The 71,831-nt window shown below is 38.5% G+C and overlaps 2 protein-coding genes across 2 annotated transcripts in view; both read right to left on the bottom strand.

Moving 5' to 3' along the window:
- Positions 1 to 8,727, bottom strand: part of LOC307158938 (myosin heavy chain, fast skeletal muscle-like) — an 11,642-nt gene extending 2,915 nt beyond the window's left edge. Inside the window, exons 1-32 of the mRNA XM_079871960.1 lie at positions 8,689 to 8,727; positions 8,511 to 8,545; positions 7,300 to 7,514; positions 7,062 to 7,205; positions 6,822 to 6,978; positions 6,688 to 6,715; positions 6,418 to 6,520; positions 6,160 to 6,252; positions 5,974 to 6,037; positions 5,782 to 5,880; positions 5,598 to 5,701; positions 5,373 to 5,511; positions 5,030 to 5,148; positions 4,788 to 4,937; positions 4,527 to 4,697; positions 4,134 to 4,434; positions 3,960 to 4,024; positions 3,782 to 3,869; positions 3,558 to 3,675; positions 3,352 to 3,475; positions 3,110 to 3,246; positions 2,766 to 3,021; positions 2,433 to 2,675; positions 2,150 to 2,326; positions 1,916 to 2,061; positions 1,736 to 1,826; positions 1,264 to 1,653; positions 1,062 to 1,188; positions 741 to 859; positions 464 to 660; positions 197 to 380; positions 1 to 91 (exon numbers count right to left, since the gene is read on the bottom strand). The exon at positions 1 to 91 is cut by the window's left edge and continues 75 nt beyond it. Of these exons, the coding sequence (XP_079728086.1) occupies positions 1 to 91; positions 197 to 380; positions 464 to 660; positions 741 to 859; positions 1,062 to 1,188; positions 1,264 to 1,653; positions 1,736 to 1,826; positions 1,916 to 2,061; positions 2,150 to 2,326; positions 2,433 to 2,675; positions 2,766 to 3,021; positions 3,110 to 3,246; positions 3,352 to 3,475; positions 3,558 to 3,675; positions 3,782 to 3,869; positions 3,960 to 4,024; positions 4,134 to 4,434; positions 4,527 to 4,697; positions 4,788 to 4,937; positions 5,030 to 5,148; positions 5,373 to 5,511; positions 5,598 to 5,701; positions 5,782 to 5,880; positions 5,974 to 6,037; positions 6,160 to 6,252; positions 6,418 to 6,520; positions 6,688 to 6,715; positions 6,822 to 6,978; positions 7,062 to 7,205; positions 7,300 to 7,506 (4,432 nt within the window). The 5' untranslated portion in view covers positions 7,507 to 7,514; positions 8,511 to 8,545; positions 8,689 to 8,727. The remainder of the gene's footprint in view (positions 92 to 196; positions 381 to 463; positions 661 to 740; positions 860 to 1,061; positions 1,189 to 1,263; positions 1,654 to 1,735; positions 1,827 to 1,915; positions 2,062 to 2,149; positions 2,327 to 2,432; positions 2,676 to 2,765; positions 3,022 to 3,109; positions 3,247 to 3,351; positions 3,476 to 3,557; positions 3,676 to 3,781; positions 3,870 to 3,959; positions 4,025 to 4,133; positions 4,435 to 4,526; positions 4,698 to 4,787; positions 4,938 to 5,029; positions 5,149 to 5,372; positions 5,512 to 5,597; positions 5,702 to 5,781; positions 5,881 to 5,973; positions 6,038 to 6,159; positions 6,253 to 6,417; positions 6,521 to 6,687; positions 6,716 to 6,821; positions 6,979 to 7,061; positions 7,206 to 7,299; positions 7,515 to 8,510; positions 8,546 to 8,688) is intronic.
- A 41,394-nt stretch (positions 8,728 to 50,121) lies between these two features.
- LOC307158942 (myosin heavy chain, fast skeletal muscle-like) lies at positions 50,122 to 61,737 on the bottom strand. The gene is made up of 41 exons (XM_079871962.1): positions 61,695 to 61,737; positions 61,520 to 61,559; positions 60,306 to 60,524; positions 60,068 to 60,211; positions 59,828 to 59,984; positions 59,694 to 59,721; positions 59,424 to 59,526; positions 59,166 to 59,258; positions 58,980 to 59,043; positions 58,801 to 58,899; positions 58,617 to 58,720; positions 58,396 to 58,534; positions 58,058 to 58,176; positions 57,812 to 57,961; positions 57,550 to 57,720; positions 57,157 to 57,457; positions 56,983 to 57,047; positions 56,805 to 56,892; positions 56,592 to 56,709; positions 56,386 to 56,509; positions 56,144 to 56,280; positions 55,800 to 56,055; positions 55,467 to 55,709; positions 55,184 to 55,360; positions 54,950 to 55,095; positions 54,768 to 54,858; positions 54,296 to 54,685; positions 54,094 to 54,220; positions 53,773 to 53,891; positions 53,500 to 53,696; positions 53,233 to 53,416; positions 52,963 to 53,128; positions 52,365 to 52,489; positions 51,945 to 52,253; positions 51,611 to 51,814; positions 51,403 to 51,528; positions 51,137 to 51,307; positions 50,948 to 51,052; positions 50,728 to 50,823; positions 50,463 to 50,594; positions 50,122 to 50,235 (listed from the first exon to the last, which is right to left on the bottom strand). The coding sequence occupies exons 3-41, from the start codon at positions 60,510 to 60,512 to the stop codon at positions 50,221 to 50,223; spliced, it is 5,790 nt and encodes a 1,929-aa protein (XP_079728088.1). The 5' UTR covers positions 60,513 to 60,524; positions 61,520 to 61,559; positions 61,695 to 61,737; the 3' UTR covers positions 50,122 to 50,220.
- Between the last annotated feature and the right edge of the window lie 10,094 nt (positions 61,738 to 71,831).

The following is a 71,831-nucleotide window of genomic DNA, read 5'->3' as shown; positions in this document are numbered from 1 at the left end:
ACAGTTCAGTGCTGAGTGAACGAGCCTCTTTCTGGGCACCTTCCAGCTCGGCCTGACCTTCCTCATATTTCTGCTTCCATTCTGCCAGGACCTTTGGTGGAGATATTTTAGGATAGAGTTTGTTTAAAAAATGTTGAACAAAGCCCATTCCAGCAATACTTTACAAAGAGAATATAATATGACTAAAACTGTTTACCTTGTCGAAGTTCCTCTGCTTCTTGTCAAGGTTGGCAGCCAAACCATTGGCTCTCTCCACATCGATCATGAGGTCCTCCACCTCACCCTGGAGTCTCTGTTTGGTCTTCTCCAGAGATGCACATTTGGAGTTCACGGCCTCAACTTGTTCCTCTGCCTCTTGCAGACGCTGAGCCAGCTTCTTCCTGTTAAGTAATACACATTATTTTGAATTCTAATCTATAAAATAGCTGTGAGAGTTAGGAGTATTATACAATAATATACATACTTGGACTCTTCAAGCTCCTCCGTGCGCTGGATGGCATCAGTTTCATATTTGGTTCTCCACTGAGCAACTTCACTGTTGGCCTTTGACATTCCCCGCTGCAGCTCAGCCTTTGCCTCCTGCTCTTCCTCAAACTGCTCACGGAGCAGGTCGCAGTCATGACGGGCTGATTGCACAGCATGGGCCAGTGCGTTTTTAGCCTAAGGGACAAAGTCACATAATATTATTGTATTATTGTCTCTACAGTAAAGTAATTCATGAATTGATTATGCTGTATTACCTTAACCTCCTCTTCAATAAGCCTCTTAAGCTCCTCAATTTGCTGAGTGAAAGCTTGTTTGCCTCTGGTGAGCTGAGAAACCAGAGCCTCCTTCTCCTCCAGCTGACGGCCAAACTCACCTGTATAGATTTAGATTCACTGTGTCAGATTGTGCTGTCTCTATCAGTTACTATCAAAACAAACTCCTTGAAAGCAGAATGTAAATAAGTGTGTTTTCTTCTGATAAGACTGTCAGAAATTCAGTGCTATATATAATCTTAATACACCACACTCAGTTACTGTTGGAATACTATTCATTTATTCATGATTTTCATTAGTTACCATTTTCAGTTTGAAGTCTTGCTCTTTGAGCACTGAGGTCATTTAACTGGCGAATGTTCTCATCATTCTTGGATTTTATTTCACTAAGTTGGTCCTCAAGTGTGCGGCACATCTTCTCAAGATTAGCCTGCAAATGCAAAAGTCATTAGATAATTGAAAAACTTCAACATGTTATGTATTCTTTAAACATAAAATTTCCTACTTTTCCTTTGGAAACAGCTTCCATGTTGCTGGAAAGATCATCAATCTCCATTTTGAATTCACTCTTCTCTTTCTCAAGCTTCTGCTTGACACGCTGCAGGTTGTCGATTTGCTCTCCCAGCTCGGCCACACTGTCTGCCTGCTTCTTGCGGAGGGCAGCAGCAGTAGCTTCATGCTGGAGGGTGGACTCTTCAAGATCACGACGCAGCTTCTGGAATTCAGCTTCACGCTTCTTATTCATCTCGATCTGAGCAGCAGTGGCTCCTCCAGCCTCCTCAAGCCTCTCACTGATCTCCTCAAGTTCCCTGGAGAGATCAGCTCTCTGCTTCTCAACCTTGGCACGAGCAGCGCGCTCAGCCTCGATCTCTTCCTCCAGTTCCTCAATGCGGGCCTATGGTGGTAAGTAGTTAATTAGATTTTTGGTTATCTGTATTTAATGATAATGATGTAATGTTTGAAAAATCTCACAATACCTGAAGCTCCTTGATTTTCTTCTGGAGTTGAGCACCTAGAGATTGTTCATCTTCAATCTTGCTGAGCAGCTGACTTATTTCAAAGTCTTTCCTGTTCAACAATAAGTAGTTGTAAAAAAAAAAAACATAACACAACAATAAAAAAACTCAAAGTTTTCAAAGATTTCCTGCTTTAATTACTTTTTTATTTTCTCATCAGATTGCTGCTTGTCATTCTCCAGGTCCATGATGGACTCTTGGGATAATTTCAGGTCTCCTTCAAGCTTTCTCTTGGTTCTCTCCAGGTCCATGCGGAGCTTCTTCTCTTGTTCAAGGGAACCCTCAAGCTACAGGACAATGATATATAAAATATGTTCACAGCAGAAAACAGTTGATTTGATGAATTAATATAATTAATTTACATAATCAACTCACATCATCAACTTGCTGCTCAAGCTTTGTCTTGGATTTGGTCAGGGTGTTGACTTTGTCCTCCTCGGCCTGAAGATCATCCAGTGTCTGCTGATGTGCCTCTTGGAGGGCTTTCTTCTCCTTCGTAACCTTGGCAATGCTCTCATCCTGAGCTGCCATTTCCTCAGTCAAGTTCTTGACCTGTAGGATTTTTTGTTCCCAATAAGCTTAAATATTACAATTCATATTCTATATCAATATATAAAACAGAGATTAAATTTAATCTTAAACCAACTCAATCTCTAACCTTATTCTCAGTGGCATGTTTCTCCTTCTCCACTTTAGCCAAGGTGAGCTCCAAGTCATCAATGTCTTTCTTCAGCTCAGAGCACTCATCCTCCAGTTTCCTCTTCTTGGCTGTCAGTTCAGCATTGATTTCTTCCTCATCCTCCAGTCTCTCAGTTGTCTCCTTGAGTTTAGCTTCAAGCTGGATTTTGCTTTTAATCAGACCCTCACACCTCTCCTCAGCATCTGAGAGATTCTCAGAGTCCTGTTTGTAAAATAGATTGCTATTTCATTGGAAACAACCTTGCTCATTTTTAATGTAGCCAAAATTCAGTTAATTATAAAATATACTCACAGATGCAACTTGCAGCTGCAGATCATTTTTCTCTTGCAACAGTGCTACCATCTTCTCTTCAAGCTCCTTCTTTTTGGCTTCAGCCTTAACCAAAGCCTCTTTGCATTTTGCATAGTCCTCTTTCATGTTTGCCAGCTCCTTCTCAGTCTCTGCACTCTGAAGCAGAGGCTTAATCTTGTAATAAACCTTCATCCATGGCCAATGTTTGACATTCATGAATGAACGGATGTTGTATTGGATGGTGTAAATCGCCTCCCTGTGAATAATTCATCATTAAATGGCATAATCATCATTAAGTTTGCACAGTTATCATTGATGTCATCTTTACTCATGACAATAATCACCTCCTCTCCATCATTTTCACATACTCCCTCCTCATCAGGTAACCACGGCAGAGAGCCTGAGTCATTGTGACCAGAGCAGCCAGTTTCTCATCACGCATCTCCTCAAGAACACCCAAAAGACCAGCTTTGAAGAACACCTGAATTTATGTAAAACAGTAAATCTAAATATATTGATTTAAACTGTATAAGCTAAATGACCATGATCACTGCATCTTTTTAATTTGTAAAGCTAAATAGTGAACCTTTGTATGTCCAAATCTGTAGTCGTCATGATTAATGTCGATGGATCCCAGGAGTTTCTCACTGGCCTTCTTGTTATCCATAAACTGTCCATCTGGGATAACACCGGCATTCAGCACCTTGTATCTGTGGAAAATTTATCAAAATACTTCATATCTTTTAATTAGGAGCCTCCTAGGAAATGTTGTTTTCATGTGGTCCCATTTACCTCTGCTTAAAGTCACCATATTGGATTCTGCTGGGGAAGCCCTTTGTGCAGATTCTGATGCCCTCCAGAACACCGTTACACCTCAGCTGGTGGATAACCAGGAAGTTCTCCATGAGACCTAAAACGAACAGTTTACACCATGAACTTGGTAAATTAACTTCATCATATATATTGAGAACCAAAATATCTGTACGTTTATATATATATATAAATATATACTTTACCTGGAGTCTTGGACTCATTAGGAATCAGGCAACGCACAAAGTGAGGGTGAGTGCTCCTCAAGTTGGTCATGAGTTTGCCCAAGTTCTCCTGTGGAGAATAGAAAAAGGTTGGCATGCTTTGTATTTCTTTTTTTTCTAAAATGAAGCAATATTACTGTGATGTCATCTCTATACATACCCTGAACTGGGAGGACACAGTCTGCATGGAGCCACCCTTCTTCTTGCCTCCCTTTTTAGTAGTATCTATTGAGATAAAAATACAAAGGAAACTAGAAGTTGCAAAATAAATGCAAAAACAAGAAAGAAAGTTCAAAACTGAATCAAAGTTTTGTTAAATAGATTTTTTCTTTACCCTCAACAACAGGTGGGTAGAGAGCAGCCAGCAGTTTGACAGAAGACTTCTGGTACAGCTGCAGAACAGAATCATTCAGTGGATCCTTATTCTTGTCCAACCAGCCAGTGATATTGTAGTCCACAGTTCCAGCGTAGTGAACCAGGGAGAAGTGGGCTTCAGCCTTGCCTTTGGCAGGCTTTGGTTTCTCGAAAGCTTTGTTCTTGCCAAGATGCTGATCATATAGCTTGTTCTTGAAGGAAGTGTCTGAAGCCTTGGGGAACATGCACTCCTCTTCAAGGATGGAGAAGATACCCATGGGCTGTTTATAAAAGAATGTTGTTTATTATCAAAAGTAGGAGATTTTGAGAATAGGATCAATGGAAATTAATAAATTCATAAACCATTCATAACCTTCTCAATGAGCTCAATGCAAGAAGCCAAGTCCATGCCGAAGTCAATGAACTCCCAAACAATGCCCTCCTTCTTGTACTCCTCTTGCTCCAGCACAAACATGGTGTGGTTGAAAAACTGTTGCAGTTTCTCATTGGTGAAGTTGATGCACAGCTGCTCCATGCTGTTGTACTGGAGGACAAAAAAAAATGACAGAAACATTCACTACCTTCTGAATATCATTCATTTTGACATAAAAAGAGATAAAAGAATCATTCTTACATCAAAGATCTCAAAGCCAGCAATATCCAGTACGCCAATGTAGAAATTTCTTTGTTGTTTTGTGTCCAACATCTGGTTGATACGAATGACCATCCACAAGAACATCCTCTCATAGATAGATTTGGCCAAGGCACTAACAGAGTTGTACACCTGTAAGTAGAATAGAATGGATATTTTATTCTGTTTCTGCAATAATTAGCCAGAATTTTAGGTTAAACACATATGTATTAATGTTACTATACCTGTGGTACGGTCTGGCCTTTGGTCACATACTCATTTCCGACCTTGACTCTGGGGTAGCACAAACCCTTCAGCATATCAGCAGAGTTCAAACCCAGAAGGTAGGCGATTTTGTCAGCCTCTGTTAAATACATTTTTAATTAAAATATCTTTGCTCTATAGAGTCTTTTATGTAAAATTATAATAAATCAGGCACTAGGTACTTTTCCTTTCATTTTAAGATTTATTGATATGCATGCAACTTCTAGTTTATATTTACACTAAACATTTTATACACAGTTTCTGTTGTCAGCAAAGTCGGTGCAATGGTTACTATTTCAAAGCCCAGGATAACACAAGTCTCACCCTCTGTGCCATCAGGCTCAGCCTGCTCCTCACGCTGCTTCTGCTTGAACTTCATGTTACCATGATGAAGCACCGCTCCAGTGAACTTGTAGATGCACATTTTCTCCTCACTTGAGAAACCAAGAATGTCAATAGCATCCTGTAAATTACAGAGAATAATAAAATATATGATTTGCCATATTTAAATAGAATATTCAAGTCAATATTCAAATAGCAATGACTCACATCAGTAGCATCCAGCTCAGCTTTATCATCAATGCTGGCCACTGTGATCTGACCCTGACTGCACATGGGGAAGTCATAGGGGTTGGTGGAGATGAGCGACATTTCTGTAAAATACACAGCATTTATGAAAGAGCATCTTACAATATTATTTGAAACACTGAATTAATGAAATATGTGCACCTACCAATAATCTCAGGCTTATGGTTGGTCATCATCTGGAAGAAGATGTGGTAGCCTCTCTCATCTGGAAGCTGGAATGACACTCTAGACTTCTCCAGCAGATCTGTTGAGAGAATGTACTTGAGTCACAATCATCTGAAGAGTGACAGACAAAGACAACTGTTCAGGATGGATCAATGAAATCATGTCCACCTACATGTCTCAATGTCAGCACTAGCCAGTTTTCCAGTGGCGCCGAAATGAATTCTGATGAATTTACCCTGTTTAAATCATAATAGTATAATACATAGATAATTATTATAATCTCTTTATAGAAAACTCTGTACAGTAAAATTGAACACAACTGACCATCTGTACTGTAAATAAACAGTGGTTAACTTACAAAACGAGAGGAGTTGTCATTTCTCACAGTCTTGGCATTACCATAAGCCTCAAGCAGAGGGTTGGCAGCAATGATCTGGTCCTCAAGAGAGCCCTGTAATGTTTGAAGGGTTTTAATTTATTTTCAATTGTTTTTCTATTTCATGACTAAACACAGTTTATAGGCATTTCACAAATTGACATATCATATAGTTTGTGAGATGAGTGTAAATCATCACCTTTTAAAATATTATATATGACTTAGTTTTGTATCTCATACCTTTATTTTACTGGACTCTTTCTTGACACCTGACACTGCAACTGTGGCAAAGTACTGGATGACACGCTTCGTGTTCACAGTCTTTCCAGCACCAGATTCTCCACTGGTTTATAAGAGATTAGAAGACAGAAGTTTGAAAGACATGTAGACTTTTCAAAGTATATTCAATCTTTGTTCAATCTTAAATTCTATTTTGTAAATATCTCCATAAATTTTCCATCTATGTTTATACATTTTTGTCATGGTCTGAAATTAAATGAAAATACTTACGTAATCAGGACAGACTGGTTTTCTCTATCTGTTGATTGAAATTTGTAAAATATCCGCTAAATATTTATTATATTAACAGCAACATCTACTTCATCTTAATTAATTCTGTAGAATTTAATTCCATAATGTCTTACCACACTGCATGAACTGATATGCGTTGTCAGAGACAGAGAAGATGTGGGGTGGGGCCTCCATACGCTTTTTGCCTCTGTAGGCAGCCACCACTTCTGCATCATACACTGGGAGCCACTTGTAGGGGTTCACAGTTGCGCAGAAGAGTCCAGAGTAGGTCTGAAATGAGCAGAGACATGGTCAGATTCCAACAACACAGAAAAAATTTGCTTAAATGCTTTTCGTATCGTTTCAGAACTTACGTAGATCATCCATGCAGCATAACGCTCTTTGAGGTTATACAGCACAGAGGCTTCATTGAGATGGGTCATCATGGCCATGTCCTCAATCTTGTCATACTTGGGAGGATTCATTGGGTAGACATCTTCTTCCTTAGCAACTCTCTCCTATAAATTGATAAATTAGATATTAGATATAAAAGAAAACAATGTAATAAGTAATTTAATGAGCATATACATCAAAATGGAAATTCAAATGTACCTCCTTAGTGTCAAGCAAAACAACTGTGACTTTGCCACCGTCTTTGCTCTTGATTGTTCCCTTGAGGTACAACTCTTTGGGATCAACCACATAGCAGGCAGTCTTGGCATCAAACGGTTTGGCCTGAGCCTCCATTCTCTCCCTCTCAGGCTTACGAAGGTAAATGGCAGCTTTGCCATAAATCTCCATCTCCGCGTCTGTACTCATGGTGGCGGCTTACTAAAGAGAGAAAATATCAACTTATCCATTACAAATTTCATAAATATTCAACAAAGGCAAGACACACAAAATATAAAACACATGAATTGGTAGGAAAGAGGCATATTCCTAAGTGTAGGCTTACTCATGAATACAGACACATAAAACAATACTAGATAAACATTTAAATAGCAAGCAAGAAGCAGGTAAGGGGCCCATTAATGGCAAAAAATGTCAATTGAATATGTCATTCTGGTGATGAAATTTGAAATGCTGGTGTCAGGGGATGGCACATAAAGTACAATATGAATTGTGGCATATATGAAGTTTCAGGACAATACAGAGATTTTCACTGCCGACTATGAGTCTCACTTGTGGTCTCTCTGCCTGAGTGCATCCTCCTGCTACGAGTATGTATGAAACAGACAAATATTTCCTGACAAATATTAAGAAATTTCTGTCACAGATTTGGTTTCATTATATTAACTTTTCTAATGATTTATATTTATGCAAATCTCATGATGGATTATGATAGCAACACTGCATCCCAAGTTTGAATTTAATCAGACCATCAGTTCTGTAGTTTGAACCAATTTCATGTTTTGCTCTATTATAGCATCATCAATTGGCCCTTTCCTGCTTCTTTTTCTGTTTCCTCAGACTGAGTCTGCACATAAATGTGTCAAATGTTCTCTGCATTTGGGCCAAATTTGTATAACTTTCCCACAAGGGGTTCTATGGGCTCTCATAGACTCAAAAGTGGTAGAAGAAAAACATAATACAATACAACACAATAAAAGCGAATACAATAGTTGGTATATTTGGCACCAAAATAAATGGTCAATGGGACCCCTTCCTTAAATTCATCTTACTAATACATTTTAAACACATTTCTTTGTAAATAAATTACATAGGTTTTTAAAAACAGCATGCTTCACGAGTTTTCGTCTATAATACAGACTATAACAACTGTTTTCCTCTACCCTAATCCACACACTGAATCATAAACTCACTTGCCTTTTGTCCTTGAGACCAGATGAAATGTTAACTTTTTTAACTGTGGATAAAAAAAAATAAAAAAAATAATAATAAAAATAAATTACAACGTATTAATATAAATAAAAAACACAATTACTTTGAGTACAGATGCATAAGTGATGATGTTAAATTCCTTTCAGTCACAGTCAGCACAGGCTCTTACCACTTGATGGAACTTCTGAGGTCTCTTCTCTTCTCTTCTCTGCATCTCTTCTGGTCTACCCTCTTGGCTTTTATAGAAGCTGATAATGCACACCAAGCAGAATCTATACATGGGCAACCTCACATATTTTGATATGAGCTTTCTTGACCCATTTTATAAGAAATGTATGGACAGACTGACAGACATCCTACCTGAGGAAATCAGTTATAAGTCAAACCTTTATCCTAAACTTCCATTTCAAAGTTATTGTGTATTATAATGATATATGTTTAGTCTATTAATATCTTACTTTGACATATGACACACACTGAAGTAAAGAAATCCTATTTTGGAAAGAGGGTAGACATACATTCAGCCACCGCCACCGCCCCCCCCTCCCCCCTCCCCCCTCCCCCCTCCCCCCTCCTCCTCCTCCTCCTCTTCCCCCCCTCCCCCTCCCCCTCCCCCACGGTTCACAGGTTCGCCTGTTCATTCTGTGTGTACTGCTCTGGTCTGATTGCCTATCAGCGTCAGCTGTGCTGACGAGCAATCAGATCAGACGCAGGTGTCAGCAGTTAGGTCCTTGGCAGTGCAGGGGACTGCAGTGGGCTGTAATCAGATCCTAGTAGACGGGGACCGCTGAAGGAAACAGCAGTGAACGTCAGCCCAGGCAATAATCCAAAACTCAGGCAACAGAGAGCAGGAAACAGTCCGTAAAAACAGGAGAACTGGATGGACAAAACTGCACAGACAGCGAGACACCAGAGAACCAGTAACAACGATCTGACAATGAAACTGACAAACACAAGGCTACATATACACTGTTAGACATTTTATCATATTTTTGCGGTAACTTACTGGCAGCACTATTGCCAGTAAGTTACTGTAAGTTCCCCTTTACAGTAGCTTACCTGTAAATGTGTTTTACGGTATGATGCCCTTACCGCAATTTAATTTTACAGTAAGATGCCTAGCTCTGCGATTGCTATTGCGATTGCTAGCTCTGCGATTTACCGCAATTTAATTTTACAGTATGATGCCCATACCGCAATTTAATTTTACAGTATGATGCCCTTACCGCAATTTCATTTTACAGTAAGATGCCCTTACCGCAATTTCATTTTACAGTATTATGCCCATTTTACATTATTTTATTATTTATATTTTACATGAATGCTATTGAATTTAATAAATTCCAAAAAAGTGACTTGAGTCCATGTACATCAGCATATTCTTTATTCACTGTCACAGTCAATTACATCCATTTTATTTATTTATTGTGATGCAACATTAGGAAAGGTAGGCATTTACACCAGGGTTCACCAATCTCTGTCCTGGAGGGCCGCTGTCCTGCAGAGTTTAGCTCCAACCAGCTCCAACACACCTGTTTGAAAGTTTCTAGTATGCCTAGTGAGACCTTGATTAGCTGGTTCAGGTGTGTTTAATTGGGGTTGGAGCTAAACTCTGCAGGACAGCGGCCCTCCAGGACAGAGATTGGTGAACCCTGGTTTACACGTTCTTTCAATTGTGACCCATATCCAATTCATGTGTTTACACTTGTCGTACTATCTGAAACATCGCGCATGCTTAAAGGGTTCAATTATCTTGCACAGATGGACGAACGCAAAATATGATTGATGCTAGCTCTGCAATATATACAAAGTTCGCCAAACATCACCATGATTATGAGACGGAGGACGACGAAAAGGGCCATCATTTCAGCCTGTGCATTTGCTTCAGTTATTGTGTGCGAGAGATCTCTGGACTGGTGGGAGCACATTGTGGCGGGCTTTAACAAGAAGCAGTGGGTCCGAAATTTTAGGATGAGCAAGCTAACCTTTGATATGTTGTGTCAACGTTTGTCCACATTCCTCTCCTACGACGACACAACGTTTCATCGGACCATCCATCCCTTTGCATTTCTCTCTTCATTAAACCGCGGAGACGTTGCCTAATGCCTCAGAAAACCTGAATACATTATGAGAAAATTAAACAGTTTTTTTTTTACCTTTGATGCACGTAAACCTGTTGTAGGTAAGTGTTGTAGTAAATAGCATAATATGGGCACTTTAAAACAGTTATAAAAACAATTTAAAAAGATGTACAGTACAGTTATAAAACGAATTAAAAGAGTAAAAAGATGATACATAGATAAACTTCTCATCTGGCAATACACCGGTGTATCATATTTTTCACAACTCCCCGTTTTACTCTGAGATTTTCCCATGGTGATTACACTGTGTCTGTGGTGTTCTTGCGGCACGCCTAAGAAATTGACGTATCCAATAAAGCCGTATCCAATTTTTTTCTAAAATCGTACATGAGAAGCTCTAGGACTGACTCACGGGGTAACCTCGGGTTCACTGCCCCATCAGTCCGCACCCCACAGAACCTCGAGTTTAATTACACATCAAACTCACTACTTCACCACAGACAGAGTGTAAAGAATTGTTAAGCTCTTAGGGCTAATTAATACCCGATGGCAACCACCAAAGATTGTCCGATCAGAACAAATAAGTGATGTCTGTTTAGGAGGAGATGCACACACCACTCATAGACCACTCATTTCAAACTTGAACAGTATTTAATAAAGTGTGGTTCTAGAAAGAGAAACAAGAATAAAAAGTATAGATATACACACTGATAAAACATCAATATGCAAATGAATACAATCTGTATTTCATATGACAATAACACTGGAAATGTCTATACAGCGATCGTATTATCTTACAGACACGTGTGCTGCATATGTGTTAATCACGTCTTAAAAGACAAATTTACGTGGCCAAAGAGCGCGCTCAGTTTTTCTCCTCAGCAGAGCAAGAACTAATAGTCGAAGTTTATTCGGAATTTTAATGTTTAATCAAAACGCCAGGGAACACCTCAAAGTCTGCAAAAGCCATGAGAGAGGGCTGGCAAAAAGTAGCAGACAATTTAAATCTGTTAGATGTTTTTATCACTTATTAGCCTATATTTTTGTATTTTAATAATTGCATAATTACTTTGTGCATTGTAATGTCAGTCACCATACTAGAACATGGGAACAAATAAAAGTGAAGTACAAAAATATTCTACATAATGGTAATTTTTAGTTATATTATAGTCTCTTTTATAAAAGGCACTGTTAAATAAATGGTGTTCTGTTTATAAAAGCAACCAAGAAAAAGGCTGAGAAAAAAATAGAAAAGATCTTAGTAGCCTACACTGTAAAATATTTTTTGCTGCATTAAATTAAGGCTGTATAGTCATTTCAACTGTTAAATCTTGAGTAATGATGAATTGCTTTGACTTGTGAAAGTGAAAACTGATAAACTTATGGTAATGTAAAAATATTTTGCCATGAGTTATTGATCACATTTTTCCCCAGTGTAGTTCATTGTAATGACATTGTGTTTTCCTCTTTTGTGCACTTTTACATAATACACCAACACTTGTATCTGTTCCCAAGAAAGTGGTGGCTGAAATATGTGCAGTAAGTGGACATTTTCTAACTTTCCAAAGGAAAGAAAGTATAAGACTTTATAATGTCCATTTGTTTCCATTGCACTGGACAGTGAATAAACCCTCTCAGATAACTTTCATATGGAGGAACTAGCCTACCTGCAAGTGCATAGATAACTTTACTTAATTTATACTTGTATGCTTTATGGCTTAATATAAGTTGCAGGATTCCACATCTACAGAAAGGCCTACAGAAGAGTCTGCACAGACAGAGGAGACATAGGCCTACAGGTGTATAGCCAACTTTTCCTTTTTATTTGTTGCATGAGGCATGTGTCTAATATCTCTTGTTGCAGGCACTTGACCACTGGCTTTTCTTTACAAAGAACAATTGAAATAAAACTCAAGGAACTAAGCATATTTGTCTTTTATTAAACATTTAACCCTCTGGGGTCCTTCGGGTCCAAATGGACCCGAAGCCTTTAAATAAAAAAATGTAAAAAATCATAGCTTCATCGGAATGATCCGAAATTTGGTGACTTTGTTGGTACTTGGTATATGAACACCCAAAAAAATTGGGGACAGGATTTGAATAGTCTAAGTGGTTGTAAAAAAAATAGTCACACTCAGGACCTTCGGGTCCAAATGGACCCGCCATAGGAAATGAATGGGAAATTGGCAAAAATGTGACAATACTGAGTTTTTTTGTGCGTACAATCTACAAATCAGCCACGATCCAGAAAAAAAGCACACAACAGTGAAGGGGTGAATCTATAAAACATCAAGAGTGCAAAACAGACACATCCACACACACACACACACACACACAAACACACTTTTATACACATACACACTAATAAATTCAGATTACAAAAATCTGTTTTGAATTTTTAAAAATCACAGCTTCATCGGAATGTTACTAAACTAGGTGACTTTTATGGTATTAGGTATGTGAACACACAAAAAATATTGAGGTCATGATCCAAGCATGCTAAGTGGTCATCACACTTCTGCTCTTTGGTCAAAAATGACCCCCATAGGAAATGAATGGGAAATTGTCAAAAATATGAAAACACAGAGGTTTTTTTTGCGCATACAATCTACAAATCAGCCAGGATGCAGAAAAAAAGGACTCAACAGTGAAGGGGTGAATCTCTAAAACATCAAGAGTGCAAAACAGACACATCCACACACACACACACACAAACACACTTTTATACACATACACACTAATAAATTCAGATTACAAAAATCTGTTTTGAATTTTTAAAAATCACAGCTTCATCGGAATGTTACGAAACTAGGTGACTTTTATGGTATTAGGTATGTGAACACACAAAAAATATTGAGGTCATGATCCAAGCATGCTAAGTGGTCATCACACTTCTGCTCTTTGGTCAAAAATGACTCCCATAGGAAATGAATGGGAAATTGTCAAAAATATGAAAACAGAGTTTTTTTGTGCATACAATCTACAAATCAGCCAAGGACTCAAAAAAGGACTCAACAGTGAAGGGGTGAATCTCTAAAACATCAAGAGTGCAAAACAGACTAAATCTGTTCAGGCAAAAATCACTAGAATTCACAAGCCTTTCTACAGAGAGCTGTAAATCCACTAGTGGTAAAAATGTGCTATTGCGTGATAAAAATGCTCAGTGTGTCCACCAGTTGGCGCCCATCTCATTTCAAAAATTGCTTTCATGAGGCCTAGGCTTGACTCTAAAATGAAATACAGCTTTAATAAAAATAAAATAAAAATTATATATATATAAAAAATTTCTATTATATTCAATGGGAAAAAATGGGTCATAATTATTGCATAAATATTAATTATAAATCATAAAATTATCTCAAAACACCAAAAAAGAAAAGAAAAAATATTATAAAAAACAAGTAAAAAAAAAAATATTAAGATTTTTTTATATATATATTAATCCCGCCCTCCGGGTCCATTTGGACCCGAAGGTCCCAAGTGTGACTGTTAAACGAAGGACCCCAGAGGGTTAATGAAAAGTGCTTTTTTTTTTTTTGGCAATGTTGTGTAATATGGCACATGCAACAATGTCACAGGCCCTGTCAGGTGTGCAACCCCTCAGACTTTTCAGACACTGAAATCTTCCCTTTAGTTAGCCAAAGTTCATTTCATTGTGTGCCCTTGTCCTGGAGCTGGATTGTAACTGGTTTGGGTCAGGGAATGGGGTCATAAAACACCTGTCTGCAGGCAGGAACATGATAATCACCTATGAAAAAATGCAGTTCTGTTAGGATCAGCATAAGTGTATGTAATACAGTGAGCTTATATTTAATTGTGGAACTTTTCTTACCACTTTCAAATAATGTGCATAAATGTGAATCTCTGAAAATTCTTAAGTCATGCACAGATCCTGGCCATTTTGCTTTCACATTTGTGATATGGAAGATTTTAGTCAACTGCCTTTTTTTTATTTGATATAATATTACTAATCTGGAATATTAAGAATCACAATAGTAACTGGGCTGCACATTTACATTGTGAATCCCCTTTCTGTTCACATAATCCCCTTCATTGAGGCCTTGATGGCAGTCTATGGTAGCCTATAGTCTATGGTACCAATCACGCTAAGCACATGTTGCTATGACAGCAAGTCCAGGATGAGCGTTGAAGAACCAAACAATCCAAGATCATGCCAAATCGCCAACAATCAAATCCAGCTAAGTGAGTTAGCGACGTACGAAGAACGGACCCCTGGTGTTCGCTCACTTCGCTGGTGTAATTTTATTGATTTGTGTTTATTCGTTGTCTGTTTATTTTGTTTAAGTGTGTGTGCAATGGAGTTGAATTGAAATTGTTAGGTTATTAGGTTTTGTTTATTAACTAATTAAGTGTGCTTGCTGAAAGCAGCACACTTATTGTTCTTAAGTTTTCTTATTATTAAGTGTGCTTGCTGAAAGCAGCACACTTATTGTTCTTCTTAAGTTTTCTTATTCTTATTCTTATTATTAAGTGTGCTTGCTGAAAGCAGCACACTTATTGTTCTTCTTAAGTTTTCTTATTATTATTATCATTATTAAGTGTGCTTGCTGAAAGCAGCACACTTATTGTTCTTCTTAAGTTTTCTTCTTCTTCTTCTTCTTCTTATTATTCCCGGGAGAAAAACTTTGGCCAGCTCCTGCGCCTAGGCCCTTTGAGACAGAGACACCGTTCCAACTTTAAAACGTTCGGTCAGTACCGGTGTAAGTTGCTCGCGAAGATGACATCACGAGTCCATGTCGTTTGTCCGCCATAGTGGATTGAACAGAAAGCGAAACTAAAGTTTCACAGGTCACAAATTTGGTCCGAACTTCACGAAACTAGACGTACATGATCCTTGGACCAAGCCTCACAAAAGTTACTAGAAGGATTTTTGATTTTCGGAAGCGTTTGCCCGTCACAGCCAAACGAAATCGGCCGCGTAGTCGCCAAACAGGAAGTCGTCCATATCTCAGGAACTCTGTCACGTATCGAAACCAAACTTTATACATGAACTCGGGACTCCAATGTGAGGAAGCACAAGATCTGAATTTTTTTAAAAAATGTTTTATTTCAGGCTAATAGACAAACCCATTTACCTATGTCTATGCAAGAGTTCACCTCACACTTTTAATGTTAATGCATTTAGACAGTAGGTGGCACTGTTGTATTACATTTCACAGAGCTGCCAAGTCAGTGTATATACTGCATTCGTTTTTACTAGGTTTGTCTTAATAAATGCAGGCATGAATTTCGTTTTTTGCATTGGTCTAATTTAATCATCTGTATTTATTAATATATACAGATTTGTATGCATGAATTGTGCATTTCCAGTTCTCAAAGCAGTTAATAACAACAACAACAAAAAAAACTTTATACAAAATACATCATGCTCTTCTTCTCTAACCGAACAAACAATTCATTGTCTGTGGCTGTGTTTGTGCGCACGGGAAATATGCTGCGCATAACAATAGAAAACAAGGAGAAACGCGCAGTCACATGCTCAAACAATCAACAGGTGCGTTCCATTTGACCATAAGTGGACTGCGACGTGGACTTCACAGGGTTTTCCGCCATCTTAAGTTAGATTCTAATCCGAAGGGAGCGAACATGTTCAGTTCGAAGGGCACTGCGCACGGCATAGGGAATAAGGGAACATTGATACATCACTTCACAGGAAGTGGAGAGCCATGATCACCCAACTGTCATTTCGCGCACCACGTCATCACCAGTCAGATCGGTCATAACTAACGATGGAGGAGTTTACGTATGTGTGTAAGTATTCATACATTTCGCCATTGTTATACAAATGACAGTATTTTTAACGGTTATTGTTGTGAATATTACATATACTATTTTTGATGATTATAATTTACCTCAGTGAATGCAGCCAGCTTAGCTAGTTTGTTAAGTAAAGTGATTTTATTTTAGGTAGTTGTAAAATAGTGCAATATAATAGTAAATATATAATATAATAATAAAAATTAAAATATGAATGTAGTCCTATATATATTTATGTTATATCATAATCTGCGCGACTCCGTCGTTGACTTTCTTTGATGACATTTGCAGGGCGTTTCAAATGAGCGGTTATTGTCAGTGAAGTCCACTTCAACTGATATACTGTGCTCAGGGAGCAGAGGAGCAGTGAACACTGCATATGGACCCTGTCGAATGGAACGCACATTAGATGTGTAAAAACAAGTGGAAAGCGCGAGCGCGCCGCTGTCTCCTTTCCACAAGCGCTTGTTCTCCTGTGGCGTCTGTCGTTGCTATGCAACCATGAACTGCGCTCTCCATGATGACAAGAGCTGTGTCTGAAATCGCTCCCTATCCACTATATAGTGCACTATTTAGGGTGTCGGCCATTTTGTAGAGGTGTCCGAATTCTGAGTGAACGACATCATTCCCTCCATTCTTCACTACTTTTACCCAATCCTCTCTGAATTCGAGTGTACATACGATGTACACTTGCTGAGACACTATTTCCCACAATCCAACACATGATAGAGCGCGAATGAAAAATAAACAAAAATGTCACCATGGCAACGGTGCACGTGAGTTAGAAAACAATCATTTATACATACAACCGGCGTAGCGTCATAGAACGTCTCTGAAAAGGTTCACGCCCACTTTTAGGGAAAAACAATCCGGCGAGCGCCATACACAGTATCGGATTGAGGACGTGTACTAACCCTTACAAACATGTAATTTGTATTTAAACATTTTTTTTTTCACACAGTAGGCTACCCCTATTATGTATTTGTATTTAATTAAATTTTTCCACACAGTATTTTGTATTTTTATTTTATTTTAAATACATTTCCATGTATTTATGCCCATCTCTGCCTGCCATCATCATCAATATCTTGCTGTTATGGAAATATCATGAATTACGGATGATGCTATCGAAAGCTAAATCAGGCTAGTTGTATGGCTGGACAGAAAAGTGCACTCAGTAGCTACTCTAAATATAAAGACATAATATTATACATTTAAAGATGTTTACTTCTTAAAACCGTAGTAAAATCATTCACTGGCTACCTGGTGACTCGATGAGGTACGAGTAAATGTCCGGGTAATACACTTCTGGCCAATGGGTGGGGTTGTGGGGGTTGTGGGGGGGGTGGGTGGTGGTGATGGCGCAGTGGATAAGACACATGCCTTTGGTGTGAGAGACCCGGGTTCGAATCCACTGTGAGACACCAATGTGTCCCTGAGCAAGACACTTAACCCCTAGTTGCTCCAGAGGCGTGCGACCTCTGACATGTATAGCAATTGTAAGTCGCTTTGGATAAAAGCATCAGCTAAATGTAAATACTACTGAAATACTGGGTTGTTAGACCAATTTGACGCTGGTAGAATGAAAGGGACATGTTTTTAAGTTGCCCAAATTAAGTTTATAAATGTATCGTTCACACTCTATGGAAGGCAGGGTGGACATATAATTACTCGACATATTTCATCTAAGTGATTTCTGAAGTTATACACGTCTGCCGGCTGTGTACGGACGTTGTTTTGTGCCGCTATTTTGTATTGAAGTCTATGGGAAGTCTGGCTTGTTTTCCCCTAAAAAGGGGCGGTTACGAAATTGACAGTGAAGTTCCCGGATGTGCCGGTTGTATGTATAAGACCAGACGCCTGGTTATTTATTTATATATACCGTTATATCTATATTTGAATAAACAAATGTGTTGTGTAGTGTTTTGTTCTCTTTTATTTTCACATATAAATGTAAAAAGTAAATAAATATGACAAGCAAGTGTTTTTATTATCTTTTTTTTTAAATAACGCAATAAACGTGAAAAATACATACATACAATTGTTGCATACAATTCATACAGCCAAAAAAAGGAAATATTAAAGATGGGTAGGTAATGTTTATGACAAATTGTCTGAGCTCTCTGGCGCGTGATAATTATGTCAGCGTCCGAATTCTTTGCTGATGTAGTGCACTCAACTGCCATTCACTATACGGGATTAGTGAACGAGTGAACGAGTGAGCGGTTTCAGACACAGCTAAGGAAGTATCAGCAAAAGATTAATAGATTTCTAGCCCTTGCATTAGCTTTACTACTAGATATATTTATGGAGATGGAAAATAATAAGGCGCCCTGTACAGCTATGATCAGCTGTTGGGCCGAGCATTCAATGTTGTTACGCTGCAAGCTGATGGTTCGTTGCTGCCGCGCTCTATCATGCGCACACCATAAAGAGCAAATTGTTTTTTAATGTTTCAATTTCGTGATTAAAATGACATAATTTGGAAGCGGATCATTTCTTCACAAACAGCTCATTATGACTCAATGTTAGAATGCTGCACCTACACTCGATAGTGTGAATAAGATCAGCGCAACGCAGACCACTGCATTGACAGCGTAAAACATATGATCTGTCTACGGCCAGGGCTCAGCGGAAGAGAGAAAATGCCGGTCCAGCGCTGATTGAGGAATTAAATTAAAAAATAAAAGACAGTTTGACATCTTTTTTCTCGCATTCTCGCATCTCGCATCTATCCACTACCTGCTAACGTTAGTGCACTGCACCCGAGCAAGCACACTTTGCAGTTCCTCCGGAAATGCATTTTTCTAGTTATTATTATTATTATTATTATTATTATTATTCCCGGGAGAGAAATTTTGGCCAGCTCCTGCGCCTAGGCCCTTTGAGACAGAGACACCGTTCCAACTTTAAAACGTACGGTCAGTACCGGTGTAAGTTGCTTGCGAAGATGACATCACGAGTCCATGTCGTTCGTCCGCCATAGTGGATTGAACAGAAAGCGAAACTAAATTTTCACAGGTCACAAATTTGGTCCGAACATCACGAAACTGGACGTACATGATCCTTGGACCAAGCCTCACAAAAGTTACTAGAAGGATTTCTGATTTTCGGAAGCGTTTGCCCGTCACAGCCAAACGAAATCGGCGGTGTAGTCGTCAAACAGGAAGTCGTCCATATCTCAGGAACTCTGTCACGTATCGAAACCAAACTTTGTACATGAACTCGGGACTCCAACGTGAGGATGCAGAAGATATGATTTTAAACTTTTTTTATTTTATTTCAGGCTAATCGACAAACCCATTTACTTATGTCTATGCAAAAGAGTTTCACCTCACACTTTTAATGTTAATGCATTTAGACAGTAGGTGGCACTGTTGTATTACATTTCACAGAGCTGCCAAGTCAGTGTATAGACTGCATTCGTTTTTACTAGGTTTGTCTTAATAAATGCAGGACCTGAATTTCGTTTTTTAACTGTGTTTGTGCGCGCGGGAAATATGCTGCGCATAACAATAGAAAACAAGGAGAAACGCGCAGTCACATGCTCAAACAATCAACAACGTCGCTCTAGAGGGGTGTTGTGGACTGCGAAGTGGACTTCACAGGGTACTCCACGATCTTAAGTGAGATTCCAATCCGAAGGGAGCGAACATGTTCAGTTCGAAGGGCACTGTGCACGGCATAGGGAATAAGGGAACATCGATACATCACTTCACAGGAAGTGGAGAGCGATGATCACCCAACTGTCATTTCGCGCACCACGTCATCACCAGTCAGAACGGTCATAACTAATGTTAACCTCTATGTAACTAACGATGGAGGAGTTTACGTATGTGTGTAAGTATTCATACATTTCGCCATTTTTATACAAATGACAGTATTTTTAACGGTTATTGTTGTGAATATTACATATACTATTTTTGATGATTATAATTTACCTCAGTGAATGCAGCCAGCTTAGCTAGTTTGTGAAGTAAAGTGATTTTATTTTAGGTAGTTGTAAAATAGTGCAATATAATTGTAAATATATAATATAATAATAAAAATTTAAATATGAATGTAGTACTATATGTTATATCAGAGAGCTCAACGCGCTGCAAATGAAGAAAACGCATGCAAACAGAAAAAAACGCATGCAAACAGAAAAAAACACATGCAAATAGAAAAAAACCCACCAGCGAATAAGAAAACATCTTCATCAGTTTTACAACTCACGTGCGTTCCAATACTCACAACACAACCAAATACGGAAACGCGCTGCAATTACAGAAACGCGCTGCTAAAGTTCACAACACAACCAAATACAGAAACGCGCTGCAAATAGAACAGAACACAACGGAAATGTTTCCGGGGAACGCAATAAGTGACGGACCCGGCTAGGACGTGCTTACAGCTGTCTACTTTTATTATTTCTTTTTTTTTTTTGCAAAACATACAAAGATGACACGTTTATGACATACACAATTTTGTATACAATATACAAAATGTATATTTGCGATATGTTCAATGTCATAAGAATACTAAAAAGAACAATGAGCTGAAGACTAAAATAAATAAATAAATAAAGATAGAGAAAAAGAACGAGGAAAAGACATTAATCTATACATCAGTTACATTGAACACATTTTGTCATGTTATGTTAAAATAAGTTTCATAAGAAATGTTAGAATGCAGCTAGGGTCCAAATATGAGACGGCAAGTTTTAAAGTTGAGACACTCACACAAAGATATAATATTTTAAAATTGTTGTTGTATAAAATGTATATTTATTTGCAACAGTTATGTTAACAGCATTAATGCTATATTTCTGGTAAGAACAGCTATTCAGCTGATGGACACGCGCTGCGTTGTCATGGGAACATCCCAGGTGAAAATAATGAGGAAATTACGTTGTCTTTCGTTGCTCCCTTCATCAACATAATGGCACACAAATGCCCCGCTCCCTCCAAGTGCCCAATTCAAGGGCTCTGCCGTCTGCCCTTTTAAGAGAGTATGGGCATAGGTAAAGCCAGAGCCCGCGTCTCTCTGGTAAAGCTCACGAGCCGTCCGTCCGTCACTTATTGGGTTCCCCGGAAACATTTCCGATGTGTTCTGTCCTATTTGCAGCGCGTTTCTGTATTTAGTTGTGTTGTGAACTTTTGCAGCGCGTTTCTGTATTTGGTTGTGTTGTGAACTTTTGCTGCGCGTTTCTGTATTTGGTTGTGTTGTGAGTATTTGGAGCACACATGTGTTGTGAAACTGATGAAGATGTTTTCTTAATTTGTGGGTGTTTTTTCTATTTGCATGCGTTTTCTTCAGTTGCAGCGCGTTGAGCTCTCTCGGCCACCGTATGTTTCAAATGAGCGGTTATTGTCAGTGAAGTCCACTTCAACTGATATACCGTGCTCAGGGAGTAGGAGAGCAGTGAACACTGCGTATGGACCCTATCGAATGGAACGCACCTTAGATGTGTTGTGTAAAAACAAGTGGAAAGCACGAGTGCACAAGCTTGCTCTCCCGTGGCGTCTATCGTTGCTATGCAACCATGAACTGCGCTCTCATGACAAGGAAGTATCAGCAAAAGATTAATTGATTTCTAGCCCTTGCATTAGCTTTACTACTAGATATATTTATGGAGATGAAAAATAATAAGGCGCCCTGTACAGCTATGATCAGCTGTTCGGCCGAGCATTCAATGTTGTTACGCTGCAAGCTGATCAATTGGATTAAAATGACATAATTTGGAAGCGGATAATTTCTTCACAAACAGCTCATTATGACTCAGTGTTAGAATGCTGCACCTACACTCGATAGTGTGAATAAGATCAGCAATGCAGACCACTGCATTGACAGCATGAAACATATGATCTGTCTATGGCCAAGGCTCAGCGGAAGACAGAAAATGCCGGTCCAGCGCTGATTGAGGAATTAACTTTGAAAATAAAAGACAGTTTGACATCTTTTTTCTCGCATCTGTGAATTTATTTTTTAATCATTTGTTCTGAGATGAAGCGAATATATTTGTGCGGGAATTTCTCACACTATAAAAGCTAACCTTGCGGGAATGGTTTAAATTATGCGCAATCCCCACATTCCCGCACCGAAATTCAAGCCCTGAAATGGCAGCGGGATGTGTAACTCTAGCATATGGCGCATATGTCATATAAAGTTAGGCAAGGCCAAACAGCGTTATCCATGTTGTTGCGATTGCATCGCTAGAGTAAGCTAATAGTGAAACTGATAGCGTTTTTCATTTAATTACAATATGAGAACTGACGGTAGGCTATAAAAATCAGCGTTTCTGTGTTGGTGATGACAACCATCTTGACAGCAGCAATCAAAGCATCGCTAATTACAGTAGACCTTAATTTGAGATAGTAAATTTGTTCCTAATCAAAGGGAACACTCAACCACAGAACAGCTGGGTGAGTTTTGTATTGGCTTATTGAATACAGTAAATGAAGACTGTCAACTTCTTTTCAATAGGCTACAATTTCATCACCCAAAACACTCCCACTCTCTGCTGTATATTCATAACCAATTATTTCAAAACCAACAACCAAGCCACATAAACAATGCCATTGGCACTAGTCTACATTGCAGACATGTCTCTTAAAGCACATAATGTTTCACCTTTTTGCACAATCTTGAAAAAAGTACTATTGTTGAAATTCTCAGATCAAGCAAACTTCAACGCACCCTTATCCACTACCTGCTAACGTTAGTGAACTGCACCCGAGCAAGCACACTTTGCAGTTCCTCCGGAAATGCATTTTTCTAGTTTATTTAGTTTGTTTATTTTGTTATTTGGGTTGGTTGTATCATTTCTTTGTCTTGTGTTACATTGACACTGCTCAATTACGGAGCGGATTAATTCTCTCTTTTTTTTTTGTTCTATTGGACTTTGGTTTATTTGGTTGGTGTTGAGTGGGTTTAAATAATTATTGTATTTTTTGGGTTTGGTTGGTTTGAAGTGTTTTGATTTGTATTTATTTTGTTGTATTATTTGAGCAGTGAAATGTTTTATACAAAGACCTAATATCAAAGAAAGAAACCAACTTGTTTAGTTGTTTTTTTTTGTTTTTTTTGTGAATTGTTCTTTTGTTAGTATATATTTTTTTTCTTTATTTCTTTTTGTGTGTTTGGCCAGTGTATGGGTGGCCGGCCCATGTGAAGCGACTAAAACGAAGCCCATTGGGCTGATTCATTCACATTGATTAAAGTGATTTTATCATTGATGTTGAGCTCAAGGTGTTTTTAGTAGCTAATTGATAAATAAAATTGTAATCTGTGATTTTGTCTCTGCTCGTCCTTTTCCTTTAGTGGAAAGCCTGTTTGGGGAGGCTTGAAAATTTGGGGTCTTGAGTACAGGCCTTACTAGTGTAAGTTGATCGAGTCATACGGTCACACACGCACACATGCAAATACTCTTTATCGATCGCGGATGAACTGATCATCGCGTTAGGTCCGTCTTGCGCATATAGTAATAATAGCGCTCGTACCTCAAACTAAATTGCGTCAGCATCAGGGTCCTTAGCACTGTGCGTCGGGTCCTAACAATAGGCGAGTGACTTACTGCCTGACTACATAACAACAGGGAATTAATATATTCATACAGTTCTTTGTGTAATAGTTAATGATTGTAAAACTATTAATGACTATAAACATATGACTGGCCCTCATTTTAGTACAGCTGCTCCCAAATGTTTTTGCAGATTTGCATCTCGGGCCAGTACTCCCAGTCATTCAGGAAGTGGAGGGAGCTTAATCAGTCTGACAACAGGTCTGATGTAGGTTCTGTCTTTGACCTGAATTTCTGCGGCTCTTACTTTATTATCGGCTCCAGCAATGATAGCTTTCACAGTCCCGATAGGCCAGAGTGCTCTGGGGAATTGTGGATCAGCAATCATAACTACTGTTCCCACGATCAAGTTGTCTTTCTCTTGTTGCCGCTTCTGGCGAGACTGGAGTCCGGGTAGGTAGTTACGCAGATAACAGCTCCAGAACTGGTCTGCCGGTATCTGGCTGTGTCTCCAGCGCCTGCGGCTGAGCAGTGTCTCCAGCGTCTGCAGCTAAACAGTTCAGATGCAGGGTAAATTACCTGAGGCAAAGCAGAGTCTAGCCGGCCCATTAAGAGTGAGTTAGGGGTTATTGGGTCCGGATCAGCTACATCCGAAGATACATATCCCAATGGCTTTGAATTTAAAATTCCCTCAATTTCAATTAAGACAGTCCTCAGCACTTCCTCTGTGACAGTTTGAGCACCAATGGTGTTGTACAGTGCAGCTTTAACAGATCTGATTTCTCTTTCCCAGGATCCTCCGAAATGTGGGGAGTTTGGTGGATTGTATTGAAAGTTAATCTGTTGCTTGGCAAGTTTCTTTTGCAATTGAGGGTGAATATTGTTGAAGGCTTCTTTAAGCTCATGATCTCCACCTTTGAAATTTGTACCCTGATCAGAGCGCAACTCATGAGGTTTTCCCCTACGGGCGATGAATCGACGTAGAGACATGAGAAAAGAGTCTGTGTCAGCTTGAGAGAGAAGATCAATGTACACTGCCCTTGTGGTCAAACATTTATAAATGATACCCCAGCGTTTTTCATTTCGACGCCCAATTTTGATGGTAAATGGGCCGAAACAGTCCATGCCTGTGGAGTAAAAGGCTGGCTGGAAGAGTCTTAAACTGGAAGGGGGTAAGTCAGCCATTTTAGGGATATTGGGCTTGCCACGCCATCTTTGACACTCAGTACAATGATGCTGAATTGAACGAACAGCTTGACGACCTCTCAAGATCCAGAAACGTCTTCTGATTTCAGCAAAGACCCTTTCAGTACCAGGGTGATGGAGCTGTGCATCATACTGCTGAATTAGTAGCTTAGTTACTGGATGGACTGGGTCTAAGACAATTGGGTGAAGAATGTCAGGGCTAATGCAGGGCTAATGACATCTTCGGAGTTGTCCGCCCACTCTAATCAGCTGCATGTCAGAATCAAATTCAGGAGCTAAAGTCTGAAGTCAAACGACTGTTTAAGGAGATGAGTTTCCCTGCTTGAAGCTGAGCATATTCGTCAGGAAAACTCTCCATTTGAGACCGTTGGATGAGTCTGAGCTCAGCCTTCTTATATGTTTCAGCTGTGACAGTGTCTATGGGACTGGCCGCCCCGTGAAGGATTCTGGCTGATGCGTCTACAAGCTCTTGAAAATTGTTGTATTGAAATGCATTAACTAAATGCTGGTCATCTTGAGTTATTAGAAGATGGAAGGATATTGGTTTGCGCAGTTCTTTTGAGGTGTCGGCTGGCTGTAGGTTGGGCAATTTAGGCAATGATGAAGGATGTTTCTGCAGAAATTCTGAGCCATTCTTCCAGCGGGTAGGTTTGGCTAGCTGAGCCAATGACATGCCACGAGTAATATCGTCAGCAGGGTTGTCTTGTGAGTGCACATAGGACCATGATTGTAACTCAGTCAGCTCTTGAATCTCCACAACTCTAGTTCCTACAAACACTTTGAAGTGGCACAAGTCTGATTGAAGCCAGTTGAGAATGGTTGTAGAATCAGTCCAGTATTTGAAACTGCTGATGTCTAGTGTGAGCTCTCTTTTCAGAACTGCTGCCAGTTGTGCTCCAGTAAGAGCAGCACTTAGCTCAAGTCGGGGGATTGTTTGCTGCTTCTTTGGAGCTACTCGTGATCTAGCTGCCAAGAATGACACCTCTATTTGTCCCTTTTTATCTTCAGTGCGGAGATAGGCTACAGCGCCGTACGCTCGCTCTGAGGCATCACAGAATGTGTGCACACTTCTTGAGCTGGTCAAGGGATCTACCTTTGTAGTGTAGCATCTGGACAGTGTGACACTGCAAAGTTGTGGAAGCTCGTCTTCACATGTGAGCCATGCATTTATGAGGTCTGTGGGCAGTTCAGGGTCATCCCATTCTCTCTTTTTGTCCCAGAGCCTCTGGACTATTATCTTAGCTCTAGTGGTAAATGGGGTGATTGACTGGAAAGGATGCTATATATGTGTCGCATAGTGGGCTCAGTTTTTACAACATGGCCATGTTTATAACAAAGTGTGTCAGATCTGCACTGCCACCTAAGTCCCAGTGTGTGCTCCTGAGGGTCTGCTCTGTCTGAACTAAACCAAAGCTCATGGTTCTCTGACCTGATTTGCTGCGGCATGTGTTGCAGGAGTTGGGGAGTGTTACTACCCCATTGGCGCAGATCAAATCCACCCTCGGCCAGGAGATGTCGCATGTCATCCACTAATTGCCTGGCAGTCTCAAGAGAGGGGACACTTTGCAACCAATTGTCAACATAGAAACAATGCTCTATTGATGCTCGTACCTCACTGTCTGGATGGCTGTGATCGGTGACATGTTTCCTAAGGGCAAAGGTTGCACAGCACGGGCTGCACGTGGTGCCAAAGGGTAACACTGACCATTGGTAGACATCAGGTGGGTTAGTTGTGTTCAGGTCTCGCCACAGGAATCGCAAGAATGCTTGGTCTTCTGATAGGAGGCGCACCTGATGAAACATCCCCTTTTATGTCGCTGCTAATGGCTACTGCATACTCTCGGAAACGGAGAAGTACTCCCAGCAAGGTCGCACCTAGAGCTGGCCCAGGAAGGAGATATTCATTCAGGCTCAGCCCTTGGAATTTGAAGGAACAATTGAATACAATCCTGTTCTTTCCATTGTGGTGGACCATGTGGTGTGGAATGTACCACCCTTGAGTCTACAGCTGCGGATTGGGGAATTTTCTTCACATAGCCTGCTTCTAGCAGCTTGTTTATCTCGGACTTGTACACTTGGGATTTCTCAGAGCTCTTTGCCAGCTGATTTTCAGTCCTTCGCAAATGAGGCAGTACTGCTTCCTTTGGAGCAGTTAGAGGTGGAGGACTGGTTTTCCACAGGAGGGGGGTAGCGTATCTTTGCACACCTTCAACTTCAACCCTCATTGTTTTATCTTCCAGCATGTGCACAGCTTCTGCATCTTGCTTTGACCTAGTCACAAGCCGTTCATTTTAGTAGGGTAAGATGTCCATCTGCCACAACCTCTCAACTTGACTGAATAGATCATTAGGTGCAAGGCTTACACTAGTGAACAAGCATTGTTGTATGTGAGGGATGTGTTCGAGGAATTTTGATGGACCTTGGAGTGTCCATCCCAAATGAGTTTTCACAGCTGCTGGACCTCCAGGGGGTCCCAACCGAACTGGCTCAACAGGGGTGATCAGTTATGGGTAATCTGACCCAATGAGCAGTAATGGCCTTGCGTGGTCGATTGACTGCAGAGGTAGGCCTCTGAGATGGTGATATCTCTTTTGGAGCGTTTTAATTGGGTAAGAATGAGGTGCTAGTCCAAGCTCCTCAGCTGTGAAGGCTCTTTTGATTGCAAAGTTGCGATCTGGTTGTGTGACAGGACTCACTGAGAATGATACTGTGGAGCCACGGATGATGCGGATGTCTTGACGCACTGTGCGAAGAGACAGGTCTTCAGGCTTACCGTGAAGGTGGAGTTGCTGAGCTGCCTCATGGAGAAGTATAGTGTGCTCTGAACCATCGTCTAGCAATGCATATGTATCCAGTGAAAAGTCTCCATTGCGTATGATGACTCTGCACAATTTCAGTAACACTCTACTGCCAGTTGGTCGATCGACATACAGAGTTTCTATAGTGGTGCTGGTAGACTGTGTGATCTCTGCAGTTTCTATGGTCACATTAGCACTCATTTCATTATTGACCTCATGCAGAATTTCAAGATGTCTTTGACACTTCTTGCATTTGGTCTTAAGAGTACACTGACCTGTTTGGTGATCACGTCCACATTTCCAGCATCTCCGATTAGATCTGATCCAGGTCCTGATCTGCTCTTTAGTCAGCAGCTTGAAGTTTGAACACTGACTGAGATAGTGCTGAGTTGTATTACAAAAGGGGCAGTATTTCTTTGGTTTCTCTAGTGGTCTCACCTCAGAAACAGCATTTCTGTGAACCGATTCATCCTTGGAAACTGGCCTTTGCCTCGCTTCCATGGAAGATGGCAGTAGATTTGTGAAATACTTTGGGTACTCTTTGCTGGTCTTTGCGGAAACTCTGTCTCTCTCTGCCAGAGTCAACAATGAATTGGGTACCGTCCCCTTGCACCCTCACCTCATACTCCAGCCATTCTGCAAATTCAAACAAGGTAGGGATAGGTGTATTGAGTGGATTGACATACCTCTTAAAGTTTGCTCGGAGATCGTGAGGCAATTTAGCGAGGAGTCGGGTGACGTGAGACCCACAAGTCAGTTCTGTACGTCCAGGACTTCCTAACTGATCCAGCATTCCGACCAGGGATCTTTAGTGCGAAAAGCCTGAATGCTCTGGTGTCACCACTTCTTATGCTGGGTCCATCCATCAGGACAGCAATGCATTGCAGTGCAAGTTGATGGGGTTGCCCATAGAGTTCTGTTAGAGCCTGCATGGACTGTAAGGGTACCTGCTGTTACAGTAGGAGTCAGCAATGAGCAATGCTTCTTCAAGCTTCAAGTGGTCCATCAATAATTGGAACTTAAAGCGCTCTGTAGCGTCGGCGGGCAGGAGATTATCAAGAGCTACCTTTAACCTGGCGAACTCACGCGGATCCTCTTTAGTGAAGTTAGGAATGGTAGGGGTTGGACCTCGATAAGTGTTCTCTTGACTGGGTGGCGATGAGGGGCGATAAGGTCTCTGTAAGGTCTCTATAAAACATTATCATATGATATTTTAATATGCCTAAAACATATGCATATACACACTTCAAGAAATCTGTCTTTATTTACAGTAGCACTACTGCTTTTGCGTAAACAGTAAAGTACCGCAAATTCCCATATACAGTAAGTTACTGTAAATTTCATACAAATACCCACAATGCAGTGCATATTACAGTAGTTAACCGTAAATAATATAAATGGTATTTTACTGGGCTTTTTTGCGGTAAGTAACTGTAAAATTATGGCAAAGTCTAACAGCGTAGGACCCATAAACGAGACACACCTGCGGCTGATCTGATTGCTCGTCAGCACAGCTGACGCTGATAGGCAATCTGACCAGAGCAGTACACACAGAATGAACAGGCGAACCGTGACACAGACCTTCAGACTGTTCTGACTCGGGTTGCTATATCTTTTCTATTGGACTTTCGGTTTTCCTAAAATGATGATCAAAACTCGGAAAAGTCCCATAGACTTACATTGATGGAATGTTAAAATGAGCCAAGGCTGTTTAAACTCCAACTGACAAAAATTCTAATTTAAACACCCAGAAACCCACTAGACTTAATTAAAAGTGCCAAGGGTCAAAGGGTGACTACAACTATCCTCTCACTGGCAACACTCTTTGCATTCCTCTGTGACTTTTAATTACATAGCTCTGGCATGAAACTCTGAATGGTGCAGGCTGATAGGTCTTTAACCCTTCTAGGTCTAAGGGGTTTTAAGTCCGCCTGGCACTATGTTGATATTTCGGCTTCTGGAAGGGCCAATTTTCATAGCAGAGTGAAGAGAGTCATATTTCTGAATTCTATAGACTCTCAGCTACAAGGTGGATGCATTGATAATACACTTCTTGAGACACTTGAATGGGTTCTGATGTGATATATCACCAAGAAATACAAAAACGGAAGTTCAAATTATTGTTTTTTTATTATATAAAAAGAGTAAACCATAATGAATAAGGGATTTTACATCAAATATTGATTCATCAAAGGGTTTAGAACACCTGTAAAAAAAATTGGGTGAAAAAAATATAAAGAAACAAAATAACTATTTATATTTCTGTGACTGTAGTCACCATATGTTTTTTGGGGAAAAACACAGAATATTGCACTGTGCACTGTATTTGCACATCAGTCTTTCAACATTATTCTTACATCTTACATGTTGTGCCACATGTGAAAGCAGTTACGCTCTGGCTGTAGGCAGAGTGGCACATCACACTCATTCCATTACATTTCCATGAAGTGTCCTTTCTGAGAGATCCTCTGGGGGATTTCTTGGTCAGTTTATTTATTTTTGTTTTTGGAGCATCCTTCCTCCCTTCACGTATGGTACCACAGGCTCCAAATTTGAGGGACAGCAGGTGCCTGAAGAGTTTTGGGCTGGTGTAGAAATTATCACCGTAGAGGTGATAACCACTGCCTAGGAGAGATGGCCTCATCAATTTCACCACAGAGTCAAATGAGAGCCCTAGCCCAGAGGCCAACCTGCTTTTACCTGAGTATATGTTGAAGTCACAGGTATAGCCATTGCTGGAGTCTGCCAGCACAAACAGCTTTATCCCCCACTTGGTGGGTTTGGCTTTCATGTACTGGGTCATCCCAGTTCTTGCCTTGGTGGCCACCATCCTCTCATCAATGTAAATCTGCTTCCTGGAATGGTAGGCAGACTGACAGGCGGCCTTTATCTCAGTCATCAGTGGCTTCAAACGAAAGAGTGTGTCATACTCATCTGGCTGAGTCTGCTTCTTTCTGTCATTTACTACATTTTCCTCGGTAACACTTTATACACGTTTCTGTAATTATAGTGTACTTCCGTGTAGGTATAAGGGAACAAAACGTTAAGTTTTGGGTAATAAAGGGGTAACAAGCAGATATACAACCTGCAAAGAACTTCGTAAGTAAACCGAAATTACGGTGTACGTTTCTGTAATTATAGTGTACTTCCGTGTAGGTATAAGGGAACAATACGTTAAGTTTTGGGTAATAAAGGGGTACAACCAGATATACAAGCAAATTATTTATAATGTAATTATTTTAAAACTAACAGGTACCTATTCTGTTAATATATTCCAGGCAAAAATTGTACGTCTGTTGTATATAAAAGTTTTTATCACATTTCTGGCAAAATATGTTCTTGTGCAATGTAGTTACAGGGTAATTTTGACATCTGTGGGTTGTAAATTAAACTTATTAAAATTAAAATTAAACTATATATATATATATATATATATATATATATATATATATATATATATATATGGCTGTATGTAAGCACAGTATGATAAAAATTGAATCTGAAACAATTTTATAAACAGCTGATTTCGAAAAACATTGGCAATGCTATTTATTGGCTTTTCTTACTAAACTACTTAACGTTAAGCCAAAAACAATTAGTTTCTGCTATGATTTTAATTTAGAACGTACCATGTAGTACTTAGTACTTACCTTATCACATTGTATTGCAATGACACTTAAATGTCAGGGCAAATATACTGTGTAATTAAAAGTTTTGTTTTGTTTTGTTTTTTTAATAAGAGTACCTTTCTCTGTAATTACTGTGCATTATTTTTTAAATAATTACATTATAAATAATTTGCTTGTATATCTGGTTGTACCCCTTTATTACCCAAAACTTAACGTATTGTTCCCTTATACCTACACGGAGGTACACTATAATTACAGAAACGTACACCGTAATTTCGGTTTACTTACGAAGTTCTTTGCAGGTTGTATATCTGCTTGTTACCCCTTTATTACCCAAAACTTAATTATTGTTCCCTTATACCTACACGGAAGTACACTATAATTACAGTTGTTTGCGGGTCGTAGTATAAAGTGTTACCTTTTCCTCTGGGTTACTCATATGGTTATTCCAAGATATGGTATGGTACCTATCCCGTGTCATGACTGTTTTTGGAAAATTCACAGAATTTTTTTTTTTTTTCTCTTCCAATAGTCATTTACTGCTGGCAGCTTTAGAACTCCCATGTACAAAACTAATCCAATGAATTGGAAAATCTCTCCAGGGTTGATGGTGGTCCACTTGTACTTTTTCCCAGCAGCAATGTTTCTCTCTGCCAGCTTGTTTGAGTTGGCACACAATGGTCCTGATAGAATCAGCACTAAAAAAGTGCTTGAAAAGGCCGAGGGGGCTTTGCTCTACATACGTGTACAATTGCACTCCAGGTTCCAGTCTCGGGCAAAACCTTTGTGGAATGGGGGTCACATCAGGATCCTTTTCTGTCTTCCATCCTTGTTCCGGCTGGTCTGATGGTGCTGGACATCTGACAGGTGAAAGTGACTGGCCGCGTCCTACTGGGGAGCCAAACTGACTCTGTGACACAGAGGGCCTCCTTCCCCTACGACGCAACCTCAAGGTAGGGGTCGCAAACCGTCCTCTTGGTGGCTCTGTGGCAGTGCTGGAGGAGCCGGGTCGAGGAGGAGACCTGGATCTGTGGGCTGCAGGAGGAGACCTGGATCTGTGGGCTGCAGGAGGAGCAGAAGCGGTACTGTGTAGAAGAGGGCGAGCGGTCGGGGTCCTGGGTTCAGCAGATGATGTACTCGGCTGCTCTGGGGTTTCCTGATTTAGACTAAAACACACACATTTTTTAATTAATTTACATTCCCACATATCAAAAGTTGTACAGCCTTTATTACAATGTGGTAAATAAAGATTAGCTATTCATCATCATGTGTGAATATTTTACATCAAGTAAAGAGTCATAGAACTTCTAACAACAAATTATTACTGGAGCCTTCATCATAGTATTATATGCACAGAGTAAATACAATGTCTAAACCAAACCCCCTCCCCATTTCAGCTTTATGGAGACAAATAGTACAGGCCTTAGATAAGGCTTACTGCACCATTATCTCTGAAAAGCTACAATAAAATTTCCCTAAAAAACATTACAATAAAATAGACAAGCAAAGTAAACGAAATAGCTTATTACTATGCAATATTAGTCAATTAGTAGTCAAAAAAATTATAATTTTGTAATATTTTTTTCCATCATGCATTCAATACTAATTGGCTTTGAGTAATAAATTACATTTGTCATTCCATGCAAAAGTCGGATGTTATTGAATAAATTAAATCTGCTATGCTGTAAGGTCTTTACCGCATTCAAAGCCATTTCCTTAATGTTTCAAAACTTGCTTGGCATCCTATTTGCACGTTCCTGCAAACGTTGCCAAATGCCAACCGTGACGACTGCCCTGTTGTGCCCTGCAGCTCAGTCTTGTCCAGGCCAAACAGTCTACAGAAACATGTAATGTAATATATATATATATATATATATATATATATATATATATATATATATATATATATATTTATTTATTTATTTATTTACTTGCTCTCTTGGTCATTTCTCCTACAGGACGTGTTATATATGCCTGTGTGATGTAAGTGGCTCAAAAGGAATTCAGAGGGTGGGGTCAAACCAATTATGGTAAATAATCCTATAAAAAAATAAAAGGAAAAACATATGTTTAAAAATCAAATGCTATTCTGAATGTTGTCGATGTCAGTAATGGTTACAACCCTGCCTGAAACTAAATTAAAATGTAGTCACTTTTTTTCTTTATATGAGACAAAAAGTGGAGAAATATATGAGACATTCTCAATGTATGATAGTGGCAAGATGTTTGCTATGGGACAGTATTTTGAATGACCTGTACATAGTTGTGTATGTAAAGTATATTCAGGCCTACATTGCAATGCCCTCAGAGTGAATGAACTGTATGAAAGTACTGTCAGTAATGTGCCAAAACATATTAGAGAAGTATGCTGCAGCTTGGCTTCATAGACTCATTAACATTTAAAACACATTAAGATGAGAGGTTGACAACTTCACACCTGCTGTGTTTTAAACTGTTTTGGAATAGCTCTCATTGTGTAAATAGTCTGAGTTCAGCAGCTCATAAAGGCTTCAATAATTGATAGCCACAAACAGCCAATAACTAAGCTTCTCATCACTCACAGCCCTAAATACCTTCAGGGGATATAGTGTTTAGCTCAGAAATAAACAGATAAAGCAGAACATGATTTACACACAGCATTTATTGTGTTTTGAGTTCTAAAAAATACATTTTACAAGTTAAAGAAAAGTGCATTCAATGTTTGAACACGTTAAATGTCAAAACTCATGGAACCGCCTAGAGTTGATACATTGATTTTTTTGATTGATTGAGTTGATTTTGCTTTGTTACCATTTCGAAATTTTTAAATCAAAGTTAACATTTTAAATTATCCACAAACTGAATAATTCAGCTGCATAAGGTTGCAATATAAAGAACAATCTTTTCAATCTACATTTTCTTTAAGCCATATGTTTGATTGTTTTGTTTATCATGTATGAAGGAAAAATGTTTAATTTTTTTATCAAGACAGTCATCAAGACATCCAAAGTTTGTTTATATTGGTTGTGTTCCATACAAGGTCCTGAATGACACTTGGCTGCAGTGACCCCATTCAAAAGACTGAGTGTGAAAAGCGTCTTGAGACGTGAAAAGCGTCTAAACCGGACACCCACATTCCTCTATCTGGTTTCCGCTGTCAAAGCTACATTTATTTCTGAACATGCCAACTGCTAACATGGACCATAAGGAGTTTGAACAAACAGCTGCAAGCTTAGATCAGCACCAAATAATTACCTGGCATAATTTAATTAACTGCATTGAGCTTTGTATTTTGTATTTAAATAAATTATTAATAGCAACACATGTTATGAAAAATAAGGTCTGAGGCCTTCATAAATTCCCTTTCTTGATAACCAACCTAAAGGTAACAGTTTAATTTAATGGTAGCTTTTTGTGTGTGTGTATTGAATTAATCAGAATCATATGTTGCTGAATTGCTTAAGAGTGAACCTCTCTAGTGGAGGACTTTAAAGATTACTCTTCTTTTCATAGTTTATTTACTGCTGCAGTGTAAATGAATTACTTAAGTAGTGTTACCCATGTGTCACTTTTTGACACCCTGACATTTATTATCCCCTTTTGAATGATTTATGGCCCCCTTGTCACTCATGATTGACAGGTAATCCATGTGTCAAGAAAACAGTGTCTCTGGTTTACAGTGCCAAACTGACTGGTCATTTGTTGAATCCTGGGTATTCCAGTCTGTTGAGGGTAAACTGTTGCTGATTGTATTTTCCTTTGATTGTTGGGGGTAAAATTCACCCAAGCAAGTATTACGCAATGTTGACACCCTGAGTGCCTATATGTTAATTGAGTCAAAATATTTGAGTCAAGACATTTATGAATACCATTACACCTACAACACACTGGCTATATTCATTAAAATAACATGTCTGGGGATGTTTTAAGAACAACTGTGTGTGTGTGTGTGTGTGTGTGTGTGTGTGTGTGTGTGTGTGTGTGTGTGTGTGTGTGTGTGTGTGTGTGTGTGTGAGTTATGTCTGTCTATCTGTCTACTGCTTTAAACTTCAAACTAATTTAAACTTTAAACTTCAAACTAATTTAAACTTCTTCAAACTCTCTGGTCCAAACTTTCTCAAGCAAACTTAAATTTTGTCTTGACGAACTTTTTAATTTAGTAATATATTTTAAGGGGTTTTAATTTTAAAAAAATAGGACAGTTGAGGAGGTGGAAAAAAAAAAGGAATTTGTTCTCAGTGAAACAAGAGAACAAATTTTTTTTCTCCTGAAAAAAAAATTTTTTTTTTCAGGAGTTGCTCCAAGGAAATTGTGAAAGGCTCACTGAAACCCACCTGAACAAATGGTGGCAAATGAAGACTGGGAGAATGGCAAAACCAAAGAGCTTTCATCCAGCCTTGTCAGCACATGTTGAGGAACTTCTAGGACACATCGACAACATTGTTTTTGAGCAAAGGAAGGACAAAAAGCTTGAACATATCGACCTTTTAATGTGTGAACTGATTCCTGAGGTACGCATTTTATGGGATCATGTTGGTACAAATATATACTGGATTTTTTTATATCACCAAAAAATAAAATCATAATTTTCTCACCCTGGTATCATTTGATAATATGTTGGGAGAAATTGATGGCTGTTTTTTATATTTTTTGGTGAACTAACTCATTAAGTAATTACTGTTTTTATCTTGTGTTGTTCAGATCAGCCTTATAATACTGAGACGAACGGAAGGTTTCAGTCACTTTTGGGCTGATATATCTTATCTTGTGGAGTGTGTCATTAAAATAGCCTTTTAATGTCACAACATCCTAACAGTGAGTGATGTTGCATAGCACAAGCGGAAATGACAACAAGGTTCAATGAGCTAACTACGTCTGCTGCGTTGTGCCTTCCAGTTTGCCCATCAAAGTAAAAACAGTGAGTGGTGTTTCATAGCACAACAGACTTTGCGAGTGTACAGTTGCACGTGATGTGTTGCAACATGCAACGTGTTTTGCAGAGTTCCCTCAAGCCAGTCCGTGACAAGTCCAGCCTCCTCGCCTACTAGGTCACGACCCCACCATGCCAAGGCGAAATGGTGCCTTGGCACATCTCAACTGACTACATCATCTAGGCCTTAGGATGGTTCCACAAAGAATTGACTGCACATACAACATGAATTTACTTCAGACTAAAGATTTGACTTTACATACAGCAAAAGACACTGCATCTTTGTGTCTCATTAGCTAAAAAATACTTTAACCTTACAGTTCATTAAATATTTTAACACAGCTAATTGTTTTTTAATCTTCACAATGTATAGCCAGAGGACTATCACAAAAGTATTTAGGAAATTAAAGACATACTAGAGTATGTCTGTTTAAAGCTGCTATTGCCCTATTGCTTAACAAATAACTTTGTCACAAAACATACCTAAAAATGTTATTTCTTTCATTAATCAGGATACAAATAAAAGATTATTATGTGAATTAAGGGGTTTGATTGATTACATTAAGATTTGTGATTCTGTAATCTTATCATACTGTTCTTTAGTCAAGGCTAGACAACCAATTAATATTTATACTAATTACCCACAAAACATAGCTAGCATTCTGTCATTTATTTAAATGTCTAAACTGTTTATAAGAAAAATAGTAATATACACAAATAAACATTATTTTATGGTTCTTTTCATTTTAAAAAAGTGTACTTGAAAATGTGTAACATATTGCGCTGATTATTACGATAAAAAATAATGACAATTATAATTGCATTACGAATTGCTGTGAATACGGTAAGGCAGTATCAGGGCAGTATAAGCTCAGGTAAAGCGCAGCTAGCACAATCATCGGATAACGTTAGCTGTATGCTATGCTACTATCTAAGCTAACTAAAAAACACACTAACAACGAGAAATGTTTAATTTCACAATCTATAGCTTCGGTTAAATACTAGTATATGAAACATATAAGTTAAATTACATTAATTTTAATGTGATAATTAACACGTGATAATCTCCATAACGTGCGCGCGTTTGTCCTCGGAGTTCCCCCCACATCAGGATTTCTGATCGTAAATATTACAGTTTTTTACAATCGCTATGACAATTTTTTCAATACTTTTAACAAATTTCCTAAACTCTTAACGCACTAACACACCTACAACACACAATTGGCAAAACAGTTAATTTCATGCTCAAAATCACACATTGTAAACTAAACTCCAACACTAATTTTCAAAATACAATAATACACTAGCAACAATACACTATGTCTACCAAAACACTGCAAACATGTCTCAAAATCAAAAAAAAAAAAAAATCAAAACACTAACATATGTTCTCGTCCAACAGGAAGATTTAGTCAATCATAGCACAATGTCATAAAAACACTGACATCAGATGGAATTACAGAAACTGCATTATTTTATATGTGTCAGCCCTTATACAACAGACAGTATATTGTGATCATAGATTGTGTTTTGCACTGCAGTTTCTTTTGAAGCCTCTCTACATTTTTGTTTTGTTGGGTTTAGGTCTTTTGCTGCAGAAATTCAATACAGTTTTTTACAGTCGCTAGGACACATTTATCAATACTTAAGTCACTTTTTCAAAACTCTTCACACAGTTCTCCTAACCAACTTTCAGCTCGGCACAGCAGTTCTACCAGAAAGACTCGGGAGAGTTATTTCAATAAACCATACATTTATTGACAGCTCAGCAAGCTGATAAACTACAAAGTCATTTGGCGTAGGCCCCGTCCGTAGTGCATAATCCGAGAGTATCGGATCTGCAATTCCTGCCTAAAGATGAAGGCAGGGGCGCAGCCGACCCCCCCTGGGAGGTATGGACGGGACCATCCTGGTGGTGGTGGGGAGGATGGGGGTAATCGTCGCTTCAGTATCTGCGAACTCAAACATGTGTAAGTACCGTGCTTTTATACAGTGAGCATAAGAATATGATTGGATAGAAGTGAAGGCAATAAGTGACGTAGTAATTGAGTCTTCCCAGCAGAACTTATGCTAAAGCTTTCATTTCATTTCACATTCAAATCACTTCATACATGTCTCAAATAAACACATTCTTCCACAACACTAGCAAAGGTTGACAGCCAACAAACACACTTTGTCACCCACAAAACAATGACCTAAAAAACACTAACAACATGTAGCATTATACAATGTTTTCTTGTGTAAAACAAGGACACATCTCTGTTTATAATTCACTGCAATATATGGGTTACTGGAATGAATATGAATACAGACATGATGCAGAATGCTTCAATATATTTTATGTCTTTTATTAATTTTTTAGTTTTTTGCAGTGAGTAATTCCAAAATACAAGAAGTTGTATACACACCATCCACTGATACAGATACAATAGTAATGCTAATCTACTCGGTCAACTCCATTTGGCCACAGGTTCTCATCCACATCACATCTTATGTCATCTAGGGCAATACACCTAGGAAAGAATCTTCTGGCATGCCTGATCCATCCCTGGCAATCTTCTGCTGATATGTCCAGGTATCCAGCATTCATTGCGTCCAGGAGGGACATTTGATCATGTGGATGGTGGTCATAAACCTTCCACCTCCATGAGGAAAAGAATTCCTCTATGGGGTTGAGGAATGGAGAGTAAGGTGGGAGGAAAAGTGACACCATTCTGGGATGGGTTGCAAACCACTCAGTGACTGCACGGGAGTGGTGAAATGCCACATTGTCCCATACAATTATAAATGTTGGCTGATTTCTTCTCTCTGCATCCCTTTCCTCACCTAGCACAACCCTTCCATAGAGATCATGCAGGAATGCAAGGAGACGTTCAGTGTTGTATGGCCCAATTAGTGGTTTGTGTAACAGCAGTCCATCAGTGGATATTGCTGCGCACATTGTGATGTTGGCACCCCTCTGGCCCGGGACATCCACTGTGGCTCTCTTCCCAATCACATTCCTCCCTCGTCGCCGTGTTTTGGCCAAGCTGAAACCTGCCTCATCCACAAAGATGAAAATGTGGGGTGTTTGCCTGCCTTCAATCTCCATGACTCTCTAAAATAAATCCACAAAGGCAACATAAGCTGTTACAGTAGTAAACATTACCTAAAAATATGTTTTGTTTTGGTTTGGTTTTGTTTAAAAACAGTTCTGTATTTTATTGTGATCTTACCTGGACATATTGGTTCCGGAGTTCCTCTCAAAAGGCACAGTGTACAACTGTTTCATCCTGACCTGATGTTTTTTCAGGACTCTAGAAATAGTTGTTATGCTTACACTGTGAATATTTGCAAAAGTAACGTTGTCTGCCAAGACTCTGTCTCGAATCTCAGTGAGTTTTATGCCATTGTTTCTGATGACCATATCAACAATGACAGTTTCCTGCACATCAGTGAGCATCCTTCCTCTCCCACCTGTGTGAGGTAACCGTTGAGTCCTAAGCAGAAATGCAAAAGCAATTACACACAAGTCTATTTACTTTTGTAATGTGCAACTCAGTCATATGCCCTTGCAGAATACAAGTTACCTGTTGGTTTGCCGGAAAACTCTAACAATAGATGCCATTGTTGAGCGTTGCAAATTTGGCTGCACTCTCTGACCAGCTTCTCTCATTGAGAGACCATGATTTACTACATGATCAATTACAGTAGCTCTGATCTCATCTGAGACTACAGCTCTTGATCTTCCTCTTATTCTTCTTCCACCGCGCATACGTATTCCTCGCCCCCTCCCAGCCACTCTTCTTCCTCTTTCAACCACTTCTCTATTTCTGGCTGGGTCCATGTTTACATCACAATACAAAACTATTCAGCAGTTGTCTCCTTTTGTAATGAAATTGAAAGAGTAACACCTGTGTATATGTTCATCTAAGAATCAGCTGTGGTTGGTCCAATTGTCCAATTGTTTTTATAGCATTTAATTTTAAGATTTAAAATATATTTCATTAAAATATTACTGTAGAAATGGAGCGAATTGCTGTCTTATTCAGTTTTGTATTATGTTATTGTTTTGAACATAAGTTTAACAGTTTTGAAAACAGTATGTAAGCATGTGCAAATGGGCCTGTAGGTACACAGAGTTTTGGCGGTTGTTGTGTCGAAGTGAGAAAAGAGTTACAGGTAATGTAATTTGAAAGATGTAGTCATTGAATGCATTTTGTGCCAAAGCAATGATAAATGATCCACAGTTTAGCCCACATATACTTCTGTTGTGTTCACTGTGTGAAGAGTTTTGAAAAAGTTACCTAAGTATTGATAAATGTGTCCCCTAGCGACTGTAAAAAACTGTAAAAAAAAAGATCTCAGAGTGCTTTATAGAAAAACGAAGACAGAGACAGAATTACAAGACTTTATTTGCAAAAGGACATTACAGCAAGATAACAAAAATATGCAATATAGCTGCCATTTATTATGTGAAAATACAAAAATATACAAACAGAAAAAGCACCAGACCAGAAGAATAAAAAAAAGAAAAAAAAGTCATCTTTTAATTATCTATTTGCATAATTCAATGAGCTGTTTCTCAGTAACAATAGAATACAGTTTTTTCAATACATTTAAGTTTCCTAAACTCTTAACGACGCACCAACACACCTAAAACACACAATTGGCAAAACGGTTAATTTCATGCTCAGAATCACACATTGTAAACTAAACTCCAAAACTAATTTTCAAAATACAATAATACACTAACACAATACACTATGTCTAACAAAACACTGCAGAGGTAAAATATTGAGTCCGCACACCAGAAAATGCTCCTTGCAAAATCCTTCCCTGAATCAACTATGCAATCCATATCTACCCTCAATTTCCAACTGGAGGAGGTACATAGATGATATTTTTTTCATTTGGACCGGTTCTGAAACTCAGTTAAAACAGTTCCATGAGTTTATCAACGCTAACAGTTGTCATTTGAAATTTACGATGGAATATGACAAGCACAGGATGAACTTTTTAGACATCCTTGTTTACAGAGATTTAAATAGACTGGGATCCAATCTGTACCGAAAAAGCACTGACAGAAATTCTATTCTTCATGGACAATCTTTTCACCCTATTCCACTCAAGAGGAGTCTGCCATTGTCTCAGTTCAGTCGCATTCGCCGGATCTGTAGTTCTGATAATGATTTCCAAGCCCAGGCAGCTGACTTAGAAAAACGTTTTCAACAGAGACAATACAAACATGAATGGATTACCCAAGCACGTAATCGCTTTGAAAATATATCACAAACTGATTGTCTCAATAACATCAGATCCAGACCTTCTGAGTCCAGAGTCAACTGTATTGTCCAATACTCACCTCTTGGCAGAGATTTTGAATCCATCATTAAAAAACATTGGCACATCATTGACTCTGATCCAGCACTTAAATGTTTCACCACATCACCCCGCATTGTGTATAAGAGAGCACCTAATCTCAAAAACATGTTGGTGAGAGCTCATCTTCCACCATTGACTCCACCACATTTTTTGCAGTCTATTCCCTTTGGGAATTATAGATGTGGCAACTGCCCTCAATGCAACTTTACTCATAAAACTTCCACCTTTAATCACCCACGTACTGGAAAACTCTATGACATCAAAGGTGTGATCACCTGTAACACAAAGAATGTTATCTATTTGCTCAAATGCCCGTGCGGCTTGGCCTATGTTGGAAAAACGACCAGGCCACTGAAAACAAGAATCTCAGAACACAGATCAAATATTCGTAACCATGACATCAAAAGTCCAGTAGCGGTGCATTTTTCACAAGCCTCTCATAACGTTTCCTCTCTTAGATATTGCGGCATTGAACTTGTGAAACAGCCCTCCCGTGGAGGAGATGTAAATTGTCTGTTACTCAAAAGAGAAGCATTCTGGATCTATACCCTGGACACTTTAGCTCCAAAAGGGTTGAATGAAGATTTTGACCTGAGGCCATTTTTGTAAATAATTTCTGTAAATAACTCCTGTCAAGATTGTAAATATTGTGATATCGTTTTGCTGACTTGATAGATGATATATGTAACACACCTTTGTGGTATTCCTTATGTATCCATATTCTTGCTCATATATCACTACTGCTTACAGTGGTAGAGACATTTTTTAAATAACTTTCCTAGGCTATGTTTTAAGCACTGCAGACCTTCTCTTAGCCACTTAATATATTTCTAATGTATGTTTAATATATTTCTAATATGTTTCTAATATATTTTTGGTATGTTTCTAATATATTTCTAATATGTTTAATATATTTTTGTATTACAAATGTTGGTATATAATTTTTTCTTTATTTTTTATTTGTTTCTTTGAAGTAATTGCATTTTCACTTGATTGGTCATGTGATTAATCATGGATGTATGTGATCATGTGATCCTGCATGGCTGTATATATGGAGGTGTGTCTCCCCACTTGTTTCATGTCTGATGAAGGGCTTGGGCCCGAAACGTCACATGTGGTGAGCAACCATTAAAATTGCAAGGAGCATTTTCTGGTGTGCGGACTCAATATTTTACCTCTGCAACTATTTGTCTGCCCAGCACCCAGTTTTATTGTTTTGGATGTGCGTGCTGTACCTTTGAACTTTATAACAAAACACTGCAAACATGTTTCAAAATCAAATAATTATTCAAAACACTAACACATGTTCTCTTCCAACAGGAACATTTAGTCAATCATAACACAATGACAAAAAAACACTATCATCAGCTGAAATTACAGAAACTGCATTATTTTATGTGTCAGGTCTGCCCTTATACAATAGACAGTATATTGTATTGATCATAGATTGTGTTTTGCACAGTTTCTTTTGAAGCCTCTCTACATTTTTGTTTTGTTGGGTTTAGTAAATGCATGCATTTTGTTTCTTTTGCTGCAGAAATTCAATACAAAAAATGAATGACCATCTCAGAGTAGCTTTATAGGATGTACAGTTTATGAAAAAAAAAGACAGAGACAGAATTGCTTCAGTAAAGACTTTATTTGCAAAAGGACATTACTGCAAGATATACAAACAGAAAAAGCACTGGAATAATAATAAAAAAAACAAAGTAATCTTCTAATCTGCCTGGTCTTCTGCATTTTGGCCACATGTGCTCATCCACATCACACCTGATATCTTCTCTGGCAAGGCATCATGGGAAGAATCTTTTTGCATGCCTTATCCACCCCTGGAAGTGTTCAGCTGTAATGTCTTGGCATGCAGCATCCATTGCATCCAGGAGGGACATTTGGTCATGTGGACGATGGTCAAAAACCTTCCATCTCCAGGATGAGAAAAACTCCTCAATGGGGTTGAAGAAAGGGGAGTAAGGGGCAAGGAAATGGGACATCATCCTTGGATGGGCGTCAAACCAGGCTGTGACTGCACCGGAATGGTGGAATGCCACATTGTCCCATGTGATCACATATATTGGCAAGTGGTCTCCCACCTGTCCCCTTTCTACCTCTGGCACCAGTCTTTCGTGCAGGTCTTCTAAAAACAGGAGAAGGCGGTCAGTGTTGTAGGGGCCAATCTCACATTTATGCAGGAGTGCACCATTGTTGGAGATTGCGGCGCACATGGTGATGTTGGCTCCTCTCTGGCCCGGCACGGTAACTGTGGCCCTTTTGCCAATTATGTTTCTCCCACGGCGACGCCTTTTTGCCAAGTTGAAGCCAGCCTCGTCAACATAGATAATTTCATGTGGGACTTGATTGGCCTCCAACTCCATGACTCTCTGAAAGTAATTAGACACAGTGTGTGTAAATGCTGTGCTGTACTGTATATCTACTGTATGTCCTAATGTACTCCAGGTTTAGTTTACTGCAAAACACACTGTGTATAGTACAGTAATGTCTGTATTGCATAACCTTACCTGGACGTATTGGTGACGGAGTTCTTTGATGCGCTCACTGTTCCTTTCAAAAGGAACTTTGTATAGTTGTTTCATTCGGACTCTGTGTTTAGCTAGAGTCCGAGAAATGGATGTTATGCTGATTGCTGCAATGTTCCCAAAGACAAGGTTGTCCTCTACAACTCTGGACTGAATGTCCTTCAGTTTTATTTCATTGTCAGCAATCACCATGTTGACAATAGCAAGTTCCTGTTCTTCATTCAGGAGCTTTCCTCTGCCCCCTGAGGGAGGTAGACGTTGAATCCTTAGAGGGACAAAATACAGTTACATATTAGAGACCGGAGGCATACAGTCACTCTAATACTGTAAATGGTAATATTACAGTATTTACACTTTGCTGTAGGAGAAGCAATATCCTACCTGTTGGTTTCTCTGAAAATACGGACAATGGATGCCACTGTGTGCCTGCTGAGATTTGTCTGTACTCGTTCACCAGCCTCTCTGTATGATAGCCCGTGGTTTATGACATGGTCAATGATAGTAGCTCTTATTTGATCAGTTACCCTAGCTCTGGTCCTTCTTTGAGCACCACCACACATTCTAACTCCTCTCCCTCTACCTTGCCCCACTCCTCTCCCTTGTCCTTGTCCTTGTCCCACTCCTCTCCCTTGTCCTTGTCCCACTCATCTCCCTTGTCCTTGTCCTTGTCCTTGTCCCACTCCTCTCCCTTGTCCTTTCCCCACTCCTCTCCCTTGTCCTTGTCCTACTACTCTCCCTTGTCCCACTCCTCTCCCTTGTCCTTGTCCTTGTCCCACTCCTCTCCCTTTTCCTTGTCCTTGTCCCACTCCTCTCCTTTGTCCTGGTACTCGTCTTCCTCTCCCTTGTGCACTTTCTTTCTTTCTTTCTTTCTTTCTTTCTTTCTTTCTTTCTTTCTTTCTTTCTTTCTTTCTTTCTTTCTTTCTTTCTTTCTTTGTGTTGCTCTATACTGTTCCTTTTCCACACAAGATCAGCCCAAAGAGTCCTCTTTTAGAACATATGATCATGTGATTGAAAGAACCTCAGCACCTGAGTGTGCTTCCTAGATGGGAATCAGTTGTGATTTATATATTTGCATAACTTCAATAAGCTGTTTCTCATTAGCAATGGAATAAAATACAGGGAATATATTTGTGTTTCAATTCACAATATGAACAGCTGTTCACTTTGACTTTAGCCTGTAAGGTTAGGTTTAGAACATGGTGTTATCCGTTCTGACATACAGTGTTAAAGCATTGGTAAATTTGGCAGTAAAAATCCATTGTTTTGGTCTTGTTTGAGCTTGTGTGTAAAAGAAGTTCAAACATTTTAAATTTGTGTTAATTGTATGCATTTTGTGTTAAAGCAACAAGAAATGTGTTAATAGTATAGCTTACACAGACGGATGTAGTGCTAACTGTGTTAAGAGTTTTGGAAAATTGTTAAAAGTATTGAAAAATCTGTCATAGCAATCGTAAAAAAACCTGTAAAATACAGGGGATATATTTGTGTTTCAATTCACAATATAAACAGCTGTTTACCTTGACTTTAGCCTGTAAGGTTAGAACATGGTGTTATCTGTTCTGACATACAGTGTTAAAGCATTGGTAATTTTGGCAGTAAAAATCCATTGTTTTGGTCTTGTTTGAGCTTGTGTGTAAAAGAAGTTCAAGCATTTTAAATGTGGGTTAATTGTATGCATTTTGTGTTAAAGCAACAAGAAATGTGTTACAGTTTTTTACGATTGCTATGACAGATTTTTCAATACATTTAACAATTTTCCAAAACTCTTAACACAGTTAGCACTACATCCGTCTGTGTAAGCTATACTATTAACACATTTCTTGTTGCTTTAACACAAAATGCATACAGTTAACACAAATTTAAAATGCTTGAACTTCTTTTACACACAAGCTCAAACAAGACCAAAACAATGGATTTTTACAGCCAAATTTACCAATGCTTTAACACTGTATGTCAGAACAGATAACACCATGTTCTAAACCTAACCTTACAGGCTGAAGTCAAGGTAAACAGCTGTTTATATTGTGAACTGAAACACAAATATATCCCCTGTATTTTATTCTATTCTTACTGAGAAACAGCTGATTGAATTATGCAAATAATTAGAAGATGACTATTTTTTTATTTCTTTTTTTATTCTTCTGGTGCTTTTTCTGTTAGTATATTTTGTATTTTCACATTATTCCATTGCTAGTGAGAAACAGCTGATAAAGTTATGCAAATATGGGACAATGTGGCATTCCACCATTCCCGTGCAGTCACAGCCTGGTTTGACGCCCATCAGAGGATGATGTCCATTTTCCTGGCCCCTTACTTCCCTTTCCTCAACCCCATTGAGGAGTTTTCTCAGCCTGGAGATGAAAGATTTTTGACCATAGTCCACAGGACCAAATGTCCCTCCTGTATGCAAAAGATGCTGCATACCAAGACATCACAGCTGAACACTGCCAGGATAAGGCAAGCCAAAAGATTCTTCCCAAGATGCCTTGCCAGGGAAGATATCAGGTGTGATGTGGATGAGAACGTGGACAAATGCAGAAGACCGGGCAGATTAGAAGATGGCCTTTTCTGTTTGTATATTTTGTATTTTCACATCCAGTAATACTGTAAATGGCAGCTATATTGCATATTTTTGTTATCTTGCAGAAATGTCCTGTTGCAAATAAAGCCGTTACTGCAGCAATTCTGTCTCTGTCTTCTTTTTTTCATAAACCATACTTTCTATAAAGCTACTCTAAGGGGGGTCATTTATTTTGTTGTATTGAATTTCTGCTGCTGCTGCAAAAAAAAAAAAAAAAATGCATGCATTTACATTACAAACAAAACAAAAATGTAGAGAGACTTAAAAAAAATAAAAAAATAAACTGCAGTGCAAAACACAATCTATGATCAATACAATATACTGTATATTGTATAAGGGCAGACCTGACACATATAAAATAATGCAGTTTCTGTAATTCCATCTGATGTTAGTGTTTTTTTTTGTCATTGTGTTATGATTGACTAAATGTTCCTGTTGGAAGACAACATGTGTTAGTGTTTTGAATAATTATTTGATTTTGAAACATGTTTGCAGTGTTTTGGTAGACATAGTGTATTGTGTTAGTGTATTATTGTATTTTGAAAATTAGTTTTGGAGTTTAATTTACAATGTGTGATTTTGAGCATGAAATTAACCGTTTTGCCAATTGTGTGTTTTAGGTGTGTTGGTGCGTTAAGAGTTTAGGAAACTTGTTAAATGTATTGAAAAAATTGTCATAGCGATTGTAAAAAACTGTAATAGTATAGCTTACACAGACAGATGTAGTGCTAACTGTGTTAAGAGTTTTGGAAAATTGTTAAAAGTATTGAAAAATCTGTCATAGCAATCGTAAAAAAAACGGCAAAAAAAAAAAAATTATATTTATATATTTTTTTAAATATGAGGGAAGAACAAAACACTAAACTTAGTGAAGGTATTTATCTGACAAAATTATTTCAAGTCACCTTTATTTCTACAGTGCTTTTTACAATACAGATTGTTTCAAAGCAGCTTTACAGAGATAACAGGAAAATAATGCAACAAAGTTAGTCTTGGCTGTACAGCAGCTCTAGAAGAAAATAGTGTCATTGTCCAGCTTAAGTAAGTTCAGTGTTGATTAATTTCTACCAGAAAGACTCGAGAGGCAAAATACCGAAACAAGCAGGGCTTGACATTAACACCCGCCAACTCGCCAAATGCGGGTGGATTTTGCTCGTGGCGGGTAACATAGTCACTCCAACTAGCCACTTTGGCGGGTTGAATAATTGTAGTATTTTCAAAAGGCATCTGAAATAAGTGTGACACTACGACACTACAACTCCCATGAGTATTAGGGCTGTCAACGAATATTCTAAATTCGAATATATATTCGAATAGTTTTAAAAAACAGAATTTCAAAGGTGAAAATGAATGTTCGAATGTGGAAAAACGCCCGCGGTAGCAGAGGCGCGGCTGTCTGCTGTCCCACTTCAGTCAACACTTAAGAATCAGTCTAAGGCTTTACTGAAAGTTGCTTTTAGCTTCTTTATAAAAGTCTCCTACTCTTAGAGAAGTCCTACTTTTTACTAAGAATTTTTTGACACTTAAGTCAAAGCTTAAGACTATTCTTAAGAGCATTTCTGAGAAGTTTTATAAATACGGGCCCAGGGAACGAGACACTGCGTCTCGTCGCCATTCCTCCGGGCTGCCTGCACAGTCCCTTCAGACGAAGAAGTGGATGACATGTTCTCTAGGCACCCTTTTAAACTTCCTGGTCACACTAGTAGTGACGTCATGACTGTCGCCGGCCAATACGATTGCAGTGATTATACAGAACTTCAGTCATCAGTCATGATGAGGTGTCCCCCAAAGTGTCTCAGGACGCAGTGTCTCGTTCCCTGTTCTCAGGGAACAAGAGTTACAGTCGTAACCCGAGACGTTTTTGAACGATGGTGCACAGAGAGACGAATCCTTTCGTTCTTATGCTCTGTATCAGATGTTCTCTGCTTTCTGCAGGAACTATTAGATAAAGTGCCTTTTCAACAGTAAAAGTTCTTCTCAGCTTGTCATGTGGGGCTGGATTCAGAAACAATAAGCCAGCACCCCTTAATACAGTAAGACGATTTATGAGGGGGCGAGACGGTTACTTCCGGTCACTAAGTCTCTGATCCCATCCTGGGATTTATCTGTGGTTCTGGATGTGCTCTTCCAGCCCCCTATTGAACTTCATCAAAGCGGGAGAGTGAATTACACGCTTTGTCTGTACATTCTCACTGTATGTGGTTTTTAGTGGGTGGATCGAAAGTTACACTGAAAACTAATCCGGAGTTTATTCCTAACGTCAATGTGCAGAGGATGAGTTTGTTACGAAAGAGCAGTCCGCTCTTCGTCTCTTGTGCTGACAATTATAAGGGGGGACCCATTTAGTTTTACCACTCTCTCACTGAGTGGTAAATGCGATTGTAATGTGTCACAAAGTCGCAAAAATTTAAGCTCTAAATTAAAGTTTCAAGCTCACTCCAGGAATGGTTACCTCTTGGGCACTGTTCAATGGTGTTTCTATTTCGGACATTTGTGCTGCAGCGAGCTGGGCATCACCGCAAACATTTGCGAGATATTATAGACTGGATGTGACTGAGCCATCTCTGGCTCATTCAGTGCTTGGTGTGGGAGAGTTGTGTGATACATCATAGTACTCCACACGTATCATTCACTCATATTTTTGTATTTCAGAAAAACACCTTGTTGCTTGCTCAATATAGGGTATTACATTATAAATGCATGCATTATATTATAAATTAATTAAATAATATTATATTAAATATAATAATTATAATAAATATATATATAAAATATATTATAATATAATATAATATAATATAATATAATATAATATAATATAATATAATATAATATAATATAATATAATTGAATTGAATTGAATTAATGAAAAATATAAATGTTATAGGTTACAGATAGCTTTTTCCAGGTATTATATTTACTTTTTAGATCTCTGGATCATCTGTAGAGGCTTAAATGTGCTAACTGGAAGGTTCACAGAATATTGCAATAGTCAATAACATCAGTCCAGGTTTTCAGTAAACCTGAGAATTAAAATGTATGAAACCTTTTGAACTTTTATGGAACCTTTAAAAGTTCAAATTTGGATTCAAGACACTCTTGATACTCAGCACTCTTGTGATGCAAATAATAAGGTTTAATGTAATCATACAGATCAGATATTAGTGTTGTAATAGTGTATCTTGTTGAAAAATCACACAAAGGCTAATTATTTGCTGAAATAAACAGGTTTATTAAGAAAGGTACTTTTACAATAAACATTCATATTATATGACTTCAGCGAATTCTCCTTTCAAGTGTTAAAGATTCATTCTTCTTTGGCCTGGGAAAGAAGGAAGAGTTAAATATTAGTCTTATTAACAAAAATGTTCTTCACTTTACATAATTAAGAGAATACAGATGTGCAAATGTCATATAGGATATGTAACATTACCAAAATGGAATTATTATAGTTCCACTACTACTTCTAAGAGGTAGTTCATGTATTTGGATAAACAAGTTGAATAAATAATGCAAAACAAAAAAAAAACCTCATCTACTTAGTCTAACCTTTCCAGAATCACGGCTCTTGGCTCTGAGCTTGTTGACCTGAGACTCAGAAATGTCAGCACGCTCCTCAGCCTCCTCAAGCTCATGCTGCACCTTCCTCAACTTGGACAGGTGAACATTGCCTTGCTCCTCCTAAAATTTATATATATATATATATATATATATATATATATATATATATATGGTTCATGTATCACGTTTCATCAAATTAGAATTCCAATATAAATAATTACAGTGTCAAAATGTTCTATTATATTTTACATACCGCCTCTTCAGCCTGCCTCTTGTAGACTTTGACCTTCAGCTGCAGTTTGTCAACCAAATCCTGGAGTCTGGTGATGTTCTTCTTGTCCTCTTCAGTCTTCAAAAAAATACACATTTACAAAATTAAGCATTGATCCTTTACTAAAATTAGGCATTGTCAGTACATATACTATTATACAGACTCTTTTGTCCGAACAAACTTGTGAGGAATATGGTCATACCTGATAAGTGAGCTCTTTCACTCTCCTCTCATATTTGCGGACACCTTTAACAGCATCAGCTCCACGTCTCTGCTCAGCTTCAACTTCAGCCTCAAGCTCACGGACCTAAACAACATATTATTTTTATTCAAACAAATCATAATATAACATACTTCACCTTGCCCATATCATAACTATATAGAGGCTTACTCTGGACTCCAACTTCTGGAGTTGTTTCTTTCCTCCTTTCATGGCCAGATTCTCAGCCTCATCCAGACGGTGCTGCAGGTCCTTCACTGTGACCTCCAGATTCTTCTTCATCCTCTCAAGGTGAGAACTGGTGTCCTGCTCCTTCTTCAGCTCTTCTGCCATCATTGCAGCCTTTTGCATTAATACAGAAAGTCATTAGATCCACATTTTTTACGTAAAATGTATGTAAGCGCCTTATGAAACATTTGGCAGCTACTCTTTCTCACATCAGTGATGGCCTTCTTGGCCTTCTCCTCTGCATTTCTGGCTTCCTGTACAGTGTCATCAACTTCACTCTGGACCTGAACAAGGTCAGTCTCAAGCTTCTTCTTGGTGTTCAGGAGACTTGTGTTCTACAAAATGGAAAGCAACAGTTTGAACATTTTGAATGATGCTCTCAATTCCCTTAATTTCAGGGAAACAATATGCCCTTACCTGAGAGTGCAGCAGCCCAGCACGCTCACTGATATCCACAAGCTCTTGTTCAGCCACTTTTCGGCCTCTCTCTGTCTGCTCCAGAGCAGCTCTCAGCTCCTCAATCTCAGACTGCATCAGAGTGTTTCTGCGCTCCACCATGGCCACCTGCTCCTTCATGTCTTCCTGTCCTCTCTGGGCATCATCAAGGTGCAGTTGGGCATCCTGAACATAACAATAGCTGTAGAATGAGCTTCCGATGTGATTTCTGCTAGGCTGTACTTACCATATGTTAGATTATTTAAAAAATATATGAACACATCCCAAAGTCAAAAAGAAGAATTCCTATGCATACCTTGAGTTGTCCCTGAACATTCCTGAGCTGTTTCTGGGCCTCAGCAGCCTGGCGATTGGCGTGACTCAGCTGAATCTCCATCTCATTAAGGTCTCCCTCCATCTTCTTCTTGATTCTCAGGGCATCATTCCTGCTCCTGACTTCAGAGTCCAGAGTGCCCTGCATGGATTCAATGACTCTCTGGCTATTCCTCTTGATCTGCTCCATCTCCTCATCCTTCTCTGCAAGCTTCCTGTCAACCTCTCCCTTGATCTGGTTTAGCTCAAGCTGGACTCGAAGAATCTTGGACTCCTCATGCTCCAGTGTACCCTATGAAAAATAAAACAACATTTAAATATAAGAATGAAAATACACACAGTGTATTGATGAATACCACACTGTATGATGGTTCTAGCAAGAATCTGATCTCTAGATACTCACTTCAGCCTCTTCCAGGGCGGTCTGAATCTCTGCCTTCTCAGTCTCCACTGTCTTCTTGGCCTTTTCCAGCTCATGGATGCTCTTACCAGTCTCACCTATCTGCTCTGTCAGATCTGAAATCTCCTCTATAGAGAGAAAAACATATAATATGTATCATAATGCACATTCATTAATAATATGTGCTTACTTTTTAATACTCACTGAGAATTAGAACATTTAAAGGGATAGTTCACCCAAAAATGAAAATGTTATCATTAATTAATTACTCACCCCCAAACTGTAAGACTTTTGTTCATCTTTGGAACACAAATGAAGATCTTTTTGATGAAATTTGAAAGCTTACTGTCCCTCCATAGACAGCTACACAATTGATTCTTTGACGCTTCAAATAGGTTATAAAGAGATCATAAAACTAATACATGTGAATTGAGCTCTCAGATTTCATAAAATAGATCTTAATTTGTGTTTCGAATATGAACAAAAGTCTCACGAGTTTGGAACAACATGAGGGTCAGTAATTAGTAAAAGAATTTTCAAAAAGAATTTGGGTGAACAATCCCTTTAAGTTTTTTTTCTAATTTAATGGCTTCATTCTTACGCTGCAGATTCTTGTTCTCTCTCTTGAGGGTCTCCAGCTGATCCAGGCTCTCCTCATAGGAGTTCTTCATCTTGAACAGTTCAGTGCTGAGTGAACGAGCCTCTTTCTGGGCACCTTCCAGCTCGGCCTGACCTTCCTCATATTTCTGCTTCCATTCTGCCAGGACCTTTGGTGGAGATATTTTAGGATAAAATTTGTTAAAAAATGTTGAACAAAGCCCATTCCAGCAATACTTTACAAAGAGAATATAATATGACTAAAACTGTTTACCTTGTCGAAGTTCCTCTGCTTCTTGTCAAGGTTGGCAGCCAAACCATTGGCTCTCTCCACATCGATCATGAGGTCCTCCACCTCACCCTGGAGTCTCTGTTTGGTCTTCTCCAGAGATGCACATTTGGAGTTCACGGCCTCAACTTGTTCCTCTGCCTCTTGCAGACGCTGAGCCAGCTTCTTCCTGTTAAGTAATACACATTATTTTGAATTCTAATCTATAAAATAGCTGTGAGAGTTAGGAGTATTATACAATAATATACATACTTGGACTCTTCAAGCTCCTCCGTGCGCTGGATGGCATCAGTTTCATATTTGGTTCTCCACTGAGCAACCTCACTGTTGGCCTTTGACATTCCCCGCTGCAGCTCAGCCTTTGCCTCCTGCTCTTCCTCAAACTGCTCACGGAGCAGGTCGCAGTCATGACGGGCTGATTGCACAGCATGGGCCAGTGCGTTCTTAGCCTAAGGGACAAAGTCACATAATGTTATTGTATTATTGAATTGAATTGTAATTCATGAATTGATTATGCTGTATTACCTTAACCTCCTCTTCAATAAGCCTCTTAAGCTCCTCAATTTGCTGAGTGAAAGCTTGTTTGCCTCTGGTGAGCTGAGAAACCAGAGCCTCCTTCTCCTCCAGCTGACGGCCAAACTCACCTGTATAGATTTAGATTCACTGTGTCAGATTGTGCTGTCTCTATCAGTTACTATCAAAACAAACTCCTTGAAAGCAGAATGTAAATAAGTGTGTTTTCTTCTGATAAGACTGTCAGAAATTCAGTGCTATATATAATCTTAATACACCACACTCAGTTACTGTTGGAATACTATTCATTTATTCATGATTTTCATTAGTTACCATTTTCAGTTTGAAGTCTTGCTCTTTGAGCACTGAGGTCATTTAACTGGCGAATGTTCTCATCATTCTTGGATTTTATTTCACTAAGTTGGTCCTCAAGTGTGCGGCACATCTTCTCAAGATTAGCCTGCAAATACAAAAGTCATTAGATAATTGAAAAACTTCAACATGTTATGTATTCTTTAAACACAAAATTTCCTACTTTTCCTTTGGAAACAGCTTCCATGTTGCTGGAAAGATCGTCAATCTCCATTTTGAATTCGCTCTTCTCTTTCTCAAGCTTCTGCTTGACACGCTGCAGGTTGTCGATTTGCTCTCCCAGCTCGGCCACACTGTCTGCCTGCTTCTTGCGGAGGGCAGCAGCAGTAGCTTCATGCTGGAGGGTGGACTCTTCAAGATCACGACGCAGCTTCTGGAATTCAGCTTCACGCTTCTTATTCATCTCGATCTGAGCAGCAGTGGCTCCTCCAGCCTCCTCAAGCCTCTCACTGATCTCCTCAAGTTCCCTGGAGAGATCAGCTCTCTGCTTCTCAACCTTGGCACGAGCAGCGCGCTCAGCCTCGATCTCTTCCTCCAGTTCCTCAATGCGGGCCTATGGTGGTAAGTAGTTAATTAGATTTTTGGTTATCTGTATTTAATGATAATGATGTAATGTTTGAAAAATCTCACAATACCTGAAGCTCCTTGATTTTCTTCTGGAGTTGAGCACCTAGAGATTGTTCATCTTCAATCTTGCTGAGCAGCTGACTTATTTCAAAGTCTTTCCTGTTCAACAATAAGTAGTTGTAAAAAAAAAAAAAACATAACACAACAATAAAAAAATTCAAAGTTTTCAAAGATTTCCTGCTTTAATTACTTTTTTATTTTCTCATCAGATTGCTGCTTGTCATTCTCCAGGTCCATGATGGACTCTTGGGATAATTTCAGGTCTCCTTCAAGCTTTCTCTTGGTTCTCTCCAGGTCCATGCGGAGCTTCTTCTCTTGTTCAAGGGAACCCTCAAGCTACAGGACAATGATATATAAAATATGTTCACAGCAGAAAACAGTTGATTTGATGAATTAATATAATTAATTTACATAATCAACTCACATCATCAACTTGCTGCTCAAGCTTTGTCTTGGATTTGGTCAGGGTGTTGACTTTGTCCTCCTCGGCCTGAAGATCATCCAGTGTCTGCTGATGTGCCTCTTGGAGGGCTTTCTTCTCCTTCGTAACCTTAGCAATGCTCTCATCCTGAGCTGCCATTTCCTCAGTCAAGTTCTTGACCTGTAGGATTTTTTGTTCCAAATAAGCTTAAATATTACAATTCATATTCTATATCAATATATAAAACAGAGATTAAATTTAATCTTAAACCAACTCAATCTCTAACCTTATTCTCAGTGGCATGTTTCTCCTTCTCCACTTTAGCCAAGGTGAGCTCCAAGTCATCAATGTCTTTCTTCAGCTCAGAGCACTCATCCTCCAGTTTCCTCTTCTTGGCTGTCAGTTCAGCATTGATTTCTTCCTCATCCTCCAGTCTCTCAGTTGTCTCCTTGAGTTTAGCTTCAAGCTGGATTTTGCTTTTAATCAGACCCTCACACCTCTCCTCAGCATCTGAGAGATTCTCAGAGTCCTGTTTGTAAAATAGATTGCTATTTCATTGGAAACAACCTTGCTCATTTTTAATGTAGCCAAAATTCAGTTAATTATAAAATATACTCACAGATGCAACTTGCAGCTGCAGATCATTTTTCTCTTGCAACAGTGCTACCATCTTCTCTTCAAGCTCCTTCTTTTTGGCTTCAGCCTTAACCAAAGCCTCTTTGCATTTTGCATAGTCCTCTTTCATGTTTGCCAGCTCCTTCTCAGTCTCTGCACTCTGAAGCAGAGGCTTAATCTTGTAATAAACCTTCATCCATGGCCAGTGTTTGACATTCATGAATGAACGGATGTTGTATTGGATGGTGTAAATCGACTCCCTGTGAATAATTCATAATTAAATGGCATAATCATCATTAAGTTTGCACAGTTATCATTGATGTCATCTTTACTCATGACAATAATCACCTCCTCTCCATCATTTTCACATACTCCCTCCTCATCAGGTAACCACGGCAGAGAGCCTGAGTCATTGTGACCAGAGTAGCCAGTTTCTCATCACGCATCTCCTCAAGAACACCCAAAAGACCAGCTTTGAAGAACACCTGAATTTATGTAAAACAGTAAATCTAAATATATTGATTTAAACTGTATAAGCTAAATGACCATGATCACTGAATCTTTTTAAGTTGTAAAGCTAAATAGTGAACCTTTGTATGTCCAAATCTGTAGTCGTCATGATTAATGTCGATGGATCCCAGGAGTTTCTCACTGGCCTTCTTGTTATCCATAAACTGTCCATCTGGGATAACACCGGCATTCAGCACCTTGTATCTGTAGAAAATGTATCAAAATACTTCATATCTTTTAATTAGGAGCCTCCTAGGAAATGTTGTTTTCATGTGGTCCCATTTACCTCTGCTTAAAGTCACCGTATTGGATTCTGCTGGGGAAGCCCTTTGTGCAGATTCTGATGCCCTCCAGAACACCGTTACACCTCAGCTGGTGGATAACCAGGAAGTTCTCCATGAGACCTAAAATGAACAGTTTACACCATGAACTTGGTAAATTAACTTCATATATATTGAGAACCAAAATATCTGTACGTTTTTTTTTTTTAATACTTTACCTGGAGTTTTGGACTCATTAGGAATCAGGCAACGCACAAAGTGAGGGTGAGTGCTCCTCAAGTTGGTCATGAGTTTGCCCAAGTTCTCCTGTGGAGAATAGAAAAAGGTTGGCATGCTTTGTATTTCTTTTTTTTCTAAAATGAAGCAATATTACTGTGATGTCATCTCTATACATACCCTGAACTGGGAGGACACAGTCTGCATGGAGCCACCCTTCTTCTTGCCTCCCTTTTTAGTAGTATCTATTGAGATAAAAATACAAAGGAAACTAGAAGTTGCAAAATAAATGCAAAAACAAGAAAGAAAGTTCAAAACTGAATCAAAGTTTTGTTAAATAGATTTTTTCTTTACCCTCAACAACAGGTGGGTAGAGAGCAGCCAGCAGTTTGACAGAAGACTTCTGGTACAGCTGCAGAACAGAATCATTCAGTGGATCCTTATTCTTGTCCAACCAGCCAGTGATATTGTAGTCCACAGTTCCAGCGTAGTGAACCAGAGAGAAGTGGGCTTCAGCCTTGCCTTTGGCAGGCTTTGGTTTCTCGAAAGCTTTGTTCTTGCCAAGATGCTGATCATATAGCTTGTTCTTGAAGGAAGTGTCTGAAGCCTTGGGGAACATGCACTCCTCTTCAAGGATGGAGAAGATACCCATGGGCTGTTTATAAAAGAATGTTGTTTATTATCAAAAGTAGGAGATTTTGAGAATAGGATCAATGGAAATTAATAAATTCATAAACCATTGATAACCTTCTCAATGAGCTCAATGCAAGAAGCCAAGTCCATGCCGAAGTCAATGAACTCCCAAACAATGCCCTCCTTCTTGTACTCCTCTTGCTCCAGCACAAACATGGTGTGGTTGAAAAACTGTTGCAGTTTCTCATTGGTGAAGTTGATGCACAGCTGCTCCATGCTGTTGTACTGGAGGACAAAAAAAAAATGACAGAAACATTTACTACCTTCTGAATGTCATTCATTTTGACATAAAAAGAGATAAAAGAATCATTCTTACATCAAAGATCTCAAAGCCAGCAATATCCAGTACGCCAATGTAGAAATTTCTTTGTTGTTTTGTGTCCAACATCTGGTTGATACGAATGACCATCCACAAGAACATCCTCTCATAGATAGATTTGGCCAAGGCGCTAACAGAGTTGTACACCTGTAAGTTAAATAGAATGGATATTTTATTCTGCTTCTGCAATAATTAGCCAGAATTTTAGGTTAAACACATGGCATGCTGGAAATGTTACTATACCTGTGGTACGGTCTGGCCTTTGGTCACATACTCATTTCCGACCTTGACTCTGGGGTAGCACAAACCCTTCAGCATATCAGCAGAGTTCAAACCCAGAAGGTAGGCGATTTTGTCAGCCTCTGTTAAATACATTTTTAATTAAATTATCTTTGCTCTATAGAGTCTTTTATGTAAAATTATAATAAATCAGGCACTAGGTACTTTCCCTTTCATTTTAAGATTTATTGATATGCATGCAACTTCTAGTTTATATTTACACTAAACATTTTATACACAGTTTCTGTTATCAGTCGGTGCAATGGTTACTATTTCAAAGCCCAGGATAACACAAGTCTCACCCTCTGTGCCATCAGGCTCAGCCTGCTCCTCACGCTGCTTCTGCTTGAACTTCATGTTACCATGATGAAGCACCGCTCCAGTGAACTTGTAGATGCACATTTTCTCCTCACTTGTGAAACCAAGAATGTCAATAGCATCCTGTAAATTACAGAGAATAATAAAATATATAATTTGCCATATTTAAATAGAATATGTCAATATTCAAATAGCAATGACTCACATCAGTAGCATCCAGCTCAGCTTTATCATCAATGCTGGCCACTGTGATCTGACCCTGACTGCACATGGGGAAGTCATAGGGGTTGGTGGTGATGAGCGACATTTCTGTAAAATACACAGCATTTATGAAAGAGCATCTTACAATATTATCTGAAACATTGAATGAATGAAATAAGTGCACCTACCAATAATCTCAGGCTTATGGTTGGTCATCATCTGGAAGAAGATGTGGTAGCCTCTCTCATCTGGAAGCTGGAATGACACTCTAGACTTCTCCAGCAGATCTGTTGAGAGAATGTACTTGAGTCACAATCATCTGAAGAGTGACAGACAAAGACAACTCAATAAAATCATGTCCACCTACATGTCTCAATGTCAGCACTAGCCAGTTTTCCAGTGGCGCCGAAATGAATTCTGATGAATTTACCCTGTTTAAATCATAATAGTATAATACATAGATAATTATTAAAATCTCTTTATAGAAAACTATGTACTGTAAAACTGAACACAACTAACCATCTGTACTGTAAATAAACAGTGGTTAACTTACAAAACGAGAGGAGTTGTCATTTCTCACAGTCTTGGCATTACCATAAGCCTCAAGCAGAGGGTTGGCAGCAATGATCTGGTCCTCAAGAGAGCCCTGTAATGTTTGAAGGGTTTTCATTTATTTTCAATTGTTTTTCTATTTCATGACTAAACACAATTTATAGGCATTTCACAAATTCACATATCATATAGTTTGTGAGATGAGTGTAAATCATCACCTTTTAAAATATTATATATGACATAGTTTTGTATCTCATACCTTTATTTTACTGGACTCTTTCTTGACACCTGACACTGCAACTGTGGCAAAGTACTGGATGACACGCTTCGTGTTCACAGTCTTTCCAGCACCAGATTCTCCACTGGTTTATAAGAGATTAGAAGACAGAAGTTTGAAAGACATGTAGACTTTTCAAAGTATATTCAATCTTTGTTCAATCTTAAATTCTATTTTGTAAATATCTCCATAAATTTTCCATCTATGTTTATACATTTTTGTCATGGTCTGAAATTAAATGAAAATACTTACGTAATCAGGACAGACTGGTTTTCTCTATCTGTTGATTGAAATTTGTAAAATATCCGCTAAATATTTATTATATTAACAGCAACATCTACTTCATCTTAATTAATTCTGTAGAATTTAATTCCATAATGTCTTACCACACTGCATGAACTGATATGCGTTGTCAGAGACAGAGAAGATGTGGGGTGGGGCCTCCATACGCTTTTTGCCTCTGTAGGCAGCCACCACTTCTGCATCATACACTGGGAGCCACTTGTAGGGGTTCACAGTTGCGCAGAAGAGTCCAGAGTAGGTCTGAAATGAGCAGAGACATGGTCAGATTCCAACAACACAGAAAAAATTTGCTTAAATGCTTTTCGTATCGTTTCAGAACTTACGTAGATCATCCATGCAGCATAACGCTCTTTGAGGTTATACAGCACAGAGGCTTCATTGAGATGGGTCATCATGGCCATGTCCTCAATCTTGTCATACTTGGGAGGATTCATTGGGTAGACATCTTCTTCCTTAGCAACTCTCTCCTTTAAATTTGATAAATTAGATATTAGATATAAAAGAAAACAATGTAATAAGTAATTTAATGAGCGTCTACATGAAATGGAAATTCAAATTTACCTCCTTAGTGTCAAGCAAAACAACTGTGACTTTGCCACCGTCTTTGCTCTTGATTGTTCCCTTGAGGTACAACTCTTTGGGATCAACCACATAGCAGGCAGTCTTGGCATCAAACGGTTTGGCCTGAGCCTCCATTCTCTCCCTCTCAGGCTTACGAAGGTAAATGGCAGCTTTGCCATAAATCTCCATCTCCGCGTCTGTACTCATGGTGGCGGCTTACTAAAGAGAGAAAATATCAACTTATCCATTACAAATTTCATAAATATTCAACAAAGGCAAGACACACAAAATATAAAACACATGAATTGTTAGGAAAGAGGCATATTCCTAAGTGTAGGCTTACTCATGAATACAGACACATAAAACAATACTAGATAAACATTTAAATAGCAAGCAAGAAGCAGGTAAGGGGCCCATTAATGGCAAAAAATGTCGATTGAATATATCTTTCTGGTGATGAAATTGAAATGCTAGTGTCAGGGGATGGCACATAAAGTACAATATGAATTGCGGCATATATGAAGTTTCAGGACAATACAGAGATTTTCACTGCCGACTATGAGTCTCACTTGTGGTCTCTCTGCCTGAGTGCATCCTCCTGCTACGAGTATGTATGAGACAGACAAATATTTCCTGACAAATATTAAGAAATTTCTGTCACAGATTTGGTTTCATTATATTAACTTTTCTAATGATTTATATTTATGCAAATCTCATGATGGATTATGATAGCAACACTGCATCCCAAGTTTGAATTTAATCAGACCATCAGTTCTGTAGTTTGAACCAATTTCATGTTTTGCTCTATTATAGCATCATCAATTGGCTCTTTCCTGCTTCTTTTTCTGTTTCCTCAGACTGAGTCTGCACATAAATGTGTCAAATGTCCTCTGCATTTGGGCCAAATTTGTATAACTTTCCCACAAGGGGTTCTATGGGCTCTCATAGACTCAAAAGTGGTAGAAGAAAAACATAATACAATACAACACAATAAAAGCGAATACAATAGTTGGTATATTTGGCACCAAAATAAAGGGTCAATGGGACCCCTTCCTTAAATTCATCTTACTAATACATTTTAAACACATTTCTTTGTAAATAAATTACATAGGTTTTTAAAAACAGCATGCTTCACCAGTTTTCGTCTATAATACAGACTATAACAACTGTTTTCCTCTACCCTAATCCACACACTGAATCATAAACTCACTTGCCTTTTGTCCTTGAGACCAGATGAAATGTTAACTTTTTTAACTGTGGATAAATAAAAAAAAAAATAAAAAAAAATTACAACGTATTAATATAAATAAAAAACACAATTACTTTGAGTACAGACGCATAAGTGATGATGTTAAATTCCTTTCAGTCAAAGTCAGCACAGGCTCTTACCACTTGATGAAACTTCTGAGGTCTCTTCTCTTCTCTGCATCTCTTCTGGTCTACCCTCTTGGCTTTTATAGAAGCTGATAATGCACACCAAGCAGAATCTATACATGGGCAACCTCACATATTTTGATATGAGCTTTCTTGACCCATTTTATAAGAAATGTATGGACAGACTGACAGACATCCTACCTGAGGAAATCAGTTATAAGTCAAACCTTTATCCTAAACTTCCATTTCAAAGTTATTGTGTATTATAATGATATATTTTTAGTCTATTAATATCTTACTTTGACATATGACACACACTGAAGTAAAGAAATCCTATTTTGGAAAGAGGGTAGACATACATTCAGCCACGGCCACCGCCACCCCTTCGCCCTTCGCCCCTCCCCCCTCCCCCTCCCCCTCCCCCTCCCCCTCCCCCTCCCCCCTCCCTCCTCCCTCCTCCCTCCTTTTTTGAATCAGAAAACATTTCACCCTTTCATGGAAGTTCTTGTAGAAGGTTAATGTGGCAGCAATTGGGCTAAACAATAAAATATGTTACAGATCTGACAAGATATATTGTTCAAGAATATAGAAGAATTTAGAAAAACACTGTAAAATATGTCTAATACAGTGAAAACACAAGTGTCAGTTTTTCTTTGTAGAAGAAAGCCAGTAGCGATAAAAATGGCACATTCCCATAGTGCAAAAATCCCTTTGTTATAATTTCTGCAAATATTCAAAGATTGTAGACATTTCTTGGTCTTGCAGCTACAGTCTAAGCCTCAGCCACATGGAGACTAAAATGATTCAAAACCACATGTTCACCCTTGAGTGGTCAAAGCCAGCAAACAATGCTAATTACCATGCTGTAAACAGAATATCTCGTTTGTCGTCTCTCATATCTCTCGTTGTACGTCATTAACAACTAGATGTTCAGGGTTTTTTTTTGTTTTTTGTTTTTTTTTTTGTAAATGCAGTTGTCACTACCTTAAATTACTAAACTGTGTGTGTACAGAACAGGATTAAGCACTAATTTTGGTGAACTGACAGCTGAATTTAGCTACAGTGCTTACATGGCCTTAGAGCTTCCTTCTAGAGGTTTAAAGCTACATCCACCAAACTCAGCTCAGACTGTCACGGTTCACAGGTTCGCCTGTTCATTCTGTGTGTACTGCTCTGGTCTGATTGCCTATCAGCGTCAGCTGTGCTGACGAGCAATCAGATCAGACGCAGGTGTCAGCAGTTAGGTCCTTGGCAGTGCAGGGGACTGCAGTGGGCTGTAATCAGATCCTAGTAGATGGGGACCGCTGAAGGAAACAGCAGTGAACGTCAGCCCAGGCAATAATCCAAAACTCAGGCAACAGAGAGCAGGAAACAGTCCGTAAAAACAGGAGAACTGGATGGACAAAACTGCACAGACAGCGAGACACCAGAAAACCAGTAACAACGATCTGACAATGAAACTGACAAACACAAGGCAACATATACACTGTTAGACATTTTATCGTATTTTTGCGGTAACTTACTGGCAGCACTATTGCCAGTAAGTTACTGTAAGTTCCCCTTTACAGTAGCTTACCTGTAAATGTGTTTTACGGTATGATGCCCTTACCGCAATTTAATTTTACAGTAAGATGCCTTACCGCAATTTAATTTTACAGTAAGATGCCTAGCTCTGCGATTGCTATTGCTAGCTCTGCGATTTACTGCAATTTAATTTTACAGTATGATGCCCATACCACAATTTCATTTTACAGGATGATGCCCTTACCGCAATTTCATTTTACAGTATTATGCCCATTTTACACTATTTTATTATTTATATTTTACATGAATGCTATTGAATTTAATAAATTCCAAAAAAGTGACTTGAGTCCATGTACATCAGCATATTCTTTATTCACTGTCACAGTCAATTACATCCATTTTATTTATTTATTGTGATGCAACATTAGGAAAGGCAGTTTTATTTATATAGCACATGTCATACACTTTGGCAATTAAAAGTGCTTTACACAGTAAGGAATTAAAATAATCATAAAATAAAAGCTAGGAAAATTAAAGTGCCCCTATTATGGATTTTTGAAAATGACCTTTCATGTAGTGTGTAACAGCTCTAAGGCCTCGTTTACAAGTGAAATGTAACCCACTTCCGATTTTTTGCTCATATGTGACACAGATCGGATGTGTTCTATGAACGTGTAAACAGGGAAAAAACGCATGCATTCAGATATTTCGAGATCGGTTTCAGGCCTCATTTATATGTGGAAATAAATCAGATATAAATCAGATATGTGCCAATGCGACTGTCATGGGCCTCGTTTACACTGCAGGTCTTAATGCCCATTTCTGATTTGTTGCCCGTCCGTTTACACGTTCTTTCAATTGACCATTCGCTAAGCCACGCCCGAAAACCGCCACAGGCCAATCGTGGCTTAGCAACCGTAAATAGGCGCGGGAGGTCTGGCAAGCTTTCGAGCGAGAGGGAAACATGCTGAAGCATTGTGCGTATGGATTGTGCAAATCTGATACCCGGTATCCTAAAAGTTTGGACGGGGAGGTGGATTTTGTTCCCTTCCCGAAACCTAAAACCCAAGGGGAGAAATGCCGGGCATCATCTTCATTTATATAGCGCTTTTAACAATGTAGATTGTTCCAAAGCAGCTTTACATTGATAATAGGAAATTAAAAGTAAAGTCTTTTGGCTTTATAGCAGCTCTAGAATAAAGTTATTGTCCAGCTCGTGGATCAAGCAGTGTGATTAAAGGCAAGACGGAGGCTCACTGACATAATTTAACGTTACTTAAAAATATATTTCAGCATTTTGTTAATCGACAGCCAAACTAGTACCCCAATCCGATCGCGACTCCCGGTGTTAGTTCAAGTAAAAGTAAAAGGTAGTTAGTAAAAGGAGGGAACATCAGGGGGCTTGCCGGAGATCTCCAAGGAAAAGGTTGGTATGCAAACTTAATCAGTTCATAACAGTAGTCACTAATGTGACCCACGACGTGTGAGCAGTAATGTTAGCCTGGCGCACTACAAATATAAGCGGGAGAATGTTATCATTGCAAAGTGGTCAGGCTAATGTCTTGTGTTTATTCCACAATACATATGGATAAGCTGTTTGATTTATAAATATTAGAATATTTTCACATTTCATTTACCCTGCTGTGCATGCACAAAGCTGTTCCTCAATTTGTGTGTTTCCCATTTGAATGGTCAGCATATGAGGCGGCTGCTGCTTGCGCTGGGACCTAACGTTATAGACTTTAGCTTCAATTTTGATGAAATTATTCTCTAATCGTTTGCATATGTGTCGTGGATATAGCCCTCGAATGCATACTGCAGTCTTGCTCGCTCATATTTTCACCTGTTCGCCAAAAATGACTAATTATCTCCTTAGGAATGTCTGAAACCAGTGCATACATACTGTAATAGACGTGCCAGGCGCAAAAGCTTGACAGGCGTAGCAACAGTAATTAAGGAGGGCGGGGCTTAGCGAAGGGTCAATTGTGACCCATATCCGATTCATGTGTTTACACTTGTCATACAATCGGAAACATCGCGCATGCTTAAAGGGTTAAATTATCTTGCACAGATGGACGAACGCAAAATATGATTGATGCTAGCTCTGCGATATATCCACCTCTTATGCTCGAAACACTCAGTTTCTAAAAAGTTTGAAATCTTCTTTGAATTGTTAAAACAACCAACAACAGCACATGAGGAGCTTGAACTCATTCTCTCCCTGCTAGTACAGGTCAAGTGCTACGAACCGGAAGTAGGCAACCAGAGTCGTCGTCATGGCAGCGCGCATTGTTTAGACTGAGCAGAATAAGGTTTTTATTTTATTTTTATTTATTTTTTTATTGAACAATATTAACAACCATAATTGGCCTGGTACAACAAATGAAACGTCTTCACAGACAACAGACAAGCGCCTTACATAGGATAGAAAATACAAATCAATAAATAAGGTAAAAAAAAAAAAAGGAGAAAGACACAACAACTAGAGGTTTTCACTTTTCAGAAAGATTCACATCCTCTATCAAAGTAGATAAGATTAAGGCATTCTTTTTCTTCATTAACTTTAGTGATAAAAAGTAATGACACAGTTCTTTATGAAAAACATTAAAATTTGGAAGTGTTTTCAGGAATCTATTCTTGTGTAAAAAGAATTTCCCAAGGATTATGAACGTATTACAGTTTTTCTCGATTGCTTAAACACTATAACCAGGCTTTTGAAATAAAATTTCAAAACCATAATGCCATTTATCAAAAAGCACACCCATTTCACTAAACTATAAACACTATTCCCTGTTTTGACACATGAGTCAAATTTGTTGAACTGTCACTGCAAAACTCTACACACAAATCCCTTCATTTCTCATTGTCTAGACCATGTTGTCATGTATAAAGCACTAGCATTCAATATTGTTCACTCAAGTCAGCACAGCTTCAGCTCAGTTAGCACACAATTACCCAGGTGGAAACAGAGTCAAAATTTAACACACATCAATCAGATCATTCAATAGATAGATAAAAGGGCCCAAATCAGTTTGAGTTTTGGAACAATGGATCCAGAAAGACATGAAGGAAGAGATGGAGGAGGGATAAGGAGGAGGAGGACGAAGGGCAAGAAGACAAGCAGTCTCAGATGAAATTCAAGCCACTCTAGTTGCCCATGTCTTTGTCAATAGTATGACGAGGGAGGCTGGGCTACGAGTATAAGGCCAAATTTGAGTTTTACTGTCGCCTCGAGAAGCTTCATGGAGGTGTGGTGGCAAACAAAATTCTATCACTGAATAAAAGACAAACATTTCCAATAGTCTTTGATGAGGTGTATTTTATTGCAAGAAAAGGCCAGCAGTCGTACAGTCACACAGAGTGACACAGAGTGTGACAGTGAAGGGAGGGCATCCTTCATCCTTTATAGTCTTGACTCCCAGAATGTTATCGTTCTAGGCAAATGATGGTATTTCAACCATACGTGAAACATTCTTAGACGTTTTCATCATATTGTCTCCTTGAGTGGAGGCCTTCCTGTCACATAACAGCACTCTTTACCATTCCAATACAATTCCATAATAGAATAAGGTTTGTGTGTGCTCTTTTACTGTCATATATTGGTCACACACATCTTACTGTAAGTAAATAAAAAAAGTAGAGGAGAGAGTAAAAAAAAAAAAAAAAGTGTGTGTGTGTGTGTTGTACTGTGTAGTACATAAATTACAGTTTTTCTTGATTGCTTAAACACTATAACCAGGCTTTTGAACTAAAATTTCAAAACCATAATGCCATTTTTCAAAAAGCACACCCATTTCACTAAACTATAAACACTATTCCCTGTTTTGACACATGAGTCAAATTTGTTGAACTGTCACTGCAAAACTCTACACACAAATCCCTTCATTTCTCATTGCCTACACCATGTTGTCATATAGAAAGCACTAGCATTCAAAATTGTTCACTCAAGTCAGCACAGCTTAAGCTCAGTTAGCACACAATTATCCAGGTGGAAACACTAAGAGTCAAAATTTAACACACATCAATCAGAACCTTCAGTAGATATATAAAAGGGCCCAAATCAGATTATTGAGTTTTGGAACAATGGATCCAGAAAGACATGAAGGAAGAGGGATAAGGAGGAGGAGGAGGAAGGGCAAGCAGACAAGTAGTCTCAGATGAAATTCAAGCCCCATAGTTGCCCATGTGTTATTCAATGGTATGACTATGAGGGAGGCTGGGCTACGAGTAAGGCCAAATTTGAGTCGCTTTACCGTCGCCTCGAGAACCTTCAGGGAGGTGTGGTGGCAAACAAAATTACTGAATAAGAGACAAACATTTCCAATAGTCTTTGATGAGGTTTATTTTCTTGCAAGAAAAGGCCAGCAGTCGTACAGTCACACAGAGTGGCTGCAGAGTGTGACAGTGAAGGGAGGGCATCCTTTCTCCTTTATAGTCTGGACTCGCAGAATGTTATCTTTCTAGGCCAATGATGGTATTTCAACCGTATACGTGAAACATTCTTAGACGTGTTCATCATATTGTATCCTTGAGTGGAGACCCTCACGTCCCAACACTCTTTACCATTCCAATACAATTCGAATTCCATATTAGAATATGGTTTGTGTGTGCTCTTTTACTGTCATATGTTGGTCACACACATCTTACTGTAAGTAAATATAAAAAAAAATTTAGAGGAGAGAGTAAAAAAAAAAAAAGAGTAAAACAGGGAAAAAAAAATATTTGTGTGTGTGTGTGTGTGTTTTATGTGTATGAATACAGTTTTTTTCAATCGCTAACAAGCGCTTACCCATACTTCAAATAATTTTTCTAAACTCTTAACACAGACTCACACCTACAAAACACAATTGGCCAAATGGTTAATTGTCTTCTCAAAAACACATTTTGTTAAATATATACTAACTCTTCATTTCAAAACAGAACACATGTTTCTCTGTGCACACACTAACTTTACCAAAACACTGGAAATCTGACTCAAAATGAAATTATTCTGTCAAAGAATAACACTTGTTTTCACTTCACAAGGTACATGCAGTCAATCAAAGTACACCAGGTTTCAAAATACTGGCTATTGTTGACATTACTAAAACTGCATAGACTTTTATGTTTCAGTTTTACAGGTATCTGCATGCAAAACATGCAATCCACCGTTTTACACTAAATTTCTTGGTTGGGAACTGTATGTCCACATGTACAGTACTGTTCACATTCATAAACATTCCAGTAAAAAGCAAATCAGTTTTTATTCCTTTACTGTTTACTACAGGAGGTACAGTAGAAAAATATCCATGAAACACACAAGAGCATTCTGAACAAAAAAACAACAGCAAAAACATTACATTTTGTCCAGGTCGACGCCTTTTGGCCAGATTGAATCCTGCCTCATCTATGTATATGAATTCATGAGGGGCCTGGTTGGCCTCCAATTCCATAACTCTCAAAACAAAGTTTATGTAAATCATATCATCACTGTATACTATACTGTACTGTAACATATTACTGTGTAGGTTACCTACTTGCAAAGTGCAAAGCTTATAGAACTGGACATTGAATTGAATATACAGTACACTATATCTGGACATATTGTCGTTGTAGCTCCTTGACTCTCTCACTGATATATTGTTTTTGAACTGATATCATTGCAGAAGCAGAGTTTTTTTTAAAAAAACTTTCATATTGTAAAATATTAGTACAATTTGAAATAACTGATTTCTTTTTAAAAATATGTATGTCATGTGTAAAATGTAATTTACAGTATTCCTGTGATGAAAAGCTGGATTTTCAGCATCATTACAGGAAGATGCATATGGACTCGAAAAGCTTGTTTCTTCATGACATTGTTCAAAAGCAACACATTTTGCTAGCAATCAAAATCACATTTTGCTAAAATCATGAAATTTACAAAAATGGTAAAAGTTTCATGTAAATGGTAAATACATGTAAATAAATGCAGTCCATACTGTATCTAAGGTTTGGAATATTGTTTTTGCTGTTGTGGGATGTTGTGTGTTAACATTTGTAAATACTACAAAAACACTCTATAATTTTGTTGGGAGGTATAGCTTGTCTGTTAAGAAAATTTAAGCATTATGGAAATGTGTTCACTGACTGCATATTGTGTGAAAAATACAAGAAATATGTGAATGGTATGGCCACAAAAGACTGATGCTGTGCTAATTGTGTATAGAGTTTTGAAAATGTGAACACTGGTTGGACAAACGCTTGTTAGCGACTGAAAAAAACTGTAAATATGTGCCAATGTATCCATTGGTTGTGTCTTTTGTGTTCATCATGTCAAAAGGTTTGTGAGGGGGGAACCACAAGCAACATGACTTACCAGTTTTGGAAATGTTGTTTTGAATTTATTGCACCAGTGTCTTAGACTATGTTGTAGTGTGTGTGATTTTGATGGCTTGTGTGTCCAGTCTGAGGTCAAAGTTTGGTTTTTCAGCAAGAGTGAATGGTTTTGAGTGTAGAGCTTCATTTTGACCTGAAAATAGGATGTTTGGGGAATTGGGTGAGACGTTATGGATTTGTGTTTATAGTTTTGAGAATACGAGGCATAGTTTCAAGAAATGTGTTTAAGCAATCGAGAAAAACTGTAATAAAAATGTGCCAATGTATCCATTGGTTGTGTCTTTTGTGTTCATCATGTGAAAAGGTTTGTGAGGGGGGGAACCACAAGCAACATAACTTACCCGTTTTGGAAATGTTGTTTTGAATTTATTGCACCAGTGTGTTAGACTATGTTGTAGTGTGTGTGATTTTGAGGGCTTGTGTGTTCTGTCTGAGGGCAAAGTTTGGTTTTTCAGCAAGAGTGAATGGTTTTGAGTGTAGAGCTTCATTTTGACCTGAAAATAGGATGTTTGGGGAATTGGGTGAGACGTTATGGATTTGTGTTTACAGTTTTGAGAATACGAGGCATAGTTTCAAGAAATGTGTTTAAGCAATCGAGAAAAACTGTAACTGCCAAGTCATGCGCTTCATCTTTCATAAACATACCAAAAATTATATTTTCCTTTGTTAATGCAGGCAAATCTTCAAATTTAGGAAATAGCCAGTAATGCAAATCCTCCCAAAAGGTATAAGCAAATTTACATTCATAAAACAGATGTTCTGTTGTTTCAATCTGATCATCACAAAATGAGCAACAATTAACCTCAAAACCGAATCGACATCTCAAAATTTCTTTAGATGGATACACTCCATTAAGAATTTTAAAATGCACTTCCTTTGCTTTGGGTGCAACTGGAAATTTAAGAAATTTTGTTCTTAAAATTTTAACTTCAGTACTGGAAAAAATGTGAAAAATTGAATTCTTATTTGAGGAATAAGGGTATAATTCTTTCACAAAGACTTTCCGAATTGTAATATTAGGTAAATTTATATGAGTAAGAGAAACTCCATTCACCAAAAGCATAGGAAGACAGGGAGTTACATTACTTTGAGAAACGTTGAAAGACATCTGGATTATAGATTGTGGTATTGCTTTGATAATGTTATCGTACTGTTTTCTGTCAAATAAATCAAATTTGGAACAGAAAGTCTCAAAAGACATAATGACTCCGGTATTGTCTAAAATATGCATTACTGACCATATTCCTTTCTCCCAACAATTATTGTAAAATAAAGACTTATTCCTAAATGCCACATACCTACAGTTCCACAAAGGGATGTTATGAAGACTGAAATTATGCTTGTAGATCATTTTCCAGTAAAGTAAAACCTGTTGATGAAACGTTGATAACTTAACGGGGAGTTTTTTAAGGTCATAATCACATCTAAGAAGGAGATTGACGCCTCCTAATTTTTTTTAAATTTGCCTGGGAATATGAAACCAAAAACTATATTCATTTTTCAAAAAGGATCTTAGCCAATTAATTTTAATAGTACCATTAATACATTCAATGTCAATTGCTTTTAGCCCATTCTTTAACCAAGACTCCTTTTCTAATGTAGTGTGTTTTTCTTTTCCAAATAAAATTGAAGTTGGCTTGATTTATAGCTTTTATTGCATTCTTAGGAAATGAAATTGAGTAAGCAGGGTAAATGAGTCTAGAAATGCATTCCATTTTTGAAAGAAAAATTCGGCCAATAATAGAAATGTCTCTTTGAGACCACAAATTCAAATAAGTTTTACACTTATCTAGATTATTCCAAATGTTGAGATTATTAAGTGTGGCACTATCCTTTGTAATGTGTATACCTAGGTATTTAACGGTATCTTTAATAGGAATATTATAAAAGGTTGACAGAGTGGAGTTATGAATTGGTAATAATTCACATTTTTTCAGATTTAACTTCAAACCAGATGCCTTAGAGAAAAGCTACAGTTTGGAGAATTTTTGGAACTTGGTTAAAAAAAAATTTCATGAATATGGTCGTGTCATCAGCCAATTGGCTAATGACTAACTGTTTGCTAAACACTATCAATTTTTCAAAATCAGAATGTTTTATTAGAATGGAAAGCATTTCCGCTGCAGCAATAAAGAGCAAGGGTGAGATGGGACAACCTTGTTTGATTCCTCTATCAATTGAAAATCTTGAAGATGTACCCTATAACTGAGCTATTAGTGTTCTTATAAATTAATTTGACAAAATTAATAAAAATTTATCCCAGTCCAAATA

This window comes from Squalius cephalus, assembly GCF_949319135.1.
Source record: "Squalius cephalus genome assembly, chromosome: 5".
In the NCBI taxonomy this organism is placed as follows: Eukaryota; Metazoa; Chordata; class Actinopteri; order Cypriniformes; family Leuciscidae; genus Squalius; species Squalius cephalus.
Note: the sequence above shows the minus strand (reverse complement) of the source record. Positions and strands in the feature narration are given on the sequence as shown.

Excerpts from the sequence above, each read along its gene's own strand:
- LOC307158942 (XM_079871962.1), bottom strand. The coding sequence starts at position 60,512 with ATGAGTACAGACGCGGAGATGGAGATTTATGGCAAAGCTGCCATTTAC. Across the intron at positions 57,721-57,811 it reads CTGGCTTTGAGATCTTTGAT|TACAACAGCATGGAGCAGCT; the intron begins GTAAGAATGATT and ends TTTGTCCTCCAG. Across the intron at positions 53,129-53,232 it reads AGCAGAGGAACTTCGACAAG|GTCCTGGCAGAATGGAAGCA; the intron begins GTAAACAGTTTT and ends TCTCCACCAAAG.